The sequence below is a fragment of the Somniosus microcephalus genome, chromosome 18 (genome assembly GCF_052327205.1).
Source record: "Somniosus microcephalus isolate GS21.2 chromosome 18, FLI_Smic_1.0, whole genome shotgun sequence".
Classification (NCBI taxonomy): Eukaryota; Metazoa; Chordata; class Chondrichthyes; order Squaliformes; family Somniosidae; genus Somniosus; species Somniosus microcephalus.
This window is the reverse complement of record NC_141004.1, coordinates 9377252-9438199: the sequence shown is the minus strand read 5'-3', so window position 1 is coordinate 9438199 and position 60948 is coordinate 9377252. Positions and strand designations below refer to the sequence as shown.

At 46.7% G+C, this 60948-nt stretch overlaps 1 protein-coding gene across 2 annotated transcripts; it reads left to right on the top strand.

Moving 5' to 3' along the window:
• Positions 1-1041: 1041 nt before the first annotated feature.
• On the top strand, positions 1042-51591 carry capza1b (capping actin protein of muscle Z-line subunit alpha 1b). Of its 2 annotated transcripts, XM_086011028.1 has the most exons (10): positions 1042-1161; positions 24956-25019; positions 29231-29282; positions 37595-37658; positions 38252-38458; positions 41207-41286; positions 43502-43580; positions 43675-43746; positions 47807-47869; positions 49203-51591. In XM_086011028.1, the coding sequence occupies exons 1-10, from the start codon at positions 1123-1125 to the stop codon at positions 49341-49343; spliced, it is 861 nt and encodes a 286-aa protein (XP_085867154.1). In that variant the 5' UTR covers positions 1042-1122; the 3' UTR covers positions 49344-51591. The 2 variants fall into 2 exon arrangements, with proteins under 2 accessions (XP_085867154.1, XP_085867155.1); XM_086011029.1 differs by lacking the exon at positions 24956-25019 and having other exon boundaries at positions 1053-1161.
• Positions 51592-60948: the final 9357 nt, after the last annotated feature.

Here is a 60948-nt window from a genome sequence, read left to right as displayed (position 1 = left end):
TCCGATGTATGGGTCACATTGTCCGCATGCCCGATACGAGACTCCCAAAACAAGCGCTCCACTCGGAGCTCCGGCACGGCAAGAGAACCCCAGGTGGGCAGAGGAAATGCTTCAAGGACACCCTCAAAGCCTCCTTGAAAAAGTGCAACATCCCCACCGACACCTGGGAATCCCTGGCCCAAGACCGCACAAAGTGGAGGAGATGCATCCGGGAAGGCGCCGAACACCTCGAGTCTCTTCGCCGGGAGCAAGCGGAAGCGAAGCACAGGCAGCGCAAGGAGCGCACGTCAACCCAAGCACCCCACCCACCCGCCCCTTCAACCACCGTCTGCCCCACCTGTGACAGAGACTGTAGGTCCCACATTGGACTCATCAGCCACCTGAGAACTCATTTTTAATGTGGAAGCAAGTCATCCTCGGTTCCAAGGGACTGCCTAAGAGAGAGAAGAGAGAAATCTTGGCCAGGACATCAGGGAGAACTCCCCTGCTCTTCTTCAAAATAGTGCCATGGGATCTTTTACGTCCACCTGAGAGAGCAGACGGGACCTCGGTTTAACGTCTCATCCGAAAGACGGCACCTCCGACAGTGCAGCGCTCCCTCAGTACTGCACTGGGAGTGTCAGCCTAGCTTTATGTGCTCAAATCCCTGGAGTGGGACAATGAAACCACAACATTCCTGACTCAGAGGCGAGAGTGCTGGCCACTGAGGCCCGGCTGACCCACTCTGTGCCTGGCTCTGGTGCAGTGGTGCTCTGATTGAACATCGTGCTGCTGTATCCAGTGAGGTGCCGGAGCACTGCCAGATGCCCTGCAGTACCCCCGCAGCGCGATAGGGCGGCGCAGTGCGGCGGGTTGGGGCTCCGGCCCGTCCAATGAGCGACGGGTGAAGCCTCAGCCCCGTCCAATGAGCGGAGGGTTGAGGCTCAGCCCCGTCCAATGAGCGGCGGGTTGGGGCTCCGGCCCGTCCAATGAGCGGCGGGTTGGGAGCTCCGGCCCGTCCAATGAGCGGCGGGTTGGGGGCTCAGCCCCGTCCAATGAGCGGTGGGTTGGGGCTGCGGCCCGTCCAATGAGCGGCGGCCGCTGCCATGATGCGGTGCGGCCGGGGCGGCGGGCTGGATCAAGATGGCGAACGCGGAGGAGCAGCTGTCGGACCGCGAGAAGGTGAGAGGCCGAGCCCGGCCCGGCCCGCCGGCTACCCGAGACCGCGGTTCACGAGCCTCCGCGCCGGCCCAGTGCACCGCCGGGCTGGGGGAGCTCCGGCAACCCGGGTGGGGTAGGGACTGGGGCCGTCGCCTGTCACTTGGGGCGCCCTCGGGCTGGGGCCGGGCCGGGGGAGGGTCTCCGGACTCCGGACTCCGGTCTCCGGTCTCCTCCCGGCCCCGCTGGACCCCCCACTCCCGGGGCCCCGGCCTTAAACTTCAGACCCTTCGCGCAACTTCCCCAACCGCGCAGACTCTCTGCTCACACCCAGCCCGGGGACTGCTCACACTCACTGCTCACACACTGGGGGACTGCTCACACTCACTGCTCACACACTGGGGGACTGCTCACACTCACTGCTCACACACTGGGGGTCTGCTCACACTCACTGCTCACACACTGGGGGTCTGCGCACATTCACTGCTCACACACTGGGGGTCTGCTCACACTCACTGCTCACACACTGGGGGTCTGCGCACACTCACTGCTCACACACTGGGGGTCTGCTCACACTCACTGCTCACACTGCTCATACACTGGGGGTCTGCTCACTCACTGCTCACACACTGGGGGTCTGCTCACACTCACTGCTCACACACTGGGGGTCTGCTCACACACTGGGGGTCTGCTCACACTCACTGCTCACACTGCTCACACACTGGGGGTCTGCTCACTCTCTGCTCACACACTGGGGGTCTGCTCACACTCACTGCTCACACACGGGGTCTGCTCACACTCACTGCTCACACACTGGGGGTCTGCTCACACTCTCTGCTCACACACTGGGGGTCTGCTCACACACTGCTCACACACTGGGGGTCTGCTCACATTGGGGGTCTGCTCACACTCACTGCTCACACACTGGGGGTCTGCTCACACTCACTGCTCATACACTGGGGGTCTGCTCACACTCACTGCTCACACTGGGGGTCTGCTCACACTCACTGCTCACACTGGGGGTCTGCTCACACTCACTGCTCACACACTGGGGGTCTGCTCACTCACTGCTCACACACTGGGGGTCTGCTCACACTCACTGCTCACACACTGGGGGTCTGCTCACTCTGCTCACACACTGGGGGTCTGCTCACACTCACTGCTCACACACTGGGGGTCTGCTCACACTCACTGCTCACACTGGGGGTCTGCTCACACTCTGCTCACACTGCTCATACACTGGGGGTCTGCTCACACTCACTGCTCACACTGGGGGTCTGCTCACACTCACTGCTCACACTGCTCACACACTGGGGGTCTGCTCACACTCACTGCTCACACTGGGGGTCTGCTCACACTCACTGCTCACACACTGGGGGTCTGCTCACACTCTGCTCACACGCTGGGGGTCTGCTCACACTCACTGCTCACACTGCTCATACACTGGGGGTCTGCTCACACTCACTGCTCACACACTGGGGGACTGCTCACACTGCTCATACACTGGGGGTCTGCTCACACTCACTGCTCACACTGGGGGTCTGCTCACACTCACTGCTCACACTGCTCATACACTGGGGGTCTGCTCACACTCACTGCTCACACACTGGGGGTCTGCTCACACTCACTGCTCACACACTGGGGGTCTGCTCACACTCTCTGCTCACACGCTGGGGGTCTGCTCACACTGCTCACACGCTGGGGGTCTGCTCACACTCACTGCTCACACGCTGGGGGTCTGCTCACTGCTCACACGCTGGGGTTCTGCTCACACTCACTGCTCACACACTGGGGGTCTGCTCACACTCACTGCTCACACACTGGGGGTCTGCTCACACTCACTGCTCACACGCTGGGGGTCTGCTCACACTCACTGCTCACGCTGTGGGTCTGCTCTCACTCACTGCTCACGCTGGGGGTCTGCTCACACACTGCTCACACACTGGGGGTCTGCTCACACTCACTGCTCACACTGGGGGTCTGCTCACACTCACTGCTCACACTGGGGGTCTGCTCACACTCGCTGCTCACACACTGGGGGTCTGCTCACACTCGCTGCTCACACACTGGGGGTCTGCGCACACTCACTGCTCACACACTGGGGGTCTGCTCACACTCGCTGCTCACACACTGGGGGTCTGCTCACACTCGCTGCTCACACACTGGGGGTCTGCTCACACTCGCTCACACACTGGGGTCTGCGCACACTCTCTCTGCTCACACACTGGGGGTCTGCTCACACTCGCTGCTCACACTGGGGGTCTGTGCACACTCGCTGCTCACACACTGGGGGTCTGCGCACACTCACTGCTCACACACTGGGGGTCTGCTCACACTCGCTGCTCACACACTGGGGGTCTGCTCACACTCGCTGCTCACACACTGGGGGTCTGCTCACACTCGCTCACACACTGGGGTCTGCGCACACTCTCTCTGCTCACACACTGGGGGTCTGCTCACACTCGCTGCTCACACTGGGGGTCTGTGCACACTCACTGCTCACACACTGGGGGTCTGCTCACATTTACTGCTCACACACTGGGGGTCTGTGCAGACTCTCTGCTCACACCCAGCCCGGGGACTGCTCACACTCACTGCTCACACACTGGGGGTCTGCTCACACACTGGTGGTCTGTGCACACTCACTGCTCACACACTGGGGGTCTGTGCACACTCACTGCTCACACACTGGGGGTCTGCGCACGCTCACTGCTCACACACTGGGGTCTGCTCACGCTCACTGCTCACACGCTGGGGGTCTGCGCACGCTCACTGCTCACACGCTGGGGGTCTGCGCACGCTCACTGCTCACACGCTGGGGGTCTGCGCACGCTCACTGCTCACACGCTGGGGGTCTGCGCTCACTCACTGCGCTCTCTCTGGGGGGTCTGCGCACACTCAGTGCTCACACTGGGGTTTTGTGCACACTCACTTGATGATGTTAGTGCATATTGACTGCTCACATAGGGGTTGTGCGCACTCAGCAGGGTCCAAGCACACTCACCAGATATCTGAGCACACTACTCTCACACTGGGACTGTGCACATTCGCCAGGAGTCAGTGCACACTGACTGCTCTCACACTGGGCAGGAGTTGTGTCCATTCACAGGGGGTCTGCCTGCTCATGCACTAGGGGGCTTTGCACACTTAACTCTCTCTCACCTAAGTTCTGTTCGCACATTGAGGCTGTGTTCACTGCAAATCTTTAACTTAAAGCAGCCTTTCGCTGCTAGAAAGCCTGCTTTAAGTTAAAAGATTTGCCTAGTTTTCTTGTCATGAAACATTTTCTGTTCTTGTAGTTTCAACATTCCAGCATTTGTGGATTTTAATTTAAGTATTTGTCCTATAGCTCTTATGATTCAGTCTGTATATGTCATATCCCTAGTCTCATGTTGCAGCTAGCTGAATTGAAATAGCATTTGGGGTGGTGGGGAGAGAACTAGGAAATGATTAGGTATCAAGACCATGCCTGTCTTCCCCCTCCCCCAGCCAGACTAATCTGTCAAACTTAACTAGAAAGGGTGGAGCTCAACTCAGTTGCAGTGACTTCCTTGTAATCCTGTTCAATCAGTCTTCACATAGGCTTTCTTTTTGTGTGGGAATGAACTTTTCGCAGTTAACTTTTTTTCCCCTTGTGCTGTGCAAAAACTGCGAGTAACCAGTCTGCAGGCTTCGGCTCGTCCGACTCCGACTCTGATGTGTTTGTGGTGGGGTGGGGGCAGGGGGCGGTTGGTTGTCAGAGCAAGGTGGCGTCGTTCTGCTTGGCCACACCGATACAGCCGAGAAAAGCATGCAGCAAATGTACATGATTTAGGATGCCTGGTATATACGTTAATACCAGCAAGAAAGAAAGACTTGCATTTCTATAGCGCCTTTCACGACTTCAGTACAGGAGCAAGGATGTCTTGCTGCAGTTGTACAGGGCCTTGGTGAGACCACACCTTGAGTATTGTGTGCAGTTTTGGTCGCCTTATCTGAGGAAGGATGTTCTTGCCATGGAGGGAGTGCAGCGAAGATTCACCAGACTGATACCTGGGATGGCAGGAATGACGTATGAAGAGAGATTGGGTCGATTAGGCTTATATTCACTAGAATTTAGAAGAATGAGAGGGGATCTCATTGAAACTTATAAAATTCTAACAGGACTAGATGCAGGAAGGATGTTCCCGATGGTCGGGGAAGTCCAGAACCAGGGGTCACAGGATAAGGGGTAAGCCATTTAGGACAGAGATGAGGAATTTCTTCACCCAGAGAGTGGTGAACCTGTGGAATTCTCTACCACAGAAGACAGTTGAGGCCAATTCATTAAATATTTTGAAGGAGGAGTTAGATATATTTCTTGAGGCTAAGGGGATCATGGGATCTGGGGAGAAAGCAGGGACAGGGTACTGAATTTGGATGATCCGCCATGATCGCATTGAATGGCGGAACAGGCTCGAGGGGCCGAATGGCCCACTCCTATCTTCTATGTTTCAGGATATCCCAAAGTGCTTTACAGCCAATGAAGTACTTTTGAAGTGCGGTCACTGTTGTAGCTGGATCCGTGGCAGCCAATTTGTGCACAGCAAGCTCCCACAAACAGCAACGTGATAATGATCAGATAATCTGTTTGTGATGTTGATTGAGGGATGAATATTGCCCAGGACACTGCTCTTTGAAATAGTGCCATGGGATCTTTTTCCATCCACCTGAGGTGTCAGATGGGGCCTCGGTTTTTCATCTCATCCGAAAGACGGCACCTCCGACAGTGCAGCGCTCCCTCAGTTACTGCCCTGGAGTGTCGGCCTAGACTTTGTGTTCAAGTCTCTGGAGTGGGACTTGAACCCACAACCTTCTGACTCCGAGGCGAGGGTGCTGCCCACTGAGCCACCGCTGACATTACAATGGTTTAGTGTGCCTGGTACGTATGTTGTACCCGGCCCTGGAGACTGCTGCTTGTTGGCAGTGGTAGTGGTGCTTCTTTGTATTGGTGTACTCAACTGCTGTCAGTGTTGAGTGAAGTTTGGTTGCAATCTCATTTCAAAAGTAATTTAAATCTGACTCTCTTTAGTTTTGGTGATTGTAGTGATGGGTTCTGATACCCAAGCCACTTTTATTCAAATCTGTTTGAGCGAGTTCTGTTAGATCTTATATCTATCACTCACTGCATCAACCACTTGAGAGTGGGAAAAACCTTAAGTTGCTTGTGAAGCCTTCCTCCAGATGCATTTCCTGTGTGGCAACCAAATCGTTCCTTGCAATCTTCTCCTTTGCATGTAAACTATTTTTGTCTTTCTGTGCAAGCTCAGATTTGTAGATGCCAAGTTCTGACTGATTTTATTGCATGGAAGTTTTCGGCTATATAGTATCACCCAAAAATTACTACTATTGTGAAGTGCCTTGAGATGTTTTATTACATTTAAAGGCGCTATATAAATGCAGTGTTGTTAAATAAATGTAGAGTGTTGTGGAAACATGTATAGGAGTGAAGATGGCACAAAGCCTTTTATTTAGATCTACAGGAAACTTTGTGATATCCGGCACTGACGGGACCGAGCTGTTGCCGTCCCATCAAAACTGCCGGACAAACCAGTGCTAATGTTAACATACGGAGCTTTTGAGCTCCGTATCTAGCAACAAACCCTGTTGCGCTTCTAAACAGTCGGCCGTAGCTTGCGAGCGTCTCTGTAGCTAAGCAACAGCTTTAGCTAGACCTTGCAGAGCCTGACTGGTGGAAAAAAAGTAACGAAAAGAAAAAAAAACTTACTGAACCGACTCCTGAATTTTGCTGGTGGATCGAGCATTCCGGACAGTTAACCTCCGGATAAACCAAAGTTTCCTGTACTTGTAATTTTCCCCCTCTATTAATCCCTCTTCTGATGGGCTGTGGTTCCAGAGGTTGTCGCTACCCTGGCTGAATTCATCGAAGATAGGAGCAGGAGTTGGCCATTCGGCCCCTCGAGCCTGCTCCGCCATTCAATGCGATCATGGCTGATCATCCAAATTCAGTACATGGTCCCTGCCTTCTCTCCAGATCCCTTGATCCCTTTAGCCATAAGAAATATATCTATCTTCTTCTTGAATATATTTAATGAATTGGCCTCAACTGCCTTCTGTGGTAGAGAATTCCACAGGTTCACCACTCACTGGGTGAAGAAATTTCTCCTCATCTCTGTCCTAAATGGCTTACCCCTTATCCTTAGACTGTGACCCCTGGTTCTGGACGACCCCTGGTTCTGGACTCCCCCTGCCATCGGGAACATCCTTTCTGCATCTAGTCTGTCTAGTCCTGTTAGAATTTTATAAGTTTCAATGAGATCCCCTCTCATTCTTCTAAACTCCAGCGAGAATTCGGTGAACTCTGTGCAGCCAGAGATTAACTGGAGTCTTCCTGCTCGAGGTGCAGCCTCGCTGGGTGGTGTCGTCTTCATTTCTCTTTGGATTTCTCAAATCCTACCATTTGGTTACTTCCTCGTGTTGTAAAATAGAATGGTGACGGTGTGAAAGCTGCAAATAAGGGTGCGGGGGGGGCAGATCCAATTCCCTCTGCTGCTGGCAGAGAGCAACAGCAGGTTTGAAAGTTCTCTTCGCTTCCCTCAATTTTCAAAGTGCAAAAATGTAAACTCCCAGTGCAAGTACCCCAGACGTGGGCTTGCCTTCCAGCATTGCTAACTCCAGAAACATTGAGAAACTAGACTAATACCTGGAATGGGCGGGTTGTCTCATGAGGAAAGGTGGCACAGGCTAGGCTTGTATCCACCGGAGTTTAGAAGAGTAAGAGGTGACTTGATTCAAACATATAAGATCTTGAGGGGTCTGGACAGGGTGGATGTGGAGCGGATGTTTCCTCTTGTGGAAGAATCTAGAACGAGGGGTCACTGTTTAAAAATAAGGGGTCGCCCATTTAAGACAGAGATGAGGAGAATTTTTTTCTCAGAGGGTCGTGAGTCTTTGGAACTCTTCCTCGGAGGGCGGTGGAAGCTGAGTCTTTGAATATTTTTAGGGCAGTGGTAGATAGATTCTTGATAAGCGAGGGGGGGTGAAAGGTTATCGGGGTAGGCGGGAATGTGGAGTAATCAGATCAGCCATGATCTTATTCAATGGCGGAGCAGGCCCAAGGGGCCGAGTGGCCTACTCCTGCTCCTAATTCGTATGTTCGTAACTGTTCTTCACCGGTGTGCTTTGGAGTAAACTGCCAAATACTGTGTTTTGAATTGTTAGCAATTGTCGTAGAAACCGTGTGGAAATAATCCTGGAGCCACGGTTGTACAACCTATTGATGTGGGATGCCTCAATGAGATGTCGTTGCTGTCGAAGGCTGGAGCTTTTTTACTGTGATTGTCATTAGTGAAGAAATTACTGTTGAGAGGAAGTGGTTTCAATTGAAAAAAAACCCTTGTGTGTCCCAGAACCTTTGCATCTTAAAGGAAACTTCTACCTGATAATTAATCATTGACTATTCCCACGCCCTCCTGGCCTTCCTCCCACAAACTCCTCCAGCCCCACAATCCTCCGAGATCTCTGCGCTCCTCCAGCTCTGGCCTTGTGCATCTCCGGTTTCATTCGTCCCCTCCATTGGTAGCCTTCAGCTGCCTGGGCCCTAAGCTCTGGAATGCCCTCCCTAAACCTCTCTGCACCTCTCTTCCTTTTAAGACTCTCCTTAAAACCGACCCCTCTCCGAGCTTTTGGTTACCTGTCTCCTTATGTGGCTTGGTGCCAACTTTTGTTTCATAACTCTCCCGTGCAGCGCCTTGGGATGTTTTACTACGTTAAAGGCGCTATATAAATGCAAGTTAAGTATAATTGACCTCTTCTAGCCGAGACTGCCTGCCATTCCATTAGAGCAAATAGAAGCTATTGCTCCTGTCTGAGATTCGGGAAGGGCATCTCCATGGACTCCATCTGTTAGCCCCCTTGAGTATTGTGCAATCTCTGCACACTCGTTGATAGCACATGTACTCTTTTCTGTTCCATCACAAGTACAATTTGTTGAAATATTTTTGCCCGCCTTTTACTGTTCATGCCGCCTGGTAGTCATGTACGTATTAAAGCTGGCCATATTACAGCCTTTGACCCCCGAGGGCTAGTCAACAGTTCTTTGCGGTAAGGTTAGGTTGTATTTGCAGTAAATGTGGGCAATAGGATATTTTCAGTAAATCATATTTGAGGAAGCTACAGGAAACTTTGTGCTATCCGGCACTGACGGGACCGAGCTGTTGCCGTCCCATCAAAACTGCCGGACAAACCAGCGCTAATGTTAAAACATGAGCTCCGTACCTAGCAACAAACCCTGTTGCTTAGCAACAGCTTCTAAACAGTCGGCCGTAGCTTGCAAGCGTCTCTGTAGCTAAGCAACAGCTTTAGCTAGACCTTGCAGAGCCTGACTGGTGGGGAAAAAAAGCAACGAAAAGAAAAAAAACTTACTGAACCGACTCCTGAATTTTGCCAGCGGCTCGAGCATTCCGGACAATTAACCTCCGGATAAACCAAAGTTTCCTGTTGTTGGGAATTCCCTTCCCGAACCTCCCTCGCTCTTCCTCTTTTAAGGTGCTCCTTAAAACCTACGCCTTTGACCCAAGTTTTTCGTCACCCCTCCTCATAGATTTCCCTTTTTGGCTCGGAGTCAATTTTTGCCTGATTGTGCTCCCGTGAAGCACCTTGGGATGTTTTCATACGCTAAATGCGTGATATAAATACAAGTTGCAAATGGGGCAGTTCTACAATCTGGTGCTCAGTCCAGAGAAAATGAACCTGACCCCACCTTCTCGGCTAACAACACTTTAAGCTTCCATTGTGTTTCAATACTTTGCTGCTCATGTAGATACAAAGCCCTGTGTTACACAGATGCTTGTGTATTCTTAACTTGTTAAAATATTATAACCTTGCCCATTCACTCCCTTCCTTTCCTGAAGGTATTGACTTATTGCTGCAGTCACCAGCAACCCTCTGTTGCCTAGCTGGCCGTTCATGTGTGAGCTTCAACAGCAAGGGTCAGCAGGCTATTCGACTGCAAGGGCATCACAGCTAGCCCCCTGTCATTTCCTTACCGGGTGTGTGTCTGTCTATCTCTATCAACCCTGGCCAACCAGGGATTGAACCTGGGACCTTTGTGGTCGATACGACTGTTACTCACTGAGCAATGTCCGGTGTCGGTTGTGGCTCAGTGGGTTGCTTCCTCGCCTCTGAGGCAGAAGGTCGTGGGTTCAAGCCCCACTGAAGACCTGAGCTCAGAAATCTAGGCTGACACTCCGTGCAGTGCTAAGAGAGCGCTGCATTGTCTGAGGTGCCATCTTTCGGATGAGACGTTAAACCGAGGTCCCGTCTGCCCTCGGGTGGATGTAAAAGATCCCCAGGGCACTATGTCGAAGAGCAGCCGGGGAGTTCTCCCCGGTGTCCTGGGGCCAATATTTCTCCTCTTAGGCAGTCCCTTGGAACCGAGGATGACTTGCTTCCACATTAAAAATGAGTTCTTGGGTGACTGATGAGTCCAATGCGGGACCTACAGTCTCTGTCACAGGTGGGGCAGACGGTGGTTGAAGGGGCGGGTGGGTGGGGTGCTTGGGTTGACGTGCGCTCCTTGCGCTGCCTGCGCTTGGCTTCCGCTTGCTCCCGGCGAAGAGACTCGTGGTGTTCAGCCCCCTTCCCGGATGCTTCTCCTCCACTTTGTGCGGTCTTGGGCCAGGGATTCCCAGGTGTCGGTGGGGATGTTACACTTTTTCAAGGAGGCTTTGAGGGTGTCCTTGAAGCGTTTCCTCTGCCCACTTGGGGCTCTCTTGCCATGTCGGAGCTCCGAGTAGAGCGCATGCTTTGGGAGTCTCGTATCGGGCATGCGGACGATGTGACCCGTCCATCGGAGCTGATCGAGCGTGGTCAAAGCTTCGATGCTGGGGATGTTGGCCTGAGCAACACTGACGTTGGTGCGCCTATCCTGCCAATGGATTTGCAGGATCTTGCGGAGGCAGCGTTGGTGGTACCTCTCCAGTACTTTGAGGTGCCTATTTATCCCGCAGCCAACGTCACTAAAACAGATTATCTGGTCATTATCACATTGCTGTTTGTGGGAACTTGCTGTGCACAAATCGCTAGTATATTAATTTTATTTACGAAACAATTCAGAAGATAAGACCTTTTAAAATAAAAGCTTGTCTGCAGAAATGCTTGTTACTTTTCTCAAAAGTGGGGAGAGAAGTGACATTAAAAAAGCAGGATAGTTGAAGACTGAACCAGGGTCTGAATTTCTTTTTGCACACTTCCCAATCATAGATTCTTCCTCAAGTCTTCCCTGGTATACGTTAATAAGTATCTGCGGGGCTGGATTCACAGTGACCACCTCACTACTGCAGTCAGGAGCCAAACATTGCACTGGTAAAGGGTGTGTTACGGTTCATCTGTAGCACCTGTATTTTCAGCGAAGGCGATGGCGGTATGTCCTGGGTCCCCTGTTCTCCTGCCACAGTGAAATTAAATCCAAAATCCTTGCAATTCAAATCATGCGCTTCAGTTGTGCATGCTGGTGGTGGTCGGTCACAACACCTGCCAGCAAAAAATGGTTTGTCAAAAGCTGTATAGAAATGCCCGAAGATTTTGCACATCTGCATTCAGATGATTAGTTGATTGAACAGTGTTTCATGATTCTTAAACCAAGCACTTGCATTTATATAGTGCCTCAGGACGTCCCAACTAATGTACTTTTGAAGTGTAGTCACTGTCAACGTGTTCTCTTGTTTTTTGGTGCATGGTCCCTTTAACTGGCTGCACGGCACATTCAAATTTTCACGCGCGCGCGGTTTCTCCCATATAAAAGCCGGTGAGTGGCCTGCGCGGGACTTCCTGACCACTTTAGCGGGGTCGTTGGTCACTATTTGTAATGTAGAAAATGCCACAGCCAATTTTCACACAGACAGCAGAGATAATGAGCAGATAATCTGTTTTAGTGATGTTGATTGAGGGATAAAATTTGGCCCCAGGACACCGGGGAGAACTCCCCTGCTCGTCTTCAAAATAGTGCCGTGGGATCTTTTACTTCCCAGATGGGGCCTCAGTTTAACGTCTGACCCGAAAGGCAGAACCTCCCTCAGCACTGCGCCGGGAGTGTCAGCCTAGATTTATTTTCTTGGTGCTCCAGTCTCTGGAGCGGGACTTGAACCCACGACCTTCTGACTTGGGTGAGAGTGCTGCCCACTGAGCCATGGCTGACACCCAAAGTTTCTCTCCGAAAGGTTGCATCCCTTTACACGCCCACCGATGTTTTTGGAGACTGGCGCCTTGGTCTGCGACAGATTTGCTTGTACTTCTGTTCCGGTTATGAAGAGGCAAAAACTTACCAAACTGTTGTGTGGGTGGAAAGAGGAGATGGGGGTTGCATAGACTGTTGCTTTGCAGATTGCAAGCAGAGCGGTAATTTAAAACTACACAAGTAGTGTTCCGATCAAGTGCAGGAATATTTTGATAAAACACCCAGTTGAGTTTTAGTTTCTCAATGATGTGCAAACTTTTCAAAGTCATGGCTTATGACTAGTAACCTCTTAGAAGAAAGTGATTTTTAAATGGGAGGTTTTAAACTAATTTTGTACATAAAGAATATTGTTCTCCTTAGAGCAGAGAAGTTTAAGGGGAGATTTAATAGAGGTGTTCAAAACGATGAAGGGTAGTGATAGCATAAATAAGGAGAAACTGTTTGCAAAAAAATTTGCAGGAGTACAGGGAAAGTGGACAAATTACAGTTCTTTCAAAGAGCCGGCACGATGGGCCGAACGGCCGCCTCGTGCTGGGTCATTCTATGATTCATTGTGACATTTGCTGGATGTGGTTTTTTTTTTGTACTGTTGGTTGGTTGCTGTGAATTGCAGTCAAGTAATGCAGATCTTCTGCTGGTAACTTGTTGCACCAGTGAGCAAGAGGAAGTTGGGTTCTGCTAGGCGCTGTATTTTTTACCTGAAATGGTAATATTCATGTGCTTCACTGGAAATAGCAGGAAGTTCAGTACGACCAAAAGCGTTAAAGATTACGAGATGCGTTCCAGTGAGCAAAGCTTAGTTAAAATATGCTTATTCCACTTTATAAAAAAAAAAAAAAATTGGTGTCTTTTTTTCACGTTTTCTCGTTCGCTGTCATCCCCTCCCTATTTCCAGGGACCCATATCTCCGTCAGTGCCACTCTAAGCTTGCTGCTTGGAGGTCTGCAGAAGGAGGCTTGTGGTTACAGCTTCCTTATGGCTGGTCGTGTGTTCACAACAATTATTAGCATTTATATATCGCTTTTAATGTAACAAAACTCACCTGTATAGAAGATTAAGTGGTGATATAATTGCGGTGTTTAAGATGATTAAAGGATTTGATAGGGTAGATAGAAAGAAACTCTTTCCTCTAATGGGGGAGAGTCCAGACAACGTGGCATAACCTTAAAATGAGAGCCAGGCTGTTCAGGGCTGATGTCAGGAAGCACTTCTTCACACAAAGGGTAGTGGAAATCTGGAACACTCTCCCCCAGAAAGCTGTTGAGGCTGGGGGTCAATTGGAAATTTCAAAACTGAGATGGATCAATTTTTTTTAGGTAAGGGTTACGGAATCAAGGTGGGGAGATGGAGTTAAGATGCAGATCAGCCGTGATCTAATTCAATGGCGGAACAGGCTCGAGGGGCTGAATGGCCTCCTCCTGTTGCTATCCTCCTAACATGTCCCACCATGCTTCACAGCGGCATATCAGGTAAAAATGGCCACCATACCAAAGGAGATACTAGAGGCGTGATCGGAAGATTGGTCAAAAGGTTGGGTTTTAAGGTGATGGCAGTGGAGAGGTTAGAGCTGCACTCCAGGCAAGTGGAGAGTATTCCATCACACTCTTGACTTGTGCCTTGTAGGTGGCAGAGAGGCTTTGGGGAGTCGGGAGGTGATTCAGTTGCTGCAGAATACCCAGCCTCTGACCTACTCTTGTCATTTATGCGGCTGGTCCGGTTAAGTTTCTGGTCAGTGGTGATCCCCCAGGATGTTGATGGTGGGGGATTCGGCAATGGTAATGCCATTGAACGTCAAGGGGAGGTGGTTAGACTCTTGTTGGTCATTGCCTGGCACTTGTGTGGCGTGAATGTTACCTGCCACTTATCAGCCCAAGCCTGGATGTTGTCCAGGTTTTGCTGCATGTGGGCATGGACTGCTTCATTAACTGAGAAGTTGCGAATGGAACTGAACGCTGTGCAATCAGTGAACATCCTTATGCAGGTCATCAAGGGCTATTCACAGATCCAAGAACCCAAACCTGCTCAAGTCATTTTGAGAACCTTTTATTGGGCTATGGTCACGGTCGCAGAAAATGTAATTTGTCACTTTGGTTGGTGCAGTTTCAGGGCTATAGCGGAAACCTGATTGGAGGGATTCAAACGTGGGATTGAAGGAAAGGGAAGAAAAAAGATGGTGATGGAATGGTAATTTGCAAAGACTATGGGATCATGGGCAATGTTCCCTGTAAGCTGTGCTTTGTTCTGCGCAGCCTGTTTCTTTTAGTGTGCGGTCCCTTTAAATGTCTGCGCAGTATTTACAATGGAAAAGCCGGTGAGCAGCCTGCATAGACCTTTCCCATTGCTGCACGGCCTGCAGATTAAAGGGCACGTTGGTCATGAGTGGGTTTTTTGATCGGGTTGGTTATGGTGGTTTTGTAAAGATGTCATGCATTTTCTTGTGTAGATATTGGGGAAAGTGCACTGCACGCACCCAGTAACAAGTTCTCTCTTACTTCAGCATGAAGTGCATTCCACTGAATTTTTGCCTCGTAATACTTTTTATGAAGAGATTTCTGCACTTCCCAGTAAGTCTGTCACCCTCTTACTACCCTGTTTTATAACTGCTGGTACAGGAAGTCTGGAAGAACCAGTTCTGTGCAGTGACATTAACACTGATGTGGCATAGCATCCTCTTGCTGAATGCCGTGTCACACAAGCAGCAGGTTTGAGTTCTTGGATAGAAATAGGAGCAGGAGTCGGCCATTCGGCCCCTCGAGCCTGCTCCGCCATTCAATGAGATCATGGCTGATCATCCATATTCAGTACCCTGTTCCTGCCTTCTCTCCAGATCCCTTTAGCCTTAAGGAATATATCTAACTCTTTCTTGAATATATTTAATGAATTGGCCTCTACTGCCTTCTGTGGTAGAGAATTCCACAGGTTCACCACTCTCTGGGTGAAGAAATTCCTCCTCATCTCAGTCTTAAATGGCTTACTCCTTATCCTTAGACTGTGACCCCTTGTTCTGGACTCCCCCGCCATCGGGAACATCCTTCCTGCATCTAGTCTGTCCAGTCCTGTTAGAATTTTATAAGTTTCAATGAGATCCCCTCTCATTCTTCTAAACTCCAGCGAATATAAGCCCAATTGACCCAATCTCTCCTCATACGTCATTCCTGCCATCCCAGGTATCAGTCTGGTGAATCTTCGCTGCCCCTCCATGGCAAGAACATCCTTCCTCAGATAAGGCGACCAAAACTGCACACAATACTCAAGGTGTGGTCTCACCAAGGCCCTGTACAACTGCAGCAAGACATCCTTGTTCCTGTACTTGAACCCTGATCTGTGCTGAACAGCGACTGTCACCCTTGACCCTGGGTTTGGGGAGTAGGATATTGACCAGTGCTCCCACTCCTGTCTACTATTCAGTGACCCTAGCTAGAACAGTGGGGTAGAGTTTCCACTTTGGACGCAATTGACAATCCGGGCGCAAACCGCGCCAGTTATGGTTCAAATTTCCACTCAAATTCATTTGCATATCGTGAATGTAAAATCTTTGCAGAACCAGCACAATTGGGCAGTGTAACAGAATGTAATTGTTTAATTTTTGATCCTTGCATTAAAAAATATTCCTTGATGTGTTTGAGTGGTAACCTGGTGCAGTTTTATTAATACAGCTGAAAATGGGTTTATCACAAAAAATAAGCGTTTTTAATGTGTCTAGTCCACCACCTGTGAGTAACCCGATTTTAAATCGCCTTAAATGACTTAAAAAATTATACAGAATCATTCACTAGTTTCATTGGTGTGCACTCGCACTCATAGTATAAATGTTAATATTTAAAAGCTTTAATGTGCCTACAGTTTCCTTTGTGCCAACCCCCCCCCCCCCCCCCCCCCACAGCTTAATCTAAAAAGCCTCCTCGAAGGCCCGCAAATGGGTGCAATTAGCGGAAACTCACCATTGTGAGTAATTCAATCTGGGGCTGTGGGCGGGGCCGACTTCCAACGCGATATTTTTAAACCAGTGCAAAAGATCGCGAAAACTCTATTTGCACTGAACGTAACTGGCGCTTAAAATTCCGCAACCTTTTCTGCTATTTTGGGCGCATTGCGCTGGTAAAACCAACACAAAATAGCGTAAACTTTAGGCTAGTGTGTTTGGTCGCTGGGCGAAGTCAAAGCCAGCCTTGATTCTACTGCCCACTTTCAGACTGCTCGTCAACGCATGCGGTTTGTGCTCTCACAGGACGAAGGGTCACGTGGATGAGGTGATAGAGAGCAACGATATCGCAGCATGAGTGGGGGAGAAAATACCCTCCCTTTGTGCAACATAAACGAGGAATGCCAGTTACTGTCCACTGCCCCATTGATGAGGTGTCTGGGCTGGTCAAATATCAGCCATGCCGGTAGTGAAGGTTAATGTTTGTGGGCCTTGGACTAGTGCATGGGGGCAAAAGAGTCATTCTTGCTGTCACACAATGATTAAACTTGACTTCTATCATGCAGTACCAAAAGCCCAGGGTAACTGCAGAATTGGATACCGCAAAGTCAAAATATTAACTGGTAAAATTGCTGCTATGCACTTTCAACATTACTGTATTGTGCATTTTGCAGAAGGGTTTGGTAAAATACACCAACTGGTAACATAGCTCTGTTCTATTTTAAAAATGACTGGGGTACAGTAGCTGAATGCCTTAACATTCTAGCTTTGTACATGTGGGATTCGAATCGCTCTAGTCTATTTTTAATATAAACTACCCATTTTAGATGTATTAGAATGGTGTCACAATGTTATACTGCAGTGGAACGGGTTGTTGTATTCTGTCGTGTTACTCTAGTGGGACGGGGTTCTTGTGTACTATTGTGTTACTATAGTGGGGCGACGTTCTTCTATTCTGTCGTGTTACACTCTGCAGTGGAGTTGGGTTGTACACCATCATGTTCTCGCTGCAGTAGAGTGGGGTTGTTGTTTGCTGTTGTCTTACTCTCTACAGTGCAAATAATTTTCAGCCTGATAGAAATGGCATAAAAATCAAATGTCTTCTGTAATGTGACCCGTGGCCTTTGTTGCTGGGATTGGTGTGGCTGAGGAATTTTGAGCTGGGATTGTAAAAGTTGAAGGTTTTAATAAATTAGTGTTTTCTTTTAGTTGCCCCACTGTGGAACAACATAAATAAGTCACTTTAAGAGGTAGGGAATACCTAAAACCAAGACAACTTGCGTGGTAGAGGCCTGAGCAGAAACCCTAGACCTGATTCTTCCCCAATACTGTAATGTGTGGGTTTCCCAACTGCTGAAGCGACGAGTGTCCGGCTGTGGGGTTTTTAATCTGAGATTCCCCTTTTGGTAAATTCCAAATTTCTTCCCTGCCGCCCGGAAAAGTATCATAGAATCATAGAAATTTACGGCACAGAAGGAGGCCATTCGGCCCATCGCGTCTGGGCCGGCCGACAAAGAGCCACCCAGCTTAATCCCACTCTCCAGCTCTTGGTCCGTAGCCCTGTCCGTTACGGCACTTCAAGTGCATATCCAAGTACTTTTTAAATGTGATGAGGGTTTCTGCCTTCACCACCCTTTCAGGCAGTGAGTTCCAGACCCTCACCACCCTCGGGGTGAAAAAGTTCTTCTCAACTCCCCTCTAATCCTTCTACCAATTACTTTAAATCTATGCCCCCTGGTTATTGACCCCTCTGCTAAGGGAAATAGGTCCTTCCTATCCACTCTATCTAGGCCCCTCATCATTTTGTTCACCAAGATTTATCGAGCAGCGAACAGAGATCCTGATAGGAAAGGGAAACTCTGAGCACACTTGCCACAGTGAGATCATGAAGGGAGTAATATCCACAGCCCAATACCAAGACGGAGAAAAAAAATAGCAAAATAGATTTTACAAACAGCAGTCTTTGCCAAGCTCGGTGGAAGAAAAGCTTCTGATTTTGCGTTGGGTTTGATTAGATTCTTCAAGGTGACAGTGACATCTTTAATTACAGTCACAGATTGGCACCCCATCCACCACCTTAAACATTCACTCCCTCCACCACCGGCGCACCGTGGCTGCAGTGTGTACCATCTACAAGATGCACAGCAGCAACACGCCAAGGCTTCTTCAGCAGCACCTCCCAAACCCGGGACGTCTACTGCCTAGAAGGACAAGGGCAGCCGGTGCATGGGAACACCATCACCTCCAAGTTCCCCTCCAAGTCTCTCACCATCCTGACTTGCAAATATATCGCAATTCATTCATTGTCACTGGATCTAAATCCTGGAACTCCCTCCCTAGTAGCACTGTGGGAGTACCTTCACCACACGGACTGCAGTAGTTCAAGAAGGCGGCGCTCCACCACCTTCTCGTGGGCAATAAATGCTGGTGTTGCCAGTGACGCCCGCATCCCATGAATTAATTTTTTAAAAAGGCAGTAGATTGGTTTCCATACTCCTACTCCGGCACTGGGGCTTGTTCTGTTCAGAAGCTGGTCAGTCCGACAAGAATCACGATGCCGTTTGAAATATCAGCACTTGTGTTGAAAGACGTGTAGGATTGGTGTTCTGTTGCTCATATGCACTCTTTTTATTCCGCCCCCTATTTCTCTCGCTCTCCTCCAGGTGCTAGCTCTTGCAGGGCACCTGGCATGTTCTCCAGCAATACCCTCACCTAAGGGATCATTCTTCATGAGCTAGGCAGCTTTGACGGGATATTTAGCGCTGGAGACATCGCAGATGAGCGCATTCCTATTTTGCCCAGTGTCCACATGTGACTTTCCAGCATTGGATCTAGATCAGGAATAGGAATCCCAGCTGTTCCCTTTGGTCACTTACCCTACCTGCCCCGTCTGCTATCCATGTGCTTGCCATAGCTCAGTGGTCGTGCTTTTGACCTGAGTCAGCAGAGCATAGGTTCAAGTCCCACTCCAGAGACTCGAGCACAAAATCTAGTGCAGTGCTGATGGGGTGCTGCACTGTCGGAGGTGCCGTCTTTCGGGTGAGAAGTTTAAGCAGAGGCCGCATCTGCCCCCTCGGGCGGATGTAAAAGGTCCCATGGCACTATTTCGAAGAAGTGCAGGTGAGTTCTCCCGATGTCCTGGCCAATATTTATCCCTTAACCAACATCACAAAAAAGATGACCTGATCTTAATTACATTGCTGTTTGTGGGACCTTGCTGTGCGCTAATTGACACATCCTACATTACAAGTGACTACACTTCAAAAGTATTTAATTGGCTATGAAGCACTTTGGGGTGTCCTGAGGTCACGAAAGGCGCTATATAAATGTAAGACTTTTTACCCATTAGGTCATCTAGGAGTGAGTGCACAATTGTGAGAGGTTCGTCATTGTATCAATAAGCCTACAACAAGCTCGAACTCTCCAACCATCAGATTAACTTGCAGGCTCAGGAGCTTAAGGCTGCGGAAAATCATGTCATGTCAGGACAGGATGAGGAACTGTTGAGCGCGAAGCTCAGTGAATACTCGGTTGTCTGCAAGCAGTTTATAATCGGCTTGTGCATGAAACTTCCTGTGTGGGAGTAGAGTGCAGGGTGTGTGCAGTGGAATGTGGCACCGTTGCTGATTTCAGTCTCCTCACTTGACATGAACCTAAGTCCCGGCTGCTTTCTTCCCCCCGCCGCCCCCGTGAACAAAACGCTGCCTCCACACTATCTTTTCATCGGAAGACACGGTCTTTGGGTGAGGTTGCCTTCCACAGAGAACCTGACCGTTATGAAACCCGCCATTTGGGGAAGCAGAAGTGCAGCTGTCAGGGGAAACCTGCTGTGGAATCTAGTTCAGCATTTTAAGTATTGCAGTTGTGCAAATTGTGGGTAGTGTACTGCAGTGGTTAAATTATTGGACTAGTAATCCAGAGGCCTGGACTAATAATCCAGAGAATGGACTTCACATTGCACCATGGCAGATTGAGAATTTGCATTCAATTTATGGTTTTAAAAAAAAATCTGTAAATAAAAGCTGGTCTGGGTAAAAGTGACCATGGAGCTATCGGCTTGTCGTAAAAACCCAACTGGTTCCCGAATGTCCTTTTTAAGGGCAAGAAACATAGAAACCTAGAAGATAGGAGCAGGCCCCTCGAGCCTGCTCTGCCATTCAATGTGATCATGGCTGATCATCCAAATTCAGTACCCTGTCCCTGCCTTTTCCCCATATCCCTTGATCCCTTTAGCCTCAAGAAATATATCCAACTCTTTCTTGAATATATTTAATGAACTGGCCTCCACCGCCCTCTGTGGCAGAGAATTCCACAGGTTCACCACTCTCTGGGTGAAGAAATTCCTCCTCATTTCAGTCCTAAATGGCTTACCCCTTATCCTTAGACTATGACCCCTGGTTCTGGACTCCCCGGCCATCAGAAACATCCTTCCTGCATCTAGTCTGTCCAGACCTGACAGAATTTTATAGGTTTCGGTGAGATCCCCTCTCAGTCTTCTAAACTCCAGTGAGTATAAGCCCAATCTCGACAATCTCTCCTCATACGTCATTCCTGCCATCCCAGGTATCAGCCTGGTGAATCTTCGCTGCACTCCCTCCATGGCAAGAACGTCCTTCCTCAGGTAAGGTGACCAAAACTGCACACAGTACTCAAGGTGTGGTCTCACCAAGGCCCTGGACAACTGTAGCAAGACATCCTTGTTCCTGTACTCGAACCCTCTTGCTACGAAGGCCAACATACCATTTGCCTTCTTAACCGCCTGCTGCACCTGCATGCTTACCTTCAGCGACTGGTGCACAAGGACACCCAGGTCTCTCTGCACTTCCCCTTCTCCCAATCTATTGCCATTCAAATAATAATCTGCCTTCCTGTTTTTGCCACCAAAGTGGATAACCTCACATTTATCCACATTATAGTGCATTTGCCATGTTTCTGCCCAATCACCCAACCTGTCCAAATCGTACTGGAGTTTCCCGACATCCTCCTCGCAGCTTACCCTCCCGCCCAGCTTTGTGTCGTCTGCAAATTTGGAGATATTACATCCAATTCCCTCGTCCAGATCATTAATATATATTGTGAACAGCTGGGGTCCTAGGACACCGATCCTTGCGGTACCCCACTAGTCACTGCCTGCCACTCGGAAAATGACCCGTTTATTCCAACTCTTTGCTTTCTGTCCGCCAACCAGTTCTCTATCCAAGTCAATACCTTGTCCCCAATCCCATGTGCCTTAATTTTGCACGCTAATCTCTTATGCGGGACCTTATCGAAAGCCTTCTGAAAGTCCAAATACACCACATCCACTGGTTCTCCCTTATCTATTTTACCAGTTACATCCTCAAAATTCCAGTAGATTAGTCAAGCATGATTTACCTTTTGTAAATCCATGTTGACTTTGTCCGATCCAGTCACTACTTTCCCGGTCACCCTTCCCCGGTCTGGGCCTACATGTGTCTCCAGTCCCACACTAACATGATTGTCTCGCTAGGCCACTTCGGAGGGGAGGGGCAGTTAAGAGTCAGTCATGTTGGTGTGAAACCGTCATCAGAAGGCGGCCCACCACCACCTTCTTGGGGATGGGCAATAAATGGCAAAAACGCCCGCATCCCGAGAATGATAAAAAAAAAAAATTTTTAAAGTTGTACTTGAAGTTGTCTTCCCGAAGTTCCCCGTCGCTAAGCACCATTTTCGGATTTGAAAGTGCACAGGTAGCCAATGTTCCTGCTAACTTTTTTTGGGGGGGTGCGCGGCCCATTCAAATTATCGCGCATGCGTGTTTTTTTTTTCCATTTAAAAGCCAGCGAGCGGCCAGCATGGGACCTCCAGACCGGGGGGGGGTGGGGGTGGTGGCCTAGATACTGTGGAAATATTTAACTTGTAGTTTTCTACTTATTCTGCCTTTTGATAGGGTTCCTTTCCTACTGGTTCCACCTCTGCTTTGGATTGCTGTCCAGTGATCCCCTAGTACACATTGTGCGCGCGTGCGAATGAGGGGTTGGAGTCAAACTCCATTGTGATGCCGCCTTCAATAATTGAATGGCCTATTTAAGTTTTTACTTTAAAGATGGCCACTCGGGCAAAGTATTGGAGGATTGTCAGTGCCCCAGTGTGATTTGATCCTTAAAGGAGATTCAAGGTGAAAGATGGGGATGGGGCGGGCAAGAGACTCACAGTGATCCTGACAAAAGCTTACATTTGTCCTAAGCTTCTCATGTCTGAAAACCACATAATGGCTGCAGCTTTCAGCTTCTGAGCTTGCCCAACCCATGGATAATGTTTTCCCCCTATTCCATGGACAGAGAACTCCAGCCAATGCCCGTCGTCGTCAGTTGACCTCTGTAGCTGCCTATTCGAATCTGGTCGGATGTTGACCATCTAAAGTTCCATTTCATCTGGCTCCAATTATTTTAACAAGTTGATGTATTATGAGGAGGAGTATTTTTCATGAGGCAAGTGGTTTAAGAGATTATTAATTTGGCTGCCAGAGGTTCTGGCCTGTAATTGAGGAGTTCTTGCTTTCTGCTCCATGGGTGGGGGGGGAAATACATTCTTTTTCTTTGGGAATCCAAGACTTTAAATCCTGGCTATAGTCCACTTGAAACGATGACTGCTGTCTTGAGCTGAGCTTCCTTAGTTTGTTATCAGGTTGCCTGATTGATGATAAACCCTTTTTGTTTGAAGTAGAGTTGGGGGGGCGTGGGGAAATACAACCTATTGGTCAGTACACCGAGCAACATGGAGTGAATCTGTGAGCATCAAAACGACGGCACCTCCGACAGTGCAGCGCTGGAATGTCAGCCTAGCTTATGTGCTCAAGTCTCGGAGTGAGACTCGAGCCTACAGCCTTTGGACTCTGGTGCGAGTGCCTACCAACTGAGCCAAGCTGGCACTAAATCTGAACAATACATTTTGTACCTCTGATCATCTCCATATTCTCTTCCTCTTCGAAGAGGAGAAGCAGGGGAGTTCTCCCCAGTGTCCTGGGGCCAATATTTATCCCTCAATCAACATCACTAAAACAGATTATCTGGTCATTATCACTGCTGTTTGTGGGAGCTTGCTGTGTGCAAATTGTCTGCCGCATTTCCTACATTACAAGTGGCTACACTGCAAAAGTACTTCATTGGCTGTAAAGCGCTTTGGGATGTCCAGTGGTCGTGAAAGGCGCTATAGAAATGCAAGTCTTTTGTTCCGATGGTGACAACTTAGAAGCAGAAACCCTTGCTGTTTGACTGTGTGCCCTTCATCAGACTGAAGGCAAAGAGCAAAAGCTCTTTTACACACTTGTCTCTCTTATACACACTGACTGCTCTGTGTACTTGCTGCGCTTTCAGTTATAGCAGCATTTGCCATTTTTCCTCTTTAGAAACCCTTGCCCATTAATTTTCTCCTTCCCCAGCCCATAGTCCGCGAGATCGCCTCAGCTCAAATTAACTGACTCAATTCAGGACCTTTAGTCCTGTTTGCTACGTATGACCGCGGATACATTCTCTAGCTAATTGAGAGTGGAAATGACCCAGAACACACTTCCTAGATCCATTTTGAAACACTGCACCTTCTAATCACACTTCCCTAATGGCGTGTCACAGACCTCTTATGCCATAGTTTTCAGGCTGAGATCTGCAAGGTCGTCAGATTTTGGTTTCGTGCTGTGACCAGTGTCTTGGATTCTGTATATTTTTCTGTACTTGTTAATTTACCAGCACGTTAGCCTACCAAACAGGGTACATTTCCAAAGTAATTAATTGGTTGTAAAGTGCTTTGGGGTGTTCTAGGGATGTGAAAGACACTGCTGCAGCTGTGATCAGCCTGGCCCTGATGCCCTCCATGAGGCCACTTACTGTCTAGGCTCCTGCAGGGAGGATAATCACAGGACGGGGAGGCCGGTTTGTAATTGTATCCTAACGAGCAGAGTCAGCATCTGAGATGACATGACAGAAGAATTAGGAGCAGGAGTCGGCCCTACAGCCCCCTCGAGCCTGCTCCGCCATTCAATATGATCATGGCTGATCTTCGACCTCAACTCCACTTTCCTGCCTGATCTCCATATCCCTCGATTTCCCCTAGAGACCAAAAATCTATCGATCTCAGCCTTAAATATACTCAACAATTCAGCATCCACAGCCCTTTAGGGTTGAGAATTCCAAAGATTCACAACCCTCTGAGTGAAGAAATTCCTCCTCATCTCAGTCTTAAATGGCCGACCCCTTATCCTGAGACTGTGCCCCCTAGTTCTAGACACTCCAACCAGGGGGAAACAACCTCTCAGCATCTACCCTGTCAATCCCCCTCAGAATCTTACATGTTTCAATGAGATCACCTCTCATTCTTCTAAACTCCAGAGAGTATCGGCCCATTCTACTCAATCTCTCATCATAGGACAGCCCTCTCATCCCAGGAATCAATCTAGTGAACCTTCGCTGTACCCCCTCTAAGGCAGGTATATCGTCCCTCTGATGAGACCAAAACTATGCACAATACTCATGATGTAGGATTGTATCCTGGGACTCCTGCTTAGTGGTAACTTGATGCGCTTGGAGAAAGAGTGCTGGGGCAGAAGGCCCTCAATGTGGCCCGAAACCGCTTTCTGAGCTGGCTGATCTGCCCTGCTTGCTGTCATCTTGTGTATTGTGGGAAAAGCCCAGCATCACTAAACATGTGAGTTTCTGTTTTGATTCTAGGTGCACATAGCCACCAACTTCATCATGCATGCACCGCCAGGGGAGTTCAATGAAGTATTTAACGGTGAGTGAATGAAAGTGGCCAGCTTTTTCCTGACCTCGGTGACTTCCGAATTGCTGATTGTGATTGTAAGGCCACCGTATGTTCTATGTCATTGCGAAGTATTATCATAACTCTTCCGCTGGCCTCGTGCTGAAGGGTTGTTTCGGTTTATACCGTGCAACCTGGAAATAATGTTCCCACTAATGTTTACGTACTTCAACCTGCAGATACTCTCGGTTATTGGTGCTACAATTTATGATTAATTAGGGAGCAGTGAGCCCTCTAAGTCTCCAGGCCAATGAAGACAAATAGGATTCCATAGGATATACAGCACAGCAACAGGCCATTCGGCCCAACCAGTCCTTGCTGGCGTTTATGCTCCATTCGAGCCTCCTCCCGTCTTTCCTCCTCTCAATCTATCAGCGTAACCCTCTATTCCCTTCTCCCTCATGTGCTTATCTAGCTTCCCCTTAAATGCATCTATACTATTCTCTTCAACCACTCCCTGTGGTAGCGAGTTCCACATTCTCACCACTCTCTGGGTAAAGAAGTTTCTTCTGAATTCCCTATTGGATTTCTTGGTGACTATCTTATATTGATGGCCTCTAGTTCTGCTCTTCCCCACAAGTGGAAACATTCTCTCTGTATCCACTCTGTCAAAACCTTTCATAATTTTAAAGACCTCTATTAAGTCACCCCTCAGCTGCCTTTTTTCAAGAGAAAAGAGACCCAGCCTGTTCATCCTTTCCTGATGGGTATAACCTCACATTTCTGGTATATCCATGTAAATCTTTTTTGCACCCAGTGCCTCCATATCCTTTTTATAATATGGTGACCAGAATGAGAAATAGGCCTGAGTTGCTTGGATTTCCAGGGCTCGGGTTGTATATAGTCCATGGGCTATGGTTTGAACCACCCTAACTGCACCAGTAAATATAATAATAATTCAACTTTATTGTCATTGTACAAGTACATGAACAATGAAATGTGATCTTGCAAGCTCCCATGAGTCCAGTACAAATAACATTAACATTAAACGTAAATAGCACCGTCCTGGGAGAAGCAAAGCCGCTGCGTCTGTGCGCGCCGCCATTCCATTTCCACCATTCCTCCTGTCCGACAATCTTCAGCCCAACGCCCGGGCCTACTCACCAGCCGCTCCTCCTCGGGGCTCCTTCCGTGACCTTCTGCACCTGGTCTTCCCTGATAGCCACCCCTCCAGGTACTAACCTAACCTGGCCTGGCTCTGCTTAGCTTCCAAGCCTTGCCAGTGACCCTGTCCCTAGTCCCAGGAACAGGTCCCAAGATTAATCCGTGGTCTGCACTGAGTTAGCGGATCTTACTCGGGGCAGCAGTAATGGCCCGGACTAGGATGTTGCTAAATGAGCACTTTATTTAATAAAATGTCTTGCTATAAAAAAAATTACAAATGACTGACTAATCATCTTTCCTATATGATTTAAGCTGCTTTTATATTGGTCTTTTAATTCAGAGTCCAGGAGCTGCATTCACGCTGTTAAATCCTGTCTCTCTCCCCCTCACCTCAATCACAGATTAGGACATCTTAGAATCATAGAATGATACAGCACAGAAGAAGGCCATTCAGCCCATCCTGCCTGTGTTGGCTCTTTGGTAGAGCTATCCAATTAATCCCACTCCCCCAGCTCTTTCCCTATAGCCCTGTGTGTGTGTGTTTGTATAATATATTCCCTTCAAGTATTTATCCAATTCACTTTTGATGTTACGATTGAATCATCAAGCCCTCCTCTCCTCTGCCAAAACTGCTCACGACTCCAGGATCATCCTGGAATGCAAAGATACCCCTTTCTCCCCCCCCCTCCTCCCCCCCCGGCGGCATTTCTCCACTACGAATTGTCTCCTTAAACCCCTCTCCCTGCCCCTTCCCTCCTCCCCGCCAACAACAAGCGCGAGGAGCTCATGAACTTCTGTCACTAAGATTGAGACCAGCTGCCTTTGCGTCCCTCCTGCCCGAGCCCTGAACTCTCGTCTTTCACTAGTGTCTCTCCTATCTCCCCTCACACCCTCTGAGCTCATCTTGTCCATGAGACCCACCTGTTCTCTTGATCCTATTCCAGTAAACGGCTGACCACCCCACTTCCCTTCTTGGCCCCCATGCTAGCTGATATTGTAAATGGTTCCCTCTCCTCAGGTGCTGTTCCCCTCACTTTCAAATCCGCCGTCATCACCGCCCTTCTCCAAAAAAAAAAAAAAAAAAAAAAAAAAAAACCTCTGGCCTGACCTTGTAAACTACCACTCCATCTCCAACCTAACATCTGTTCCCTCCCAAATCTATTTGTACCTCCTCAGTCAGGTTTCTGCCCTGCCGTTGACACTGAAATGGCCCTAATCGAAGTCACAAATGACATCCCTTGCAACTGTGACCGTAGTGCATAATCCCTCATCATCCTTCTCGGCCTGTCTGCAGCCTTTGACACAGTTGTATACGCCATCCTCCTCCAAAGATTCTGAGAGGGCCTGGTGGGGTAGATGCTGAGAGGCTGCTTTCCCTTGGCTCAAGAGTCTAGAACCAGAGGTCACAGTCTCAGAATAAGGGGTCAGCCATTTCGGACTGAGATGAGGAATTTCTTCACTCAGAGGGTTGTGAATTCTCTCGCTATTTGGACAGTAAAGGAATCGAGGCATGTGGAGTTAAGGTCAATGATCAGCCATGATCTTATTGGATGACTGAGAAGGCTCGAGGGGCCGAATGGCCTACTCCTCCTATTTGTTGCATTCTTATGTAATGACCTTCCTCCATTGTCCAGCTGAGTGGGATTGGCCTTGCCTGGTTCCACTCTTGTCTATCCAGTCATAGACAAAGGTTCATTTATTTCCTGTGACACTGTAGTACGAATGAGCTTAAATCCAGTAGAAAATCTAGTAATTAGCTGCTCAGCTGGAATTCTGTGCTATTCGATGCACTTACCCTCAGTCAAGTTGTCTTGAGGGCAATTGAATTAGCCAACCAAAGCTAATTGGTGATAAAGTTGGTGTATATTAACTTCATGTGGAAAAAGCTGAAGAATCTGATGCATACAATATTTGATATGTACAAAACTATAGCTGAAATTAAAAACAAATGCAGGAAATGCACAACACCTCAGTCAGCATCTGAAAGGGAAGGGTTGTTCGTACAACGTTTGCTTAGCTTGGTCAGTCAGGAGTTGTGGATTCAAGCCCCACTCCAGAACTTCGGTGGAGCACTGAGGGAGGGCTGCATTATCGGTGGTGCCGTCTTTTCAGGTGAGGCATCAAACCGAGGCCCTGATCTGCCATCTCGGGCTAATGTAAAGATCCCATGGCGCTGTTCGAGGGGAGCTCTCCCAGTGTTCTGGCCAATGTTCCCCTCTTGATCAACAACACCAAAAACCGCTTATTCATTCACTTGCTGTTTGTGGGGCCTTGCTTCCCACATTATCTGTGGTGCTTGCCTACAAAGTGACTGCACTTCAAAAGTAATCTGTTGGCTATGAAGACCTTTGGGAAATTTCCTGAGGATGCGATGAGACTCTAGTGTCTCCTCCTGTAAACTTAGTCACTTAACTTGCTTCATTCTAATTTTAATTGTGCTTAAAAGGGCTTCTGTACAATTTTAATACAATTAGTTTTTAAAAAAAATACTGGATAATTATTTTGGGCAGAAACTGCTTATTACTGTATCAGGAGTAAATTGCACATAAATACTTTCTTTCTTTATAGACTGTGAACTTCCTTTTATAATCTGAACTTGTGCTTTACTGGTGATCTAATAACTATTCAGAGGTTGAGCCAGCATTGTTGATTATTTTAACATGTTACCAAGAGTCTTTGTGCAGCAATCTTGCTGTGAATCTGGCAATGTTCAGTTGGCAGATCCTCTGTTCAGACACCCCGTGAGTTGTTTGGGCAGCGATGTTTAACAATGATAGGAAACGTTTGATCTGTTCCAATTTTTTCTGCAGTTTTCAAGCAAGCTGCTGCGAGCCCAGGATTCCTAAGATGGTGTCACCAGAGTCCGCTCCTGTTGGTTCAAGTCATTTTTGGCACTTAAAAAAAAAACTAGTAATTTGAATTAAACAACTTTAAATTAATGGGTGCTAACTGTACTGTACGATTTGTGAATTAATTATGCAGTCATCAATAAATCTTTATTTTTGAGTAACTTTATTTTCTCCAATTACAGGTTTGAATGATCGGCTGTTCTGATTTTGTAAAATGTTCTTGATTTCCAGATGTGCGTGTACTAATGAATAATGACGGTCTTCTCAAGGAAGCAACTGTTCAGTAAGTCTCCTTTTTAAGCTCACAAGATGCTTTTTCATGTTGAGTGAATTGTACCCGTCAAGGTGTGAGATAGTATTTGTGTTCTTTACACCCACTCTCCTCAACATCGAGTACCCTTGGGGTTAGATGTTGGGTCGGCACCTCCAGATCAGGCACATGCAGGATAGAGACCACTTTACATTGCCCCAGCCTCGAGTATTCCTACTGCACCAGTGTGACATTTCCGTTTACCTCCCCAGCAGGTCTCATTCTGCAGGTTGGAGGAGCATTTGTCAGAGTGCTAATTTGAGTAGTAGTATTCTGTGGACGTGTGGCCACTTGAAACTGATTTGAAAATGCTTCAGAATATTTTTGCTGAGGAGCCTTTCAATTAGAGTCTGGGCTGGGTGTGAACTTTGCTTTAAGGGGTGAAAGAGTGGCTTAAATCACTGCTCTATCTGTTGTTCAAGAACAATGTTTTTAATTCTGTTGCTGATTTGGAGGTCTAGATAGGTGATGTGCTGGAGACACATTTCAAGCCGGATAATTGTGAAATCCTGACATCTTTACTCAGGATTCACTGTGTCACCGTCATCGGTTTGAGTCAATGTTGAACAGTTGAACCCTGTTGATCAGTTAAGATTTGGGACTTGTGATTGAGAAACTAAGGTCCAATCAAAATCTTCCAACAAGAAACTTAAAGGCAAAAGTGAGCAATGCAGGACACGTCAGTCGGCATCTGAAAGAGAGATGACATTTTAAGTGGGACCTTCTTTCTCTTTAAAATGCTGATGAACGTTGTGTATTTCCAGCATTTTCTGACTTTATCTCAAATTCCCACTATTTATGTTTAAATTTCTATTTATATTTAGGGAACTAGAGACCTGGGGGGGCGGGGGTGTGTTTGGACTGAGTTCGATCGCAGTACAAATTATGGGAGGGAGATGTTTTTTAATGTTAAAACATTCAAGTAAAAATACCATAATTTTTATTTTGACATGAATTGTTTTCTTTTCAAACTCTTTTCCCCTGGGACACATCTGTGTTGAGGCAGTCATGATCAAACTGTAGAGAGTTCTGGTCAGACCACACCTAGAGTACTGTGTCCAGCTCTGGTCACTGACACAAGCGAGACATTCAAGCATCGAAGCAGTGCAGAGAAGAGTCATAATGTTGATCCCTTGTGTTGGAGATCTCAAGTTCCAATGAAAAACTGGAGAAACTTGGGCTGTCTGAGAGGTGACCCGTAAAGGTATACAAGATCGGAAAAGGTTAATCTAGAAAGTTACATTAAACTGCAAGGGCATTGAAACCAGGAACAGGAGTAGGCTTTCAGCCCCTCGAGCCTGTTCCGCCATTCAATTAGATCATGGCTGAGCTGTATTTTAACTCCATTTACCTGCCTTTGTTCCATATCTTTTGGTACCCTCACCCAACAAAAATCTATCAATCTGTCTTGCAAATCTCAATTGACCCAGCATCCACAGCATTTGGGGAAGCGGAGTTCCAGATTTCCACTTCCCCTTTGCCTAGGAATAAACTCTTCCTGATGTCACTCCTATATAGCCTGGCTCTAATTTTAAGATAATGCCCTCTTGTTCTGGATTCCCCCACCAGACGAAATAGTTTCTCTGTAACTGCCCTACCAAATCCTTTTTATCATTTTTAAAAACCTCAATTAGATCACCCCTCAACCTTCTGAACTTGAGCCAACTTTCTACAACCTGTCCCCCATTAGCCCTTTAAGCCCTGGTATTCTGGTAAATCTCTGCTGTTCTCCTTCCATGGCCAATATCTCTTCCAAAGGTTGGTGCCCAGCACAGTACTCCAGGTGGGGTCTGACTAAGACTCTGTGAAACTGAAGCATCTCTTCCTCACTTTTGAATTCCAATCTTGAGATATAGGTCAACATTCCATTAGCAGTTTTGATTGCTTTTTGTACCTGTGCACTAGCTTTGTGATTTGTCTACACTGACATCTAAATCCCACTGCTCCTCGTCTCTCACCATTAAGAAAATATTTCGATTTGTCTTTCTCAAATCCAAAATGGATTACCTCACACTTTCCCACATTGAACTCTATCTGCCATAGATTTGCCCACTCACTTAGCCTGTGTTCCTTTGCAACTTCCTCCTCCCATCCACACTTGGTGTTCTCTGCAAAACTTGCATATGCAGCTCTCTCTTCCTTCATCCAAATCATCAATGTATATAATGAAAAGCTGAGGCCCCAGTACAGACCCCTGGGGAACACGACTTGTCACACCCTGCAAATTAGAGAGCGAATCCTACTCTCTCTCCACCCTCCCAACCAATTTCAAACCCATGTCACAAGGTTACCTCCAATTCCAAGCACCCTCATTTTTGCTAAAATTCTGTTGTGCGGCTCCTTATCAAATGCCTTCTTGAAGTCGCTATAGAGAACATCCGTAGACACTCTCCCTGTCCACCATGCTAGTGACCTCCTCAATCCATGCTGATTCTTTTTGATCAGTTGATTTGTCCAAGTGCTCAGTCACTCGCTCTGATGATAGAATCCAATAACTTCCCCACAATTGATGTTAAATTGACAGGATGTAGTTTCCTCATTTCTCTCTCCCCCTGCCCCCCCCCCCCCTTTTTTAAATAATGGAGTGATATGTGCATTTTTCCTATCCAATCCACAGTCTAGAAAGTTTGGAAAATTATGACTAATGTATCTGCAATTTCCTAACCTTTTAATACCCTGGGGTGAAGCACGCCAGCCATGGAGATTTGTCTATCTGGTGTCCCATTATTTTCTCCATTACTATTTTTTTTTTTTTTAATTGTATTATTTCCACTAAGCTGCTCCCCATAACTGTCTGAGGTGCCGTTTTTCAGATGAGACGTTAAACCGAGGCCCCGTCTGCCCCCTCAGTTGGTCGTAAAAGATCCCACGGCATTATTTAGAAGAGGAGCAGGGGGAGTTCTCCCTGGTGTCCTGGGGCCAATATTTATCTCTCAACCAACATCACAAACCGATTATCTGGTCAATATCACATTGCTGTTTGTGGGAGCTTGCTGTGCGCAAATTGGCAGCCGCGTTTCCTACATTACAACAGTGACTACACTCCAAAAAAAAAAAAAGTACTTAATTGGCTCGAAAGTGCTTTGAGATGTCCCGAGGTCGTGAAAGGTGCTATATAAATGCAAGTCTTTTCTTTCTTTTATTTCTTGACTTCTTAATAGGTTCCCTTCTGCTGCTGGTATTTTGTCCTCTTCCTCCACTGTGAAATAGGTACAAAGATTTCATTTAACAAGTCTGCCATTTCCTTCATTAAAGTCTTGCCTGCATCTGTCTTTAATGAGCCCACATTCCCCTTTACCACTCTGTCTCTTAATATATTAATGTTTTCTGTTAGCTTTGATATCCCTTGCATGTTTTTTAATCTTTTTTTGAACCTCATTTTCTTTATATCCCTTTGTTGCTTTTTATAGCTCTCCCAGTTTGCTGGATTTCCAGCTTTTCTTTTAGCTTGATACTACTGTCTCTTGCCTCATTTGTTGACCATGATTGCTTAACTACACAAGTGGCGCCTGTACCTTTATGGGGTACGTACTGGTCTTGTATTGCACCAAGAATAGGGGCCTCATCAATGTCCCCTCTAATTTTTTCCCTCCTGCGCGGGCCCTTTAAATTTGCAGCGCAGCCGAGCATGCGCGGGGTATCTCTCCGCGTCTCCAGCTGGTGAGCGGCCTGCACGGGACCGCCCGATCGCTGCGCAGCCATGCGCCTTAGGCGGAACATTGGGCCTCGTGTTTAGGCTAAGTTAGAACTGATGGGAAGCTTTTCACAGAGTGATCGATACATGGAATGGATCCCCAGGTAAGAGTAATGGAGGGGTAAAATGTTGGAAACATTTAAGAAACAAATAGGTGCTGTGGTGGAGGGCTGGCGTGAAGGTCATTCTGGACAGATGAACTGATGGTCTGTGATTACATTGAAACGGTACTGCCCTGGAGTTACTTCCAGTAGTGCTGTGCACCATCGTGACCGTCTGGCCCCACATCAATTCCACTGATTACAATATTGATTCTCTTTCCTTCCCCCCCATTGTTTTAAGCTGCTGTTTCTCGCCTCTGATCTTTGAAATACAGGAAACCTTTATTATTACCATTGGTGCTCAAATCTTTCATTTGTAATTTAAGATTCTGTAATGAGTTATATTTTAACGGAATACTTTTGGGCATTAGCCTTGAGTATATTTATTTTTTTAAATACACCCGGGTTTGTTTTAACCCAGAAGGAAAACTGAGCGTATGATGACTAACTGCTCATGAGATCGGTCACTTCAAACCATTTCTAAGGTAGAGCTGACACAACGTAATAGTCTGTGCTCTGACTTGCCATATTCTTGGGAATAGTGTACCGAAACCAATAGGTGCTGCTATGTTATACTTAATTTTTCCAAGAGGTGGAACACAGACTGTGTGCGGTTGAAAAGTATCAGCAGTTGTGGATGGAATCCTCTTTTAAAGTTCTACTTTAAGAACAAAAGAATTAGGAGCTGGAGTAGGCCATATGGGCCCTTGAGCCTGCTCCACCATTCAATAAGATCATGGCTGATCTACCTCAACTCCACCTACCTGCACTACCCCCATATCCCTCGAGTCCCTTGGTATCCAATAATCTGTCACTGCCTTGAATATCTTCTCTCTTAGGCAGTCCCTCGGAACCGAGGATGACTTGCTTCCACATTAAAAATGAGTTCGCAGGTGACTGATGAGTCCAATGCGGGACCTGCAGTCTCTGTCACAGGTGGGGCAGACGGTGGTTGAAGGGGCAGGTGGGTGTGGGGTGCTTGGGTTGACGTGCGCTGCCTGCGCTTGGCTTCCGCTTGCTCCCGGCGAAGAGACTCGGTGTTCGGCGCCTTCCCGGATGCTTCTCCTCCACTTTGTGCGGTCTTGGGCCAGGGATTCCCAGGTGACAGTGGGGATGTTACACTTTTTCAAGGAGGCTTTGAGGGTGTCCTTGAAGTGTTTCCTCAGCCCGACTGAGCATCCACAGCCCTCTGGGGTAGAGAATTCCAAAGATTCACAACCCTTTGAGTGAAGACATTTCTTCTCATCTCAGTCCTAAATGGCTGACCCTTTATTCTGAGACTATGCCCCCTAATTCTTGAATCCCCAGCCAGGGGAAACAGCCCCCCTGCATCTACTTTGATGTGTATAGAAGAGCCGTGAACAGTCAGCATGGCTTGATGTCTGGGAGATTGCTCTATTGCTTTGATTTGAGAGCGCGTTATTGTGGCTCAGTGAACAATCTTGCAAACTAAGGAGCTAGCTGTTCTGAATCCAGCATTCACCGTTTTCAATTTACAAGTCAGTTTCCGCCTTGAAGTCAGACCTCGGTTGATTGGACTAGAGTGCACAGGTTTAAATCAACCCCTATTTTTGAAGTCATACACTGTCCTGGTTGTATAATACTTCAACAAAACATAACAATTTGGGAAGCAGAGATGTACAGTTGGTTGCAACATAGGAGTTTCTCTGCAGTACACGCAGAGGACCTGGGAAATGAAAAATTGAGGCGCTACAGCACCACCACAGGCTGGCTGATGTAATTACAATGTGGCACGTTTACATGGGCAGGTTGCATTATAAGTATGGACATAAGAATTTAGATAATGTCAGCTGTGGCTCAGTGGATCGCACCCTCGCCTCTGAGTCAGAAGGTTGTGGGTTTACACCCCACTCCAGAGACTTGAGCACAAAGATCTAGGCTGACACTCCCAGTGCAGTTTTGAGGGAGTGCCGCACTGTCGGAGGTGCCGTCTTTCGGATGAGACATTAAACCGAGGCCTCGTCTGCTCTCAGGTGGACGTAAAAGATCCCGCGGCACTATTTTGAAGAATGGGAGAAGAGTTCTCCCCAGTGTCCTGGCCAATATTTATCCCTCAATCAACATTTAAAAAAAAAAAAAAAAAAAAAAAATCTGGTCATTATCGCATTGCTGCTTGTGGGAGCTTGCTGTGTGCAAATTGGCTGCCACGTTTCCTACATTACAACAGTGACTACACTTCAAAAGTACTTCATTGGCTTTAAAGCGCTTTGGGATGCCCTGAGGTCATGAAAGGTGCTATAGAAATGAAAGTATTTTCCTTTTGCTCCACTCGTTACAGTCTTGCTCATCTTTTTACCTCTTAATGTCTCTCAACATGCCGACTGCATCATAATTTTCTTCTACAAAAACTTCAGATTGTGTGCGTCCTATAAATATCCAGCAGTCAGCTTAAGGTTATTGTTGAGTTTTGCAGGGTTCTAATGATTGAAAAATGGAACGTTGGGTTTCTGGTTTGACATTGGACCTTATCATTTGCTGCCAGGTAGTTACTGTCCTACATTTAATCCCCTGGAGTGGGGCAGCTCGAAGGGCTGTGATGACAGGCTGAGAGTAAAGTGCAGTCGCTCGCACTCTGCTCTATATATAGTAGAGTCATATTTGCAGCCATGCTGACTTGTTCAGGATCTGCAGCGAGACACTATTGCAGACAATAGCCCTTTTCTTCAATTCAGACCGGCTTTGTGAAAGGGACACAAGGCCTTGAAAGACTAGCGTGCAGATTTGGAGCGAGATGGTCTCCTGTGCTGCTTGAGCGTTGACTACATACAACGCACTTGGCCTCGGAACTGATTTGTATAAAGGGTTTTAAATAAAAATGTAGAAGCAGGAAATGAGGCAGCACATCTGCGGGGGCGGGGGGGGGAGCTCCATGTTCCAGATGGTGACTCTTCAGAGTTCAGAATTTAATGTTTATTTCCAACATTCTCAGCTTTCTGTTACATGGAATGTACAGCACAGAAACAGGCCACTCAGACCATCTGGTCCATATCTGCATTTATGCTCCACACGCGCCTCCTCCCACACTACTTCATCTCACCCTGTCCGTATATCCTTCTATTCCTTTCTCTCGTGTGTTTAAATGTATCTGTGCTATTTGCCTCAACCACTCCCTGTGGTAGCGAGTTCCACATTCTCACCACTCTCTGGGTAAAGAAGTTTCTCCTGAATTCTTTATTGGATTAATTTAGTGACTATCTTTTATTTATGGCTCCTTGTTTTGGATTCCCCCACAAGTGGAAACATCTTCTCTGCATCTACCCTATCGAACGCCTTCATCATTTTAAACACCTCCATGAAGATATTAAGAATCTGAGCTAGATTGCCATAAAGTGTAGCTGCTCTTTAGTGTTTAGCCTATTCTGTACAAATTTGTTCCCAATGGGGTGAGAAATAGACAAACTTTTCCAGTTGTTGACTTTAGTGGGAGGGATAATATCGGTGCGAAGTAAAGAATTTCACCCCGGATATTCCCCCAAGGAAAGGCAGCCATGTCCAGCTGTAGTACATCAGGAGCGGTTACAAACCCGCCATCACTGAAACGTCGCATCAGCCTTTGCACACACTCTGAAAGCAAACTTTCGCCTGAGTACCTGGCCCATGTGTCATGACCAAGACTGCTTTTAGATCTGCCGGCCCTTCAGTCTCTTGTCTGTAAGTTACGAACCACTGCTTTACTTGCCCAGGATCTCAGCCCCTGACCCTGGTGCCTGTAAAAACTGCACTGTGCCTGGATACCTCCTGAAGAAATAATTCTCGGGAATTTTAAATTTGCCGGGTTTTATTCCTTGAAGGCACTCTCTATAGAAACAGCAACTTTTTTGTCCACTAGTACAGAGACGTTATAAAATGAGTCGTTATGGATTCAGAACTATGTAGTTTTTAAATCGAATCTTACAGCACAGACTGAGGCCATTCGGCCCATCATGCCTCTGCTGGCTCTTTGAAAGAGCCGTCCAATTTAGTCCCACACCCCCAGCTTTTTCCGTATAACCATGCAAATTAGTCCTCTTATAGTACATGTCCAGTTGCCTTTGGAAAGTTCCTATGGAATCTGGTTCCACCGCCCTTTCGGGTAGTGTGTTCCAGATACAACCCGTCGTGGAAAAACATTTCACTTAATTTTCCCTCTTTCTTTTGCCAAATGGTATACTGATGTTGAGTACTCCGTACAACTTAAGCGATTTTGATTTTTTTTTTCCCTTTGCTTTTCAGTAACCGCTGAGCTTCTCTGCCCTTGGAGGGTTAGGGAAATTTGAAGCCTCTGGAGAAAACCAGTTGGTTACTGTGAATACTGTACACAGTCATTCGGGAACACGGTGAACTTGCTCAGAGAAGGTTGATTGGCATTCTGCTTGACAGTAAAGGGTAGTGATACACCAGGGTTAATGGCACAAGATGTGTGATAAAAAGCAGAGTGCAGCAGCTAATGTGCGTACGGCGTACACTAACCTGCTTGTTTCTTCCCTCAGTGCATTTGCCCAGTATAACATGGACCAGTTCACTCCTGTGAAAATAGAGAGCTACGAGGAACAGGTAAAGAGGAAACTTCGTAACTGTTGGGGTGAGGGGGTGGGCGTCACGGGATGAATGTGGCCCTCAAACGCTCCCATTGCATCCCTTTTACCATCTCGCTACCCGTTCACCTTCCTATCACCAATGTTAAGCTGCGTGGCCGCGCTGTGGTCTGGAAGTCCCGTGCAGGCGGCTCACTTTTTTTGAATGGATAAACCGCGCATCCGCGGAAATTTGAATGGGCCGTGCACCCAAATAAAATTAGAGGGAACATTGCCCATCACTACACCTACCGTTTCCTCTTTGAACTACCTGCCGAACCCCTGTTTTCTGATCTCCCCTTGCTCTGCTGTCACTCGCCGCACCTTTAACCCTCCGTCCACTTACCCCGCCCCCCCCATTCCCACACCCTGCAGTACCTCCACTGGGGGAGGTTGTACTTACAGGAAGTACTTCACATTGGCAGTTTCCACTATAACGGTGGACATCGGAATTTCTAACGGGAAATGTTGGCAAGAAGTGCACGCAAATTTGATTTTTATTATAAAGTGTGTGTGTTTGTGTATATACTTTTTTTCATTGCTTACAAGTTAAACTATGGCATTCTTGCGCAGGTCCTGGTTACAGAGCATGGCAGTCTGGGTAACGGAAGGTTTGCGGACCCAAAGAATAAACTCTCCTTCAAATTTGATCACGTGAGGAAAGAGGGCAGTGATATCCACCCTCAGGAGGCTGAGCCTGCGATAGAGTCGTGGAGGAGTGCCTGTGACAGCGCTCTGCGAGCGTACATTAAAAACCACTATCCCTATGGCATCTGCACTGTTAAGTATTGTGAAAATCCGATGTGGCTCGTGCTGTGGTTGAAATGTTGTTGTTGACGACCAGTTTTTTTTTTTTAAAAAGAACAAAGTTTGAGACGATTAGCAAATGGCTCATTGGGTCGACGTATGAAGGAGGGGTGATAATTGACCAGAGTTCCTGCTGTGTGCGTTCATGCGTGCGTTCGGTGAGGTTGATAATTAGCTTGTACAGGAAACTTTTTTTTATCTGGGACCGACGTGGTGCCGGTTCATCAAAAATTCCGGATAACCGAAAGCTATAGTAAAAGATACGGAGCTAAAGCAACACATCCTGTTGCTTAGCAACAGGTTCAGAACAATGGCCACAAGTTCCAAGCGTCTCTGTAGCTTAGCAACAGCTGCAGCCACACCCTTGCACAGCAACAGATCGAGGAAGGCAAGTACAATATGAAGTAAAACTTGCCTGAACCTACTCCTGAATTTTGCCGGTTAACTGAGATTTCCGGTTATTTAGGTACCGGTAAATCAAAAGTTTCCTGTAATTGGCCCCTCGATCGAAAAGCGTGCTGACTTGCACTGTTCGGGCTCATGCATCATGGGCAAGCGAGACCGAGGTTAAATGGGGGGAAGCTTGCACAAATCAAGCAGGATATTGATGGTTACTTTGACCAGGGCGTAAAATGCCAGCCAGACAGGATTCAAACCCGGGAATTGGAGGTGAGAGGCAATAACTAAATAACCAAACTTTGGAGAAGAATGGCAATTAGAAATTGGGCCCCTAATTAAAGAAGAAATTCCCATCAGTTTTATTTAAGGAGGGTGGTAATCACAACATTTCTAAAGGCAGTGAAAGAAACTGTCAATGATACAGCAATGAAGGAGGCCATTCGGCCCATCATGCCTGTGCCGGCTCTTTGAAAGATCTATTTAATTAGTCCCACTCCCTGCTCTTTTCCCCCTAGCCCAGCAAACTTTCTCTATTCAACTATTTATCCAATTCCTTTTGAAAGTTTACTATTGAATTTGATTCCACCGCCCTTTCAGTTGGTGCATTCCTCAAAGAAGGGGATCAGTTGACTATGGGTGAGGAGAGAGTGTTGAGTGGTCAGCAGAGGCTGAGAGAGCAGGTTGTAGGTCTCATGGAGGAGATAGTTCTGGGAAGGATAGTATGGAGAAGCCTCAGTATTCTGAGGCCAGTGACTATCCGATTGTTTCAGCAGCTGTTAGTTTGTTGATGGTCCGCTCTAGCTTTTGGCTTAGGTGTATTTGCATGTGTTTTCGGTTAATTTACGTGCAGGCTATCTATAATTTAAAGTCTTACCCCCCTACTTCCTCCATCTCTCTCTAGTCCAAATGAATTTCAGTTCCCTTTTTCCACCTCCACTAGTCTCCCTGAGCCTGCGTGATTTAGATCCAGTCCATCTCTCTAGCCCCAAACCAGGCTGTTCCCCAGCACCATGTGGGAGCATCTTCTCTCTGATCTTAATTCATTCCTGCATCACCACAATAATAAAAATAAAACTGCAAATAAGAACATAAGAAATAGGAGCAGCAGTAGTCCAGTCGGCCCTTCGAGCCTGCCCCGCCGTTCAATAAGATCATGGCTGATCTTCTACCTCAAGTCCACCTTTCCGCACTATCCCTACATCCCTTTAGTCTCTTGGTATCCAAAAAATCTATTGCCACGTCCCTAATAATAGATTCTAGCATTTTCCTGACTAATAATGTCACGCTAACTGGTTTATAGTTCCCTGTTCTTTCTCTCCCTCCTTCCTTGAAAACATTTGCTACTTTCCAATCTACAGGGACTGTTCGAGAATCTAGGGAATTTTGGAAGGTCAAAACCAATGCAGCCTCTATCTCTGCAGCCACCTCTTTATAAAACCCTAGGTTGTAGGCCATCAGGTCATGGAGATTTGTTGGCTTTTAGTCCCATTAATTTCTCCAGTACTTTCTCTTTCCTAATAATTACTTCACGTTCCACGCACTCATTCAACCCTTGGATCCCCACAATTTTCAGTATGTTCTTTGTGTCTTCTACTGTGAAGACACAAAATATTTGTTTAAAGTCTCTGCCATTTCCTTATTCCCCCATTATAATTTCTCCTGTCACTACCTTTAAGGGACCAACATTTACTTTCGTTAATCTCTTCCTTTTTACATACGTGCAAAAATAGAATCTAGGAAATTCTGGAAGATCAAAACAAATCCATCCACTATCTCTGCAGCCACCTCTTTTAAAACCCTAGCATGTAGGCCATCAGATCATGGGGATTTGTTGGCTTTTAGTCCCATTAATTGCTCCAGTACTATTTCTTTATTAATACTAACTTCTTTAAGTTCCTCATTCTCGCTAGACCCTTGGATCCTAACTGTTTCTGGAATTTTTTTGTATTTTCTACCGTGAAGACAGATAAAAGTATTATTTAATGTTTGGGAATACAATGCAGGTCAAGTTGGCATCTGTAAAGGGAACCCTTTGAACGATGGGCACATACCCCAAACATAATTCTCTCTCCCCTACAGATGCTAATGTGACCTGCGTATTTCCAGAATTATTTCTTCTCATTCCTGCACTACCACTGCCCAATTTTTAATATTGTTTAATAAGTATGCAAATAGCAGCTCCTTTTGCCAGGCCGACGACGGCTAATTCATTGCGTTAAACGCTTGTCGACTCGACTAAAAGACCAAAAGACGAGCGCTGTTGTAACGAAAACTTGCTTTGTTTTTTTCTGACAAGCTGTTATGGGCACTTCTGTTTCGTAGGTCTATGGTAAGACCATCGATGGCCAGCAAACTATTATAGCTTGCATTGAAAACCATCAGTTTCAGCCACATAATTTCTGGTAAGTGTTTTTTTTCTACATGCAAATATTTGTGATTGCACTAAAGAAGGTACAGAGGATAAGAACATAAGAAATAGGAGCAGGAGTTAGCCCTTCGAGTCTGCTCCGCCATTCAATGAAATCATGGCTGATCTTCTACCTCATCTCCACTTTCCTGCACTATCCCCATATCCCTTGATTTCCTTTAATATTCAAAAATCTAGCGATCTCTGTCTTGAATATACTCAATGACCGAGCCTCCACAGCCCTCTGGGGTAGAGAATTCCAAAGATTCACCACCTTCTGAGTGAAGAAATTTCTCCTCATCTCAAGAGGGTGTTGCCAGGACTGGAGAATTTTAGCTATGAGGGAAGATTGGATCGGCTGGGGTTGTTTTCTTTGGAACAGAGGAGGCTGAGGGGAGACTTGATTGATGTGAATGGTCTAGATGGAGTGGATAGGAAGGACCTATTTCCCTTAGCAGAGAGGTCAATAACCAGGGGCATAGATTTAAAGTAATCGGTAGAAGGATTAGAGGGGAGTTGAGGAGAACTTTTTTTCACCGAGGGTTGTGAGGGTCTGGAACTCACTGCCTGAAACGGTGGCAGAGGCGGAAACCCTAATCGCATTTAAAAAGTACTTGGATATGCACTTGAAGTGCCGTAACCTACAGGGCTACGGACCAAAAGCTGGAAAGTGGGATTAGGGTGGATAGCTGTTTTTCGTCTGGTGCAGATGTAAGACGTTCAGATCGGTTTAAACTTCTGTCTGACAGTTTATAGAGTTCAGACCCATGGAACAGACAACTCGAGACAAAGATTTCAGGGTAAACTATTCTTTGCATAAAATCAGCAAGGGGTTACAAGTAAGCACACAAAATATTACATGACAACCCGTACACTCTCCTTTTTACTTATTACAAGTAAGCACGCACGGATCCAATCATTTACTTTAAGCTCAAGTGATCATAAGCAACCACACAGCTACTAACACCAGTGAGAGGTGGTCTCGGCGGTGACTGGACGTCTGACTTTAACTGGCATCTGACCAAGTTGCTCTCGACTGAAGCCTCGAGTGTCTTCTAGTAGCACTTTTTAACACCAAAAACTTGGCAACTCGCCCACTGCATTCATGTCCCGAACTGTGAATCGTGTTCTCTCTCTCTCTCTCTCTCTCTCTCTCTCTCACTCTCTCACACACCTTCCTCTCTGTTTTGACGCTTGGCCAACCAAGGCCAGTGACTGCATGGGTTGAAGGAGCCCTTGTTTTTGCACCTGAGGGTCGACTCCTTGTTCTCTCAGAACTTTCAAGATCTTCTCTTTTGGAGAGAAAAAAACAGCTTGCGCGCATCGCTTATTTTGCTAATGTTTAGCCAAGAAGTCTCTCTCTTGCCTTCAAAGCCTGTCAATAGATTAAATTTGGTCACTTTTGGTTCAGTCAAGTTTACCATGAACGGTGTATCCTTACACAGACACGATGGGCCGAATGGCCGCCTCCTGTGCTGTAAATTTCTATGATTTTACTGATGATTTCCTAAGGAGGCTGAAGGGATGTAACCTGTCACCCCTGATCCTCTCTAACTTTTACCGCTGCTCAATAGAGAGCATCCTGACGAACTGTATCACAGTATGGTATGGCAGCTGTCACTACTATGACCGGAAAGCCCTGCAGTGGGTAGTCAAAACTGCCCAACGCATTACCGGCTACCGACCATAGAGAACATATACCAGAAACGCTGTTTACGGAGGTCACTGACCATCATCAAAGACCCTACCCACCCCAGCCACAGTCTGTTCGCCCCCCTGCCATCTGGGAGACGCTACAGATGCATTCGCACCCATACGACCAGATTTAGGAACAGCTTCTTTCCCAGGGCTGTCATCCTACTGAACTCCACAAATAAACTCTAAAGCCTGCACATCTGCCAATGCACTTTATTATGGTTATGTTTATGTTAATGTATTACAAGCCAAATGTATGTTGAATGTTTAAATGTCTTAATCTAAACGTACACTCTCTGGAGCCGCAAGCCTACATTTCGTTGTACTGCACTTGTGCACTAACAATGACAATAAAAGTTGATTTGATTTGATTTTTTTTTGCTTTTGTATAGGAATAAAACTTGAGCAGCTTTTCAAACTTCCAGTTTGGAGGGAGTGAGTGTTCATTCTGTGTATTTTTTGTTCTAAACGCAAGTTGATGTATCTGCCTTTTTTTATTCACTTCCCTTTTGAAGGAATGGGCGTTGGAGGTCAGAGTGGAAATTCACTGTTACTCCGCCATCAACTCAGCTCACCGGAGTTCTGAAGATCCAGGTGTGTCACGCTTCCTTGCATAACTGTGTACGAATTCCATTGTATAAAGCACTAAGGCATGAGCTACATTAAACGTGTTGTGATGTCTTTCAAGGTCCATTATTATGAAGATGGTAATGTTCAGTTGATGAGTCACAAGGACATCCAGGAATCCTTGCAAATTACAGTAAGTCTGAATTGATTTAAAACCGATTAACCGTCCACTAGTGTTCTCGGTATTGTTGGGCACTGATGTGACATTGTGAAGCCGTCGCTGGTTTTAAATGCAAGTAAATAGTGCTCTTGTGGTGGTGGTGGTGGAGGAGGGCCAGCATTCAATTCAGAACTATAAACAGCAGGGCCTGGGGGGAACCACCGACCCGTGAAAACATGGGTGGAAGAATCTGGTGTCTGGTTTAAGCCCCCCGCCCCTTATTCTAGCAAAGTAAGACACAAGGAGATGCTCCCCCGAGTTTTACAATTTGCTCTCCGCGTCACTGAGTGGAGGCCCGACAGAGATCAGCACCTGGTGGAAATGTTAAAGGGGAAACCAGGACGCATGTGTGGCTCTCCCAAGACTGGCACAAATTTTTCGGGAAATCTTGAAAGTGCTTTTAATTAAGAAAGCCAGATGACTCTACCAAACTTCAAGAGCGGGTGAAGTAAAATTAAGTAGTGGTTAGATGGTCCACGAGCTTTAGTTTTACGAACCTGGAGATCGTAAAAGGAAGGAGAAGTGGAGGGAGGTGAGGGGATTCCAGTTTTGAAGTCCTAGAATGAATGAAGTGGGGCAGGCGATGGTTTGCTGATTTTTGACTTCAACACACTGAAGAGGAAGATCGTGTAAGACGCAAGGTATTTGGAGATTAGAAGGTGCAAGAAGAATGTACAGTGGCCTTGTTATCACTAAGAGGGACAGAGGTGAAGGAAGGCAAGCGAGGTGATTCTGCCAGATGAGCTTTTCTTTGGATCCTGTCCAGGAGTAGTCCCTGCTGTACCAGCGAACGGGAACTTGGCTATTTCACAGACAAGGTACTTGGAGAGCTTGTTTGGTGGAGTGGATTGATAATTCGTTCAGTTTCCCCACAGAAAAAGGGAAGAATTGAAAATATGGCAGTGGACCAGCATAGTGTTAGAAGAGGATCTATTTTTGTACTGCTTCTGTTTTGTGGTGTGGAATGAACAGTACAGCATTCACCTTTGCATCTAGTAGGTGTATCTAACACTGTCTGGTCAGATGCAGTGCAGAGCTTGTCTGTCTGTCTGGACTCTCTGCTTTCGACACTCAGATACACACACAGACTGAAGCACCTGTTTCATGGGTTCTCTGCCAGTCCACCACCTCTTCTATCTGTGTATCTCTAAGAGGGTGTTGTTCCTTCCTGCTTGTACGGAGGAGGAATTACACCTGGGTTCTTCCTTTTATTCAGTGGGAGGGTAAGCAAGTGGATCCTTCAGCGTCACGGGCTTATTGGGCTGGCGGAAGTGATGAGGCTGCGTCCGTATTTTTTTTTAATTAATTTTTCTGGATGTGGGTGTCGCTGGCATTTATTGCCTATCCTGGTCGCCCCTTGAAGGTTTTGATACAACCGAGTGGCCACTTCAGAGGGCAGTTAAGTCACACACAACGCAGCAGGATGGCAGATTTCCTTCAGTAAAGAACATCAGTGAACCGGTTGGGTTTTTATGACAATCCGACAGCTTCACGGTCACTTTTACTGAGGCCAGTTTTTTTTTTTTTATTATTCTTAACCTGTTATGGTGGGATTGGAACTTCGGTTTTACTGGATTATTAGTCCAGTAACATAACCACTACACTTCCGTACCCCCCCGCCATGTGAGTTGTATGTCCCAGTGGTTAAGGTCTACCCACTGGTGAGTTCCCAGACCTTGGACCCAACCCCCCCCCCCCCCCTCCCACACACTGGAGGCATCTGATTGTTTCAAATCCCCTTTCTTACTCCTTTCTCTCCTCCTCTGTCCTTCCCCCCACCCCAGTGAGGAACCAACCAAGCAGAGTGCAGGAGTAAACCTGCGCCCTTTCAACTCCACAGCGCAGGGTTATTGGAGGTCAGTACATTGTTACTATTCTGCTCGAGCCACTAAATCTTTATTTTTAATTTTGCTGTTAATTTTCCGTTCTCTTCGCCTCCTCCTTTCTGGAAGGTGTTGTCCCCCTTCTCTAAGATACATTTTAAATAGTTTCTGGACATCCGTCAGTAGCCAGCCTTGAGTGAGTGGTTTGTTATTCCTGCTTGGGCTGTGAGGACGAGTGGCAGCAGACAGTTCAACCGCAGGGGATGGACTATCACCAAAGAAAGAGACCTGCATGTATATAGCGCCTTTCACGACCACCGGACATCCAAAGGGCTTTTTGAAATGTAGTCACTGTTGACTTGTAGGAAACGTGACAGCCAATTTGTGCACAGCAAGCTCCCACAAGCTGCAATGTGATCAGGACCAGATAATCTGTTTGTGATGTTGATTGAGGGATATATTTTGGCCAGGACACTGGGGAGAACTCCTCTGCTCTTCTTCGAAATAGTGCCACGGGATCTTTTACGTCCACCTGAGAGAGCAGACGGGGTCTCGGTTTAACGTCTCATCCGACAGTGCAGCGCTCCCTCAGCACTGCACTGGAGTGTAAGCCTAGATTTTTATGCTCAAGTCTCTGGAGTGGGACTTGAACCCACAACCTTCTGACTCAGGCGAGGGTGCTGTCCACTGAGCCACGGCTGGCACTCGGCTGATCCAGGTCCTGTCTTCACGCCAACTACAAACACATGCACTTCCAGCAGGTGTTGCTGGCTAACGTTCAAGAAGCAGGAACGTTTTCTGATTTTCCCAATCTTCTCTCTTTCGCCCCCTCCCCCACCCACCTTTCCCTAATCCTGAGGCCCAGCTAAGATATGGTAACTCGGCACAGACCAGCAGTGGAACCTGGGGCCTTGCCGGTCTGCATGGCTTGGCTAGTGACTGGCTAAACGGCCATCAGCGGAACCTGTGTAACTATCCAAGTACAGTAACTATATGATAGGTAAGCATGCAGGTGCAGCAGGCGGTTAAGAAGGCAAATGGCATGTTGGCCTTCGTAGCGAGAGGGTTCGAGTACAGGAACAAGGATGTCTTGCTGCAGTTGTACAGGGCCTTGGTGAGACCACACCTTGAGTACTGTGTGCAGTTTTGGTCACCTTATCTGAGGAAGGATGTTCTTGCCATGGAGGGAGTGCAGCGAAGATTCACCAGACTGATACCTGGGATGGCAGGAATGACGTATGAGGAGAGATTGGGTCAATTGGGCTTGTACTCGCTGGAGTTTAGAAGAATGAGAGGGGATCTCATTGAAACTTATAAAATTCTGGCAGGACTGGACAGACTAGATGTAGGGAGGATGTTCCCGATGGTCGGGGAATCCAGAACCAGGGGTCACAGTCTAAGGATAAGGGGTAGGCCTTTTAGGACAGAAATGAGGAGGAATTTCTTCACCCAGAGAGTGGTGAACCTGTGGAATTCTCTACCACAGAAGTCAGTAGAGGCCAATTCATTAAATATATTCAAGAAGGAGTTGGATATATTTCTTAAGGCTAAAGGGATCAAGGGATATGGGGAGAAAGCAGGGACTGGGTACTGAACTTGGACGATCAGCCATGATCGCATTGAATGGCGGAGCAGGGCCGAATGGCCTACTCCTGCTCCTATCTTCTATGTTTCTACGATGAGATATTTCTTTACTCTGAGGGCAGTGAATCTTTGGAATTCTCTACCCCAGAGGGCTGTGGAGGCTGAGTCACAGAATCCCCACAGTGCAGATAGAGGCCATTTCAGCCCATCGAGCCTGCACCGACACAAATCCCACCCTATCCCCGTATCCCCACGTATTTAATCCCCTAACACTAAGGGTCAATTTATCATAGCCAAATCAACCTAACCCGCACATCTTTGGACTTGTCGTTGAGTATATTCAAGGCTGAGATCAATAGATTTTTGGACTCTAGGGGAATCGAGGGATATGGGGATCGGGCGGGAAAGTGGAGTTGAGGTCGAAGATCAGCCATGATCTTATTAAATGATGGAGCAGGCTCGAGGGGCCGAATGGCCTATTCCTGCTCCTAATTCTTGTTCTTCTATTGGGTCTGTGTGCACGCTGGTATCTGTGTATTTATTACTGCAGTCAAGTTTGGAATTGGTCTGTTTGTATTATTTATTTAAATCCTCCTGATTTTTCATTTCTTCTTTCACCTGTTCAGAACGAAACCCAGACCGCTAAGGAATTTGTGAAACTGATTGAAGCAGCAGAGTGTGGTTACCAGGTATGTAACCGGACTGTGCGCGGGGCGCTTAAAAAAAGCGAAATGTTCCTTCCCTACACATAACGCAAAGAAATCTTCCATCGCCGGCGGTTTCAAGCTCCAGCGCTTTGCCCAGCAAGCTGCTTTTCACAGTTACTGTCGAGGCCACTGCACTCGAATTTTTTTTTAAACTTATTGCTGCACTGGCTTATTCAGAGTGTTGCTGTGAGGGGAGCTTGCCTGAACCCGAAGAAACATAAGGTGGTCGAAAGCAATGTTCCCATTTGTTTAATCTTTTTGGGTGCGCGGCCCATTCAAAATACAACGTATGTGCAGTTTTTCCCTATTGAAAAGCCAGCTGCGTGCGAGGTCCAGAGCGCGGTGTGTTCGCGCAGCTTAAAGGGAACATTGGTCAAAAGTATAGCTGCATCAGAATGGATGGAAGGTGGTTAGTGCACGGCTCGGGTCAGCTAAGGTCATTGTCAGCGTACATCAACGATTTGGCAGTGCTAATCAAACAAAAATGAAAAGAAAGACTTGCATTTCTGTAGTGCCTTTCACGACCACCGGACGTCCCAAAATGCTCTTCAGCCAATTTGCGCACAGCAAGCTCCCACAAGCAGCAGTGTGATAATGACCAGATAATTTAAGAGGGAGCAAGTTAGTATTTCTTTGGGCCAAATCAAGTGATTGGAAATCATAAGAAATAGGATCAGGTGTCGGCCCTTCGAGCCTGCACTACCATTCAGTAAAACCATAGCTGATCTTCGACCTCAGCTCCACCTTCCCGCACTATCCCCATACGCCTTGGTTCCCTCGGTATCCAAAAATCTATCGATCTCAGCCTTGAATATACTCAACGACTGAGCATCCACAGCCCTTTTGAGGTAGAGAATTTGAAAGATTCACAACCCTTTGAGTGATGAAATTTCTCCTCATCTCAGTGGCTGACCCCTTATTCTGAGATTGTGACCCCTAATTGAAGACTCTCCAGCCAGGGGGAAACACAATCCCAGAATCTACCCTGTCAAGCCCTGTAAGAATTTTATACCCCTCATTCTTCTAAACTCTAGAGAATATAGGCCTAGTCTACCCAATCTCTCCTCATAGGACAACTCCCCCATCCAAGGAACCAGGTTGGTGAACCTTCGTTGCACTCCCTCTAAGGCAAGTATATCCTCCCTTGGTCGTAGAGTATAATGGATTATGTCGAACTTTTAGGACTGACCAGAATATGGGCATAATGATTTTTCCCAGACCTTCCTTTTAAATATTCCTATTTTCCTCATTTGAGTCGATTTTCCAGTTGGAATGATGCTGGTGCGTGTTGACGGTTTCTGTCTTGTTGTTTCAGACTGCCATCTGTGAGAATTACAATGCCATGTCTGACACCACCTTCAAAGCCTTACGCAGGAGCCTACCAGTCACTCGCACAAAGGTCGACTGGAACAAGATCATGAGCTACAGGATTGGCCAAGAGATGCAGAGTGCTTAAAGCAAACGTGTACAAGGAGGCTTAATGTCAATGTGCAAAAAAACAAAACAAAGGTGTGGTCTCATGAAATTTGAGGATTGACTTTCCAGTCGATCTTTTTTTTCCCCCTCTTGTCTCCCCCTCCCCACCCTCTTTCCCCCAGGCTCCCATAAACCTTGACCATGTTGCTCAATGGACCCAAGGGTGTTACAAGTTACAGCCTGACGACCGTTTTACAAGATGGCATTCAAGTAATGTTTGTGTGTTTGCGGGGGGGGGTGGGGGGGAAGCTATTTAAAAAAGGGATTGGCCTCTTGGCTGAGTGTATAACTGGTGATATGCAGCCTTGGTGCTGTCTACATTGCTTAAGCGTGAGGATGTTTTGATAGGTTGGGTCAAATTCTAATTTTTTGGGGGTTGCTGTAATTTTAAGTCTTGAATGCAGTTGCTTCCTGGGCATGCAGCCAACACAAGCGGGTATTAGCTTGAGACTGTAGAGTAACCTTGCTGAGCAGCACCGCTTTTTGAAATGGTAACTGATGATCCTCGGGGTGCTGCAGCTTTAGAATTTTATCTTGAACTAGCTCCTTCCCTTTTTTTGATTTTTGCCCCCTTTTTATTTTCTCCTTTTATGAGGCCACACCTTGTCCCATCACTGTTGGCAAGGCAGGATGGTACGGTGCTTAAACACCTTAAAAAAAAAAAAAAAGAAATTTCAGAAACTAGGCGAGATGGCTCTGCTTTAAAGTACTGCTTAACTGAAGAAAGCTTGAAGCAACAGCGCTCGTGACTTTCCCCCCCCCCCCCCCCCTTCTCTCCTCCCCTCGCCCAGTGACTCCAAATGACCGCTATCATTTGTACCTTCACTCATAATGTCATGCGTTCTTCTGTCCGGTTGAGGGTTCCTGTTGGTAAACCATTTCATTGGGTAATATACCTGTGAGTTGTGTCAAACTCATTGGGGATTTTTTTTTCCGTGTATTGGTTAACTGCAGTTGTATACAGCAAGGAACTGGAAGATCAGACTGGAGAGCTGCATCAGATGGGGAGGGGGGGCAGTGGTGGGAGTGGAAACATAACTTGGACAATTCAACATATTCTTCCTCCCACACTTGTTTTACCTCATTTTTTGATATACAATAACCGTAAACAATGTCGTAAATAGTGCACCAGCAGACAGGGGTGTGGCCACCTGCTCATTTTAGGCTAGAACAGTTCGTGGATGGTAACAGACGGAGCCTGAAGCTCGCCGATAAGCTGAAGAAGGAAGACAAGAAATAAAGGGATGAGAACCTGATCAAAGGTATCGAGGCAGCCATCACCTTGAGCAGCTCCACAGACCAGCTGTCTCACTCCCATTACAGCCCTTTCTTTACGGTCCCGATTTATAAGGTGCTTGCACGACTGGTAGCAATGTAGGCCGTGCGCTGAAGCTGGTTCTGTTCCACTCCTGAAGCTAACGATGAGAGCGCGAGAGATGCGCCCACCAGTACAGTGCTGACTGGGACCAGGGCCGGAGAGAGTGGCCAGTACAGTGCTGACTGGGACCAGGGCCGGAGAGAGTGGCCAGTACAGTGCTGACTGGGACCAGGGCCGGAGAGAGTGGGAAGTTGCGTCCTCTCGTCTTGGACTGGCTGGTGCGTAGCTCCGTTGTTGGGATCCAGCGTCCATTGGTCAGTTGCTGTAACCTTTTATGATCAATAAATGGATCCCTGCATGGGAAGGAGAAGTAAATATTGGAACAGAACTGAGGAAAGGTGGCCGTAAGTTAAATTGCGGTTAATGGGTGTTCATTTTTTTACTGTATTAACTTGCACAGGAACAAATGTAAAGCAAAGTCGATGAAACAAGTGGCAGACTAGTATTATCCATACCAATATTTTTGCAGAACTCTGTACTGGTAACATTAAAAAAAAGACAAGTTGTAATATATCTCCCTAACTAAATCTCCAAAAGGCTTTGCTTTTTTTCTTAAAATCGATTGTTTTGTACTGTATTTTGCTTTTATTAAATTTGATGAAATGCTATTTTTTAGTCGTACACTGCCAGTGGAATTCCAAAACCAGCAGGGGCTAGCTATTTCGCACTCCGAGGTGTAGCACGCTTCAGATAAAATGGTGGTGGCAAGCTTGAAGATTTATATAATCGATCTCCGAAATTAAACTGTAATCGGCAGAGATTCCCTGCTTGGCGGGTGACTTGTGTAGTTGCAAAAAAAAGTGGAGCAATTTATTATTGATTTTTGAATCCAGTAAAATGACTTACATTAGCCGTATTCTCATGCCATTTTATTTCTGCATTTCAAGCGTTTCACACAACGACGGTTCCTGTGCAGAAAGTTGCATGTTATTCCTACTCTCGATTTATGTCGTGATAACCTGCGGTCTAAAGTGTGGCTGGTGTGCAGCCCCTTGCCACAAGGCTGCCGGGAGTTTGCGCATTGTTGTAAAAGACTACAGATCCCCTTCCGATCTGTGTAATCTCCAGCCCTATAAACCTTCGAGATCTCTGCATTCCTCCAATTCTGGCATCTTGAGCATCCCCGATTTTAATCGCTCCACCATTGGCGGCCGTGCCTTCAGCTGCCTAGACCCTAATCTCTGGAATTCCCTCCCTAAATCTCTCTGCGCCTCTACCCCTCTCTCCTCCTTTAAGATGCTCCTTAGAAACTACCTCTTTGACCAAGTGTCCTGATATCTTTTTCTGTGGCTCAGTGTCAAATTTTGGACGGGTGGGGAGTGCTTCACGAGCATTATCAATGTTCCCTCTACGTAAAGTTTTTTTTTTTTTTTGTGCACGGTCCCTTTAACTGGATGAGCAGCCCATTCAAATTTTCACACATGCGCGGTTCCTTCCGTGTAAAAGCCGGTGAGCAGCTTGCGCGGGACCTCCAGACCACAGCTTAGCGGGAATGTTGCTTGGGACGTTTTGCCAAGTTAACGGCACTATATAAATGCAAGTTGTTGTTGAGCCACACTGACCAGAAGGTCCCCCAAGTTGAATGAATAAGGCAACCATTCGAGCTCAACAGTTTTCCTCGGCCTTCTAGGTTGCCGAGAGGAGGAGGAGGAACAACCAGGTCCTCCCCCTCTTGAGTGCTGTCTGTCTCTCTTCGTGTGTCTTTTCTCTTTCCCCCCCACCAACTCTCGCCCTACCCTGTCCTGAAAGTTGCATGAATGGACATGAGGCAAAAACTGGATGGCTCACCGCTGTAATAGCCTCTGGAACTTATTGCCTTGAAGAATGGACACTTGAACGTGGCTCGCCCCTGTTGTACACCAGAAGGAGTCAACGTGGTGTGGAAGAAACTTTGCCCAAATGTTTGAACTGGTGGCGAGGAGGTGAAGAGAAGAGAGTAACTGTGTTTATCACTTGGGCTAAAACATTGGTATCTGGTTTATTTGATCTGCTCTCAATCTTCCACTCTCTCTTGGAGTAGGTGGCCAAAGCTTGATGCCTTCTGGGGAACCACAGACCTGAAAGTGTTATTCCGTAGATAGACAGTACCACATGTGGTCTCCTCCTGCATCATTACCAATCCCCGTTCCTCCACCATTGCACTTGTTTACCATTCCCAACTAAACAACAACTTGCATTTATATAGCACCTTTAACATAGTAAAACGTTCCAAGGTGCTTCATGAGTGTTATAAACAAAATTTGACTAAGTCATAGCGGCACAGAAGGAGGCCATTCGGCCCATTGAGTCTGTGGCGCAATCCAGTCAGTCCCATTCCCCCGCTCTATCCCCGTAGCCCTGCAAGTTTATTTCCCTCAAGTGCCTATCAAGTCTCCCTTTGAAAACATTGTGTGTGTCCGCTTCTACCACTTCCTTTGGCAGCGAATTCCAGGTCCTCGCCACTCACTGCGTAAAAAGGTTTTTCCTCACATTTCCCCCCTGTATCTCTTGCCCAAAACCTTAAATCTGTGTCCCCTAGTCCTTGTACCATCAACTAGTGGGAACAGCCTTCCCCGTTTAGCCTAGCCAAACCCGTCATCATCTTGTACACCTGGCATAAAAATAAACCTAAAAAGGTGACTCAACCGTGGATAACGAGGGAAATTAGGGACAGCATAAAATCAAAAAAAAGGGCATATCAACTGGCAAAAAAAAGCACCAGACCGGAAGATTGGGGGCAGTACAGGATACAGCAGAAGAGGACAAAGGGATTAATCAGGAAGGGGAAAATAGAATACGAAAGTAAACTTGCAGCAAAAATAAAGACAGACTGCAAAAGCTTTTATCGGTATATCAGGAGGAAAAGACTGGTAAAATCCCAAGTCGGTCCCCTGCAGTCCGATTCGGGAGAATATATAATGGAGAATAAGGAAATGGCAGACCAATTAAACTCATACTTTGGTTCTGTATTCACAAAGGAGGACACAAATAACCTCCCAGGAATATCGGCAAACATAGGGACTAATGAGAGGGAGGAGCTGACAGAAATTAGTATCTCTAGGGATATGGTGTTGGGTAAGTTGAGGGGACTGAAGGCCGACAAATCCCCGGGGCCTGATAAACTACATCCTAGGGTACTTAAGGAGGTGGCCCTGGAGATAGCAGATGCTCTAAGGATCATCTTCCGGAACTCCATTGACTCGGGAACAGTACCCGTGGATTGGAGGGTAGCTAATGTTACCCCAATATTTAAAAAGGTGGGTAGAGAGAAAGCAGGGAATTATAGACCAGTAAGCCTTACATCGGTTGTGGGCAAAATGCTAGAGTCCATTATTAAGGATAAAATAGCGGAGCACTTGACAAATGGGGAAAGGATCGGACAGAGTCAACATGGATTTACAAAGGGTAAATCGTGTTTGACTAATCTGCTGGAATTTTTTGAGGAAGTAACTGGTAAAATAGATGGGGGAGAGCCAGTGGATGTGGTGTACCTTGACTTCCAGAAAGCCTTCGATAAGGTTCCACACAAAAGATTGTCATGCAAAATTAAGGCTCATGGGATTGGGGGCAAAGTATTAACGTGGATAGAGAACTGGCTGGCGGATAGAAAACAGAGTTGGAATAAACGGCTCGTTTTCAGAGTGGCAGGCAGTGACCAGCGGGGTGCCGCAAGGATCTGTCCTGGGACCCCAGCTGTTCACAATATATATAAATGATCTGGATCAGGGAATTGGATGCAATATTTCCAAATTCGCTGACGACACTAAACTAGGAGGAGGGGTGGGCTCTGATGAGGATGTCCGGAGGCTACAGTGCGATTTGGACAGGTTGGGGGAATGGGCGGATACGTGGCAGATGCACTATAATGTGGATAAATGCGAGGTTATCCACTTTGGGGGTAAAAACAGGAGGGTAGATTATTATCTAAATGGCAATAGATTGGGAGATGGGGAAGTGCAGAGGGACCTGGGTGTTCTTGTGCACCAGTCACTGAAGGAGAGCATGCAGGTGCAACAGGCGATTAAGAAGGCAAATGGTATGTTGGCCTTCATATCAAGGGGGTTCGAGTATAGGAATAGGGATACCTTACTACAGCTGTACAAGGTGCTGGTGAGACCGCATCTGGAGTATTGTGTACAGTTTTGGTCGCCCCATCTGCGGAAGGATGTTCTTGCCATGGAAAGAGTGCAACGGCGATTCACCAGGCTGATACCTGGAATGGCGGGAATGACCTACGAAGAGAGATTAAATAGTTTGGGCTTGTACTCACTGGAGTTTAGAAGATTGAGAGGGGATCTCATCGAAACATATAAAATTATGGCAGGCCTGGACAGGCTGAATTCAGAGAGAATGTTTCCAATGGCCGGGGAGCACAGAACCAGGGGCCACAGTCTAAAAATAGCGGGCAAATCATTTAAAACAGAGATGAGGAAGAATTTCTTCACTCAAAGAGTGGTGAGCCTGTGGAATTCCCTGCCACAGAGGGCTGTGAAGGCTAATTCAATAAATATTTTCAAGAGAGAATTGGATATATTTCTGAAGGCTAAGGGGATTAAGGGTTACGGAGAAAAGGCGGGGACGGGGTACTGAACTGGTAAGATCAGCTATGATCTCAGACGAGGATCAGCCATGATCTCATTGAATGGCGGAGCAGGCTCGAAGGGCCGAATGGCCTACTCCTGTTCCTATCTCTATGTTACTATGTTACTATCAAATCACCCTTATGAAAACAAATCCAGCTTCTCCAACTTGTCCTTGTAGCTAAGATCCCCCAACCCCAGAACCATTCTGGTAAATCTCCTCTGCACCCTCTCAAGGGCCTTCACATCCTTCCTAAAGTGTGGTGACCAGAACTGGACGCAATACTCCAGTTGTGGCCTAACCAGCGCTTTATAAAGGTTCAGCATAACTTCTCTACTTTTCACAGAATCACAGAAACCCCACAGTGCAGATAGAGGCCATTTCGGGCCATCAAGCCTGCACCAACACACATCCCACCCGATCCCTGTAACCCCTACACCAACACCAACACATATCCCACCCTATCCCCGTAACCCCACGTATTTAATCCCCCTAACACTAAGGGTCAATTTATCATAGCCAATCAACCTAACCCGCACAGCTTTGGACTGTGGGAGGAAACCGGAGCACCCGGAGGAAACCCACGCAAACACGGGGAGAATATGCAAACTCCACACAGTATTCAATACCTCTATTTATGAAACCCAAGATCCCATATGCTTTGCTAGCCACTCTCTCAATATGTCCCGCCACCTTCAGGGACCTATGCACATTAACTCCCAGGCCCCTCTGTCCCTGCACGCTCTTTAAAACTGTGCCATTAAGTGTATATTGCGCCTCCATGTTCCTTCTACCAAAATGCATCACCTCACACTTCTCTAATAAATTCCATCTGCCCATTCAGCTAGCCTTTCTATGTCCTTTTGCAGTCGATTGGTATCATCATCATCACTGTTTGCCACACCCCCAACTTTAGTGTCATCAGCCAATTTAGAAATTCTCTGTATTCCAATATCCAGGTCATTTACTTATTTATAATATATAAAGCAGTGGCCCCAGCACTGACCATTGGGGAATACCACTGTCTACCATCCTCCAGTCTGAAAAACAGCTATTTACCACAACTTGCTGTTTTCTGTCCTTGAGTCAATTCCTTATCCAAGCTGTCACTGACCCACCTATTCCATCAACCTCAATTTTGTTAACCAGCCTTCTATGTGGTACTTTGTCAAACGCCTTCAGAAGATCCATGTAGACAACATCCATTGCATTCCCTTCATCAATTCTCCGATACTAAAAAGTTCAATTAGATCTGCCTTTTACAAATCAGTGTTGACTCTCCTTAATTACCTTAAACCTCTCCACATGCCCGTTAATTATTTCCTTGATTATTGTTTCTAAAACTTTACCCACCACTGATAAACTAACCGGCCTGTAATTACTAGGGTTGTCCTTGCACCCTTTGAACAATGATGTCACATTTGCCACTTTCCAATCCTCGGGCACTTCCCTGCATCTAGCGAAAATTATGGTAAGCCCTTCTGCTATCTCCTCCCCCAATTCCCTTAGCAACCTGGGATGCAAGCTATCTGGACCAGGCCACTTATCCACTCTAAACATACCCAGCCTTTCTAATACAGTACATCCTGTCTATTTTCACCCCTTCCATTACTTCCATCTTTTCCACTTATATTTTGTCAGCATCCACCTCCTTCGTAAACACCGATACAACATACTCATTGAGTATTCTATCCTTGCCTTGTCCCTAATAGGCCCCACCCCACCTCTTACTACCCGCTAACTGTTTACATGCCGATGGAATGGGACAAGTTAAACTGTCAATCATTCTGCCATTGTCATTTATACTTCATCTAGTCATCTTTTGTTTCTTAACTTGTTCCATTACCATCTCTTAATCCTGCCTTCCATCCTATCACAGACCTTCCCTTTTGTTCTTTCCTCCCTGCTTTTTATATGGTTCCTCTATCTTACTAAACGTGCCTCTTTCTTTGATTGGATGCCTTCTGTCACCTGATCTAATATGACATGTTGGCCTTTGCTCTGTGTTAAGTGTCCCATCAAAGTTAAATGTTAGCTCAAGAATCATTGTCCCATTAGGATATGCTAATATTGGAGATTAGTCAGGACAATGTGGGGAGTAGACGGGTTGGCCACATTCCATGTGAGGTGCTAATATCAGATTGGCAAGAACAATGGGGGCACCAAATATGACACAATGTTAGAATTTGCTCTGCGTTAGGTGTCCTATCAAAGTTGAATGCTAGCAGCTTGAGGATCATTGTCTGATTAGGATATATGCTAATATTGGAGATTAGTCAGGACAATGAGGGAGTTAGGGAGGTGCTACTATCAGATTGGCCACAACAATGGAAGCACTGAAGCAAACACATAGCAATGTCACTTTAACTATTGCATGATTTAGCTGTAATAGCCTCTATTCAATTTTCCACCTGCTTTCCTGCTAAACCAGTTATTTTGTCTTAGATTAGCCTTACCTTCCAATCAGTGTCTGTCTCTTCCTCCTCCATGTTCCAACAGTGGGAGAGGGGGGGCGGGGAGGAGTTGAAAGAATAATCGAATTTGATCCCTAAACATAACTTCTTTGGAAAAAAAATCCCCAGAATCTCAAGGAATTTGGCTTCTATCACCATCATTAAATGGCTTTGCTCATGAGCCTGCCAGGAGCAAGAGCTGAGGTGTCCCATCTTCAAAACTTCAACCTAAGCAGGATCAGGTTCCCTTCCTTCCGATAAAAGGTCTTCGACCCGAAACGTTAACTCTGTTTCTCTCTCCACGGATGCTGCCTGGCCTGCTGAGTTTTTCCAGCATTTTCTGTTGTTATTTCCCTTCCTTGGGTGCTAGCTCAAGGAAGTGCAGAGCTCCCTGCCTGCCTGATTCCTACCCCACCCCCTGAACAAGGCAGTCAGTGACTTAATGAAATCAATGATCACTGTAAATGCTAGTTAGGCCACAGCTGGAATACTGTGTGCAGTTCTGGTCATCACACTATAGGAGGGATGTGATTGCATTGGAGAGGGTGCAGAGGAGACTCACCAAGATGTTACCTGGGCTGGAGCGCTTCAGCTGTGAAGAGAGACTGGACAGGCTGGGGTTGGTTTCCTTAGAGCAGAGAAGGCTGAGATTGAGGTGTACAAAAGTATGAGGGGCATAGCTAGGGTAGATAGGAACTTTTCCCCTCAGTAGAGGGGTCAATAACCAAGGGGCATAGTTTCAAGGTAAGGGGCAGGAGGTTTAGAGGGGATTTGAGGAAAATTTTTTTCGCCCAGAGGGTGTTTGGAATCTGGAACTCACTGCCTGAAAGGGTGGTAGAGGCAGGAACCCTCACAACATTCAAGAAGCATTTAGATGAGTACTTGAAACGCCATAGCATACAAGGCTATGGACCAAGTGTTGGAAAATGGGATTAGAAAAGAAGGGGCTTGATGGGCCGAAGGGCCTCTTTCTTTGCTGTATGACTCTATGAATGAGAACCATCAGCCCCACAACAGCAGACCTAAGCTTTAAAATGTCCCTGTTTGCTTTGTGTCAATTGACCTCACCAATTCTGGGGAAGGAGCAGAGACAACTTGACCAAGGGAGCCCTTGGAACAAAAGCTGCAAGAACGCGAGCACATTTACCGCCAGTCAGCCAATGCCAGAATTTTAACCCTGCTTCCTCCAGGTGGAATACCGATCACGTCTGGTCGTGTTGTACAATTTCTCATGGTCGGCCCTAATGTGGGGAGGGGAGAATCTGAGATTTCACAATTTGCAGAAGATTCCTCAGAGAATCAACAGTAAAAGTTTGACTCCACGAGTTGGTGAATCAGTAATGGGAAGGCATAAACTGAGGATTATTACTAGAATCGTTATTGTTCCCACACAAACGGTTATTAGAACATGGAATACTTTGCCAGAAGTGACTGTTGAGGCAGAGACTATAACCTCAATTAAAAGGGAACTGGAAATGTATTTGAGAAAGAAGAATATGGGAGTCAAATAGATAGCTCCAGTTAAAGAACTGGCCCAGGCACGATAGGATGAATGGCCTGCTGTGTTATGTCTGTGACTGCAGTCACAAAGGTCTAATTGGGATTGAACAGAGCCATACAGCTTCAGTCAGCTGCTAAAACATAGGAGAATCTTCAAAGTCAGTCGCTGCCTTTGATTGAGGACCGTGTGCAGGAAGCAGCAAGAACCATGGCTTTCACTGTTATTGACCTGGCTGTGTGGTATTGGGAGCTAAAGCAATAGTTCTTGGAAATTGCATGTTGACAGGCAAAAGTGATGGGCGGGCAGGTCGAGAGCCAGCTGTGGAAAGTTGCAGCCTTAACTGGAGCAAGGCTCAGTTGGAGCTCTCTTGCCCTTGACTCAGAAGGTTGACGTCCCACACTCGCATAATCAAGGCTGACAGTGCAGTGCTGAGGGAGAGCTGCATCGTCAGTGGTACTGACTTTTGGTTGAGACATTAAATCAGAGCCTGGTCAGGTAGACACAAAAAAAATCTCAGTATTTTCTTTATTGATGAGCGAAGAGCATCCTCGAACATAAGAAATAAGAGCATGCGGAGTCGGCCATGCGGCCCTACGAGCCTGCTTCACCATTCAATATGCTCATGGCTGATCATCGATCTCAACTCCGCTTTCCCGCCCGTTCTCCAGATCCCTGGATTCCCCTAGAGTCCAAAAATCTATCGATTTCAGCCTTGAATATACTCAAAGACTCAGCAACCACAGCCCTCTGGGGCAGAGAATTCCCAAGATTCACAACCCTCTGAGTGAAGAAATTCCTCCCCATCTGTCTTAAATGGCCGACTCCTTATCCTGAGACTATGTCCCCCCTAGTTCTAGACACTCCAGCCAGGGGAAACAACCTTTCAGCATCTACCCTGTCAGAATCTTGTATGTTTCAATGAGATCACCTCTCATTCTTCTAAACTCCAGAGAGTATCGGCCCATTCTACACAATCTCTCATCATAGGACAGCCCTCTCATCGCAGGAATCAATGTAGCGAACCTTTGTTGCACCGCCTCTAAGGCAAGTATATCCTTCCTTAGATAAGAGACCAAAACTGTGCACAGTACTCCAGGTGTGGTCTCACCAAGGCCCTGTACAATTGTAGCAAGACTTCCTTACTCTTATACTCCAATCCCCTTGCAATAAAGGCCAACATGCCATTTGCCTTCCTTATTGCTTGCTGTACCTGCATGCTAGCTTTCTGTGTTTCTTGCACGAGGACACCCAAATCTCTCTCAACACCAACATTTGAAAGTTTATCACCATTTAAAAAATATTCTGTTTTTCTATTCTTCCTACCAAAGTGAATAACTTCACATTTCTCTACATTATACTACATCTGCCACCTGACTGACCACTCACTCAGTCTATCTATATCCCTTTGCAGACTGTGTTCTCCTCACAGCTTACTGTCCCACCTAGCTTTGTATCATCAGCAAACTTGGATGCATTACACTCGGTTCCTTCATCTAGGCCATTAATATAGATTGTAAATAGCTGAGGCCCCAGCACTGATCCTTGCGGCACCCCACTAGTTACAGCCTGCCAACCTGAAAAAGATCCGTTTATCCCTACTCTTTGTTTTCTGTCCGTTAACCAATTCTCTAGCCATGTTATTATATTACCCCCAACCCCATGAGCCCTAATCTTGTGTAATAGCCTTTTATGT

Coding starts and splice junctions, on each gene's coding strand:
- capza1b (XM_086011028.1), top strand. CDS start 1,123: ATGGCGAACGCGGAGGAGCAGCTGTCGGACCGCGAGAAG. Junction 38,459..41,206: donor ATCCCTATGGCATCTGCACT/GTTAAGTATTGT, acceptor TCTGTTTCGTAG/GTCTATGGTAAGACCATCGA. Junction 47,870..49,202: donor CAGCAGAGTGTGGTTACCAG/GTATGTAACCGG, acceptor TTGTTGTTTCAG/ACTGCCATCTGTGAGAATTA.